This window comes from Condylura cristata, unplaced genomic scaffold, assembly GCF_000260355.1.
Source record: "Condylura cristata isolate star-nosed mole 26May11 unplaced genomic scaffold, ConCri1.0 scaffold00001, whole genome shotgun sequence".
NCBI lineage: Eukaryota > Metazoa > Chordata > Mammalia > Eulipotyphla > Talpidae > Condylura > Condylura cristata.
In genome coordinates this window covers 54627528-54699616 of record NW_004567102.1, presented here as the reverse complement: position 1 = coordinate 54699616, position 72089 = coordinate 54627528, and positions in this window count along the sequence as shown.

Below are 72089 nucleotides of genomic sequence, written 5' to 3'. Positions count from 1 at the left end.
GCTTTTTGTGGATTAAAGACTTAGATTTTAAGCACTGACTCCCTCAGTCCCCACTACGAAATCCAACAGTCTTATAAATACAGCAAAAGTTCTCATGCACTATAATTATTGTGGTCAATTATGCTAAACCAAGCACATAGTTTTTCCTCAAACATTTTCATAAGTAAGGAAAAAGTTGCCTTAATGACTGTTAAAGATGGACTAACAAGTTTGGGTCATGTGAAAACTGATTCACTTTTGTTCTTTTTTCTTTTTTTTTTTTTTGCTTCTACTTAAGATACGTTCATGTTTTGGGAAACCTAACTAATTAACTTCCTATTACCTTGATTGGGACCAGATGAAAAGGGCCTGAAAAATGGTCAACATTTTTAATATCCTGAGGACAATTTATAGTAAGTAGGCCTCAGCTTAGCAACTAGTTTATGACCAGATACTTTCTCATATAATAAAATTATTTTAAAAAACAGCTTAATGGTAGAATCTAGATAGCAAAATTTCTCCCACTGCATGTTCGCAATTAAACCATTTTTGTGAATTTATATAGCTGTGCAACGGGCACCATATTTGTTTTAGGACATTTCCATTAACTGGAAGAGTTCCCTTGCAACCATTTTTACTTCCCATTCTAGCAACCGCTGAACTGTCACTTTGCTCCATCACTCTGCCTTTCCTGGACATTCTATGTAAGTGAATGAGGCATCGTTATCCCTTTTTGGTGACTTCTTCATTTTGGATTCCTAAATGTTGCAGCATATATAATTTGTGCTAGTTTTTTATTGATGAATGATCTTTGATTTTATGAATATACTACATTTAAAAGTCCATTTACCCACTGATGGACATAGAGTTTCATCAGGTAAAGTGCTTCTAGTTTTTGGCCATTATGAGGACTGCTGCTAGGAGCACTTACCTCCATATGTTTGTGTGATCATGTGTTTTCATTTCTCTTGCATAGACTCATGTTTATAATTTTATGTGTTAATGATTAAAAATAAATGTTTTTCAAAGTAACTATGCCATTTTACATCCCTACCAATAATATATGATATTTCCGATTTCTTCATATCTTTGCTGACACATGGTATCGTCTGTTCTGATTATAGAGAATCTAGTAGCTGCAGAGTGACATGTTGTGGCTTAATTTGTATTTTCCTAACGACAAATGATGTTTAGTAAATTTTTATGTGCTGTAGCAGCCATTTGTATATATCTTCATTAATGACATGACTTAGACCTTTGGCTCATTTTAAACTGGAGTGTTTATCCTTAGATGATTGAGTTGTGAGTGTTCTGTATACATCCTGGGTACTAGTCCTTCACCAAATATAAGATCTGCAAATAATTTCTTTCAATCTGTGGCTTGCCCTTTCACTTTTATATATCATACAATGTATCTCATATATGTTTATATATAAACAAAATCCTACAGAAGGAAAAGAAAAAAATAAACACAACTGACAATCATAAAGAAAAACTTAAAAAATATATTTATTTACGCACATAAGAACTTGGGTACAGGCCAGGGGGTGAGAGGATTCACCATAGAGTCAGAAGCAGAACAGGCAGATCTACTGGATACGTGGCTGATGGAAACATCAGGCAGGGCAGGAGAGGTCTGCTGCACCATGTGGGTCAGATCCCTGGCCGTGGATCAAACTTGTGCTGCAGTGACTGTAGATAGCTTCAGAGTGCTGTGTTTTAACCCCTTGTGCCACCAGGGAGGGCTATGAAAGACTTCTTCAACATAACTTTCTCAGTCACAAATTAAAAGATAAAAAATGATAAGTACATTTAAAAAAAATTGAAGTTTATTGAGCTGACGACTACTGAAGTAAAATGTGAACCAGGTAATAAAACACTTAGTAATATCTCATCTCATAACCTAGTCACTTCTTCACTGGGAGATAAATTCTAATATAGTACTAAAAAACCTGTAAAAGGTAGTGTTTCCCATGTTTTGGATAACTGTTCTGTGGTGAGCAGAATAATAAGAGGGGCCTGCCCTCTTCACCTCTGTCCCCAATATGTTCACATCAAAATTCCTGGAACATGAAAGCATGTTAGGTTACATGTCAGGAGGAATTAAATTCACTTATCAGTGGACCTTAAAATATAGAGTTATCCTGGGTTAGTTGGTTGTATACTAGCTGTGTGTATCTAGTGGAATCACAAAGGTACCTAAAAGTGAAAGAGGGAAGCAGAAGAGGCGGTTAGAGTGATGCAATGTAGTAAAAACTCAGCTGGATGTTACTGGCTTGCAATGGAAGAAGAGGATCAATAGGCAAGGGCTGTGGGTGACTCCTAGAACACTAGAAGAGACAAAAAATAGGATTCTCCTCTGAAGTCTCTAGAAAGGAACATTGCCATGCTGGCACCCTGGTTTTGGTCCAGTGAGACCATGTTGGACAATTGACCTTCAGAGGGTAAGGTAATACATTGGCATCAGTTAAACTACTAAGTTTGTCATGGTAATAATAAGACACTAATACATCCTTATAACTTGTTGCTTCCTATTCTGCACTCTCTTTACCAAGCCTGCCATCTTGCACAGCTCCCAGGAGTGCTATGTACCAGAGAATGCCTTCTCACACTATCCACACAGGTCTCCACAGATGCGTACTGGATGTTAGTAGAAAAAAACTTTCCCTGCTTCTGGTGTCTCTTCATAGTTGAAGGATCTCCCTCTAGAACATCACCCTAGACGTTTCTTGTTCCCTATATATACTACTTTCCCTGGGTGGAGAGTTGACCTATCGGGTGAAATTGGGGACAGGAAATGGACTCTTCCAGGGCATTGTCTTCTCTATGGATCCATCTGCCTACAGGAAACACATGTTCTGCTCTGCCATGTGTAACTTGGCTTCCTCTGGCTAAGTTCTCTCTCTGTCTAACTGCTTTGTAATTAACAGATTCTGGAAAACCTCCTCTTGGCTCCACCCCTCTCAGGCTGTATTGTTAAATACCTGCTTTGCCTTTCTCAGTCTTAGTACATTGCTCTTCAACTGTCCATTATACTCTCTGTTTTCCTCAACCAAATGTAAATCTCTTTAGATAAGTGATTGGATTTTAGTTTTCTTTGTGTTTTCTAATACCTAACATGATAACTGCTCATGATAAATATTTCATATAGTCAATATCCTGTATTTCAAAATGTTATCAAGAGCTTGATTTTAAAGAAATTCAGTCAAATTGTTTATGATGGTCAATCAGGTATTTTTCAAATATACACATTGAGAGAAAAAAAATGGAGCAGATGGAATTTGAACTCATTACGAAACCATTTATTCACTTTGTGTTCTGGAAAGACACTGGACTATATGGATTTTTCTCTAGTAACTGTATAGGAGAGGTAAATATTCAAGTCCCTACTTTAGAGGAAATAAAATATAGATTAAATGGCTTAACTGAGGCCAGGTAACCATTTATTATACAATAGGAAAGATAATACATCATTTTTATACTAGCATGAAAAAACTAATAGTTTTGAAGATTTCATTAAAAGTGTTTAATGAATATATGCTATTTACCAGATAATATTCTAGAAGATATGGACATACAAGGAAAAGAAGAGACAAAATATCCTGCCATCATCATCTCCATCTCCACTATCTTCCTAAAAATATTTTAGTAGAAAAACATTAAATTCAGTTCAACAGTAAAGCAGAAAAAAATGAGCAATAAAGACATGGAATATTTATTTGATCACTCAATTTCTTCCAAAGTAGTAGCTGAGAAACAGGAGTAGACATTCCTATCCTATCCTATCCTATTGTATAAAACATATATGTTTATAGGCATTATAGGGATCACTATGCAAACAAGGAACTGAACAAAAAATTGTTTGTCCATGACATTTGTCAGAACATCTAAGCAATACTATTCATGCAATGGCTTAGAAGAATCTGGGGTGGGGAATTGGAAAGAGACAAGAAGGAAGGACAACAGACAGTGCAGTGGGTAAAAGAACGAATAGTCATTGCAAGAATGCCATTGGAGGATCCTCTCCCTGCATCTAAGGACAGACACCTGCCTATGCTCTTTCTCTATTCATGAGATTTATGACCAACCTACAGGAATGCCTATCAACAAAGGCGGTAGTAAGAGTTCACCAAGAGCATCAGAAAAAATGACTTATTGTAGGAAATTTATTCTTTAATAAAAAAAATGACTTCTATGGATTATTCTGCTATTTTAGCCACAGTATGAGGCTGATCCTCACCCTCAAGGAGTTCACAAAATGTTTGTGTAGAGAAAAGTAATCAAATATTGAAAGGAAAGATTGATAAATACTGTAGTGGAGAGATTAATAAATGCTATGGAACTGCTTGCAAATAGCAGGAGCTTCTTGTCTCAGAACTTGGGGAAGTTCATAGAGACTGTGGAATTTGAGCTGGGAAGGCACAGTGTGCCTGAAAATAATGAGAATGTCACAGCATAGATACATGTGTACAGAAGGGGCTAGGAACATTTGTGAGGCTTGTGGCCCTACTAGCTGTTTGTTTTACAGCCTGAGGCACCTGGCAGGCAATAGGGGCCTACTGAAGTTCACCCCTTACTCTATCATTAGAACTATTTCCATAAAAAAATGATTTGAAATGTTAATTCCCTTCTTTAAGGCCACAAAGTTATTCAACCATCACACAGTATTACGAAATATGAGTTTTTGCATACTGATGAAATATCTAGCTAGTCACAAAGTGAAAGTCCTTTTGCTGAGACACTTGTCCACAAGGGCCATTGACTTCTAAGGGGGATTTCAGATTCAACTCTCAGTGTCCTTGTCTTGGTTAGCCCATAGCCACATGCATTGGGGCAGTCTGTATCACCAATGGAATACAGAAGTAGGTTAAGTTATATGACTTCCAAGCAGAGGTCCTAAAATACAGCTGTCTTGTTCTCTCTTGAGTCATTTGCTCTGGGGAGATCCAGTCACCATGTTGTAAGGTACTCAAGTAGCCTATGGATTGTCTCATTGACCTCCAGCCAATAGCTAGTAAGTAAACCACCTTGGCGGCAGATTTGATCTCAACAAGTCTTTAGGTGAGCAGCACCAGCTGACATCTTGACTGTCACCTAGTGAGGTCTGTATCAGAACCACTAGCAAAGTGTTTTCCAATTCAGAACCACAGAAAATTTGGAGTAATTTTTATATCTTAGGACTACTTTTTAGGGTAAGTTGTTATGCAGCAAGTGGTAATTAATACTGTCACTGATTATATATAAAGCCAGGGTGTTAAGTAGGGATGTATTGATAATTGGAGTCAACATTGTCTTTGCAGCTCAAAGATATTTGAAGTCCTTTTCCATTTCATTGATCTAAGGGGGCAACAGGTAGAGACTTCTTTACTACCCCAATTCCAAGATATTCAGGAACGGATGCAATCTTATATAATTTATAATATGAACACCATTTCCTGACTGGAAATACAGGTTTTTATCATTGTTCTGTGTTACTTTTCATGTAAAATGATTAAGTTTAACCTCTAAGTTTATGAGTTGCACCCAGTTACTGAAGATCAGTCATTCAGCTTGCTAAGAATTACTCATCTCGAAAGAAGATACGATAATGTTTAGGAAACTGGCAGACAATTTGAATACTAATTGTATTAGGCTAAATAATGGTCCCCAAAGATACCAGGTTCTAATCCCTTGAATCTGTGAATGCTACCATATATGGCAAAAACTATTTTGTGGATGCAATTAAGGTAAGGATGTTGAGATGGGAGATTATTCTGGATCATCTAGGTAGAACTTAAATATAATCCAACTGTCCTCATAAAGAGGACATAGAGAGATTTGATAAAGATGAGGAGGTGACGTGATGTTAAGTAGTGAGAAGAAGATGATGTGATACAGTTGTGAGCCAAGGCATGAGGAAAGCTCCAGCTTGGGAAAGATAAGGAAACAGATTCTCCCCAAGAGACTCCAGAGGAACTAGCCCTACCAGTCCCTTCACTTGAGCCCACCAAGACTGCTGTCAGATTTTTGATCTCCAGAACCATTAAAGAAAGAGGTTGTATTGAATTAAGTCACTTAATTTGTTGTAATTTGTGTGACTGTCATAGGAAATTAATACATTAATCTCAATTCCAATATGTTCCAGTTCTGTGAGTAGAAGATAGTCATTCTAAGACTTTCTCATCTGTAAAATAGGTATAACAAACATGCATCTTTCATAGGGTTATGAAATTGATTAAGATCACTAATATGAAATACTAAGTGTAGAATTTGACACATGGAAAATTCCTTATAAGTGTGGCTGCTAATTTAGTCTAAACAGGATGATTGCCACATTTTTGCCTCCATTTGAAATTTCTAGTGGAGTACTAAGTAGATCTTAGAATTTAGAAAGGGATGGAAAAACTACTAGAAAACCTGGTCTATTTGCTTTATCTTCTTTGAGTGTCCTTCCTTAAGGTGTTGACTGAAAGATGAGGAAAAAAACTAGATAGAATTACTGGAAAATAATCCCCAAATGAGAGCACTAAAAGGAGTTTGAAAAGATTTCTTTGCTCAATATCTGTTTTCAAAGAAAGTCACACACTACAGGTAAAAAGTTATCTTTTTTATAAAGATCTCCAGGGAAGGAATGCTCTCAAATTTTCCTTGTAATTTCTCTTAGTATATATGAAGACTGCCTAGACTCTCCCACACAAATACCAACCAAGCCCAATCCTACTTAGTTTACAATATCAGATGAGATTGAACATATTCAGGGTGATATCGTTCTGAATTCTTAGAGAAGGCTACACTACTTTTACCATTCTTCTTTACAAAAAACAGAATGACTTTGGATTTGAAAGGTGATTTCTATACAATGTTGCCTAAAATAGCAAATTGCTTTAAAGAGTCTACAAAAGGAGCGTTGCATGGGTTAGCTGGATGTTTCCAGTGCAACTTTAAGACCAATGAAGGTATTAAACAATATTGTTATATAATTTTTTTTAAATTCTGGACTAAATTTCAAAGTTTTTTCTAACCAAAAAGAACTATTATAATCATATTTACCAGTGATATTCATCCTTACGACTCTGTTGTATATATATGCTTGCATATATATAAGCATATTTTCTACTTTTATGGGTTTATCATTTAGATTCTGTTTTTTTTTTATATCTCTGACCACATTTACATAGACTATGTGCTCTGTGGCTTCCATCACAAATCTTGAGGGCAGGAATAACATCTATATCATATCTTTTATAGAGTCAGGTGGAGCTTCTTATGACTTGTAACTGTTTTAGGATGATAGAGATGACACTATAAAATTAAGTCAAAAGACATTTTAAAAATAGGGTATGATGCTGCTGGGTCTTAATAGGATGTCTCTCCATTTACAAAGTAAAGAACTGAGAAATAATTGTATCATCGTGACAAACAACTGACAAAGTCAAGATGAGTGATCTTTTTTCAAAGCCCAGCAAAATCCTGGTCCTGTTTGTCAGACACACTATAGAAATGAATGAATCAATCTTGCCTTTGTATTGGTTTCTAATGCCAGAATAAGGTTTACCAGAAGAACTACAGATAGAGTTCTCTTCTGAACTTGCATAAACCCTTAATATTGGCCCTCAGTTACTGAACCCCATGTCTGCCCCCCACTGTGGTGAGCTGTATATTAGAGAGGGAGTTGCATTTTTCCAACGATGCCAAGATTGACTGATACTTATTGAGCTAGAAAGGTATGGTAACTAGAGGAACAAAGTCAGCTGAGCAAGATGTCATTCTTTCTAATGCAGAGATTCAATTACCAAAATTGGAACTGGAAACAGACATTTCCAGAATAACATTACCTAGCTTGACCAGCAGAGATGGACCTCTGACGAAGAGATTATCTGTCCTACTAAGGAGCCTACTGCCTCTCACCGGCACCACCTGATATTAGCAGTTTACTCATATTCTCAGTAGGTATTTCATCACAGCTTTAGAACCTATATAACTAAAAATCATGCAAGAATTGTTTCCCTCTTTTGGTCTAAAATAGATGAGGAATTAACAAAGGCATATCTAGAAGGTGATGTTCAGTCTTTCTCTCCAGATAAGTCCATGTCAGTCCTTTGTTTCTGTGGAGAGTCAGTACATAACAAATCCTCCCAGTTTGTTGAGTTCAGAGTAGGTTCATACAGAACAGAAGACAATTTCATTTATCCCCATTCTGCACATGGATAAATACTGCGTGTAAGTTCTATAGCCAAAGCTTGTGGGTTTTGATGCACTGTATCTGTTTACACAAGATCAATAATGCTTCCCTCCTCCCACGGTGAACATTGAATCCTGTTTATAACATAGGGCAGTCCTGGGGTAGCACAGGCAATGCTCCGGGCTCCTTATTTCTTTTTCTCAGAGACTCCAGAGGATAGTGCTTTTGCACTTCTTTACCAGTACCCCTAAATCACAATTAATTTAAAACCCTTTCTTTCCTTGGTTAGACTTGACACAGCAACTGCTTTTCTGTCACATTGATTTTTCTGTCCTTGTGGATTCAAAGCCAGGGTTGAGTCCTTCTAACAGGGTGAGTGCTCTGACAAGGGAGTTTTGCAACCTAATTTACAGCTCAAGTTGAGCTTGTCAGTGAATGCCAGAGGGGAACTGTTGCAATCCACTGGTTAAGTATGCATTTAATAGTGTTTATCCAAGCAAGTTTGTGATTTCTTCACTCTTTCCAACAAATATGTTATTTGTAATACCTATCTTCACTAATCTAGGTGTTTGAAAAAATGTCTCTAACGTGTGTGGGCTAGAATACATTTTGTTTTTCTTTGAGTATATTCATTTAACAAGGGCAGTCTCTGAGGTACTATCAAAAACTGCTTGCCATCTTTCCAAATCATCTCTCTGCAGTGACCATGACTTAATCCTGAAGGAAAACAAGGTAATCTTTTCAAATAAACAATCTCTAAGATGTTTAAAGGGAACCCAGTTGCTAGCATTCAGGACCATCTCTGTGATTGAAATAGTTACATCAAGGGAGTCCAATTACAGTAAGTTGAAGTGTTTGTATTTGGTATCTCCAGATGATTAACAATAGTAAGCTACAATGAAAACAAAGATGTGTGTGTATTCAGAGAGTCACTCAGAATTTTGTTTCTCTATACTACTGGTGACAAATGAGGTACAAAGGAGTTAAAAACATGGTAGGTGAGAGAGTTGAAAAGAGACATTGGCAATATTTGACACTAAGTCCATTAGGTTTCACTGAGCTGACCTGCTTCCTGTGAGAGTAAATAAAAGATGAGGAAACATTTGACCATTAAGTAAAAAGGGAGCCTTTGAACAAAATACGAGGAAACCCTTATTATTAGTGTAATAACACCACTCTGCGGGGATATGTCATGAAATGGAAAAAATAAATGTTGAGTGTGGATTGAATAAGCAAAAGATTACTTGAATGCTATAATCAAACCAATACAGATCACGTATGCTAGAGTCAATTATGACTCCTGATATTTGATTGTTTATTTCAAAAATATTTTAACATGTCTTCCCTTCTCTTTGAAGGATGGACTTCTTTTCTTATTTGGGTCTGACACCTGGGCATTTCACATTGAATCTGGCACAAGTAAGGGCAGGAAAGATTAAGTGAGTGGATTTGGTCTTGAGTTTGACATTTTTATCTGCCATTGTTTGTAAGTCTCAAGGACTCTAATTTATCTACAATTTGCTATAAAGATACATACATTCACGACATCTTTTTGATATGCCTTTCTCTACCTATGGCATAAATACATCTTTACATTGTTACCAAATCTAATAGCAGTGCTGACCAATGCAATGAGGACCTTCCCTGGCGGCCAACAGGTTAGGATGCAGCACTGCAAGCTGGCCACAGCTGTTTCGGTGCGATTTTGATCCTCGGCCCCTGAGATGACCCTCATGGTGTGGCAGACCTCTCTTGTCTCACCCAGTGCTCCCTCAGCGTGTACTTCATCATTCTGCTCCCCAATTTGTCTCTGGTGAATCCTCTGAACCTCTGGCCTGCACCCCAGTTCTGTTTGCATAAATAAATAAATCTTTAAAAAAATACAATGAGATGTGTACAATTTAAATTTTCTAATAGTCATATAAGCAAAAACCAACATATATATATTTTTAATGCAGCCTATTTAAAGTATTACCATCTCAACATGTAAATACAAAATTGTTAATAGGATATCTTACTTTTTTTATGATTTATTTTTATTTATTTATGCATATAAAAACTGGGCTGCAGGTCAGAGATGGGGGAGATGTGTTATGAAAGGACTCACCAGAGACAGAGTGGGGAACAGAACAGGCAGATCTACTGAAAGGGAGCAGGTGAGATAGGAGAGGTCTGCTGCACCATGGGGGTTAGGTCTCTGGCCTAGAATCAGACTTAGGCTGCAGTGGCTGGCAATAGCTTGAGTGCACTGAGATTTAACCCTTGCACCACCAGGGAGGCCCGCATTCTTCATTCTTTTTTTTTTTTATACTAAGTTTTGAAATTGATGTGTACACTTAATGAGCATCTTAATTCTAACTGCAGGACAGTTCAGAATTCTGAATTCTGAAGCAAGATTTGGATTATTAACTGCATTTGCTACTGATGAGGTCCTTGAGCAAAGTGACTTTTAACTTCTGGGGATAGAGTTTTCCCACCTGTAAAATAAAGCAAATGAACCAATTCATCCCTGATTAGTATCCTTTCCAAACTTGTTTCTACAAAGGCTTCAAATAATCCTTTCCATTTCTACCTTGGCTATCCTTTATTAAGAGTTCTTACATTACAACTAGGTGCAAAGGAAACTCAGCTTACAAGGAAAGTGTTTTATCTCATTTTTTTTTTTTAAAGATCACCCAGTATAGTTGTAGGGGTCTTCACTTTTTATGACCTTGAACAGGCTAGAGAAAATTTGGCAAATCAAGACAAGTTTCACCAAATGCTTCAATCTGGCATTATCAATTCACAATGAAGATTAATGAATTTCACCTAATATTAAATTAATATCCTGAAAATTTCCTGTTCAGAAACAAAAGAAAACAATAATTTAAAAAAGCTCACATTTTCCTGTGTTTATACTTTGGAAACAGATAAATTTCTTATTCTTAAAATCTGGATTTTCCAAAGAAACTAGCTTCCCTGTAATTTTTAATACCTTAACTTTTTTAAAAAAAGTGAATTATGCATACAGAATTGGGGTACAGACAAGAGTTGCAGGGGCAGTGAGAGGATTCACCAGAGGCAGAGCAGGGAGCAGAACAGTCAGATTGACAAATACACTGCTGAGGGGAGCAGCTGGCGGGTCAGCAGAGGTGTGCCGCACCCTGTGGGTCACCTCCAGGGTGGGGATCGAACTAATACTGAAGTGGCTTTGGCTTCTTAGCGCTGTGCTTTAACCTGCTGCGCCACCAGGGAGGGCTCACCTTCACTTATACTGTATGATTATTATTGGAGGGTAAAAATCAAGCACTAACAATTATCCCAACAACTCCTGTTACTACTTATGAACACTACCATTGATTAAGAGCCCAAAGCTTTCACCATCCAGAGGAAGGTATATATATATATTTTTTTTTTAAAGATTTATTTATTTATTTGTGCATACAGAGGTGGGGTACAGGCCAGAGGCTCAGGGGCGGTGAGAGGCTTCACCAGAGACAGAGTGGGGAGCAGAACAGGCAGATCTACGAAGTACACTGCTGAGGGAGCAGCGGGTGGGTCAGGAGAGGTCTGGCTCGCCATGTGGTCTCCTCCGGGGCAGGCGGCAGGCGGGAATCGAACTCATGCGGAAGTGGCTTCAGATTCTCAGTACTGTGCTTTAACCCGCTGCGCCACCAGGGAGGGCCGGAAGGTATATTTTTAAGGCTTGATTTTCTTTGCACATTTTCCTTCTGAACCCACTAACCTTGCTTTACCCTCACAGTTTTTGGCTTCACTTTCTTCAGGAGAACTCTTGTCAGGGGGCTCATTTTTATCAGCTGTAAAACTGAATAAATTAATTTTTCAAAATTATTCTATTTTTTATTTACTCTCTTTGTTGGGAATTAATCCATACATTAACAACCTACAACGGTTTAAGGCTCAAATTTTGCACAATGCTGTACTCAGGCTATGGTTCTGGTCACCACACAAATGTCACCAAACCAACAAGGCAATGAATAATCTACAGTTAAAAACTAAGGCTTTTTTCCCCCACTATCCAGACTGGTGTGCAAAACATGTGGCTTGGAGATATGAGCCATGGGATTATTGACTGGATATTCCATTGCAAATCCTTTCAATCATTTGTCTTTTATACCTTTGTGAATTCTTTCCTGAATCCTTTCTACCCTAAACATATCCTCTGGAAGCAATGATATTTGGTCATCTGAAAGGTCATGCTGGTTCCTTCACTCATCTGGATGGAGACTGTAACACTGGGAAAGTTGGTCAGTTTGCATTGAATACTGCTTGATCAGCCCCATCCCCTCCACCTGCTGTTCAACAATTTACTCCGAATTATTCCTTAAGGAACTTAGCAAGAGAGAGAGAGCCCCTATTTCTTTCATTTATTCATTGAAGAGAATCTGCTGACCTACAGCCTACAGAGCACTGAGTGTTACAGTGAAGGTCAAACAGCATTATAACATCTGATCCCTGTTCTCTGAGGGTCACTCCATTCATACATTTCCTGCCCTCCAGACTCACCATAGGAATGCTGCAGAAGGAACTTCCTCCTTCTGAAAATTTCCACTAAATTATAAAAGCTGGTGAAAGTGGAATTCCACAGCCATTCCAGATTTGATTCCCTTTACTCTGCTAAGCCTAGAGCAAGTGGTAACCAAACTGTACCTCCTAGCACCCCTAACACTCCACCCTGCTCCCACAACCCATGGAAGGGCCACCCTCTACAACCCAGCTCTGTACTTGTCTTTGGGAAATACATTTCTTGGAATTCAAAGGTCTATTTTAATATATTTTCTTTTCATCTAGAAAAATTTCTCTTTTTCCCGGGGACTCAGAGACAGTGACAGGAAAACAAACCAACAAAAACAAAACAAAACAAAGCAAAACAAAAACCTCTATTTTAGAATCTGAAGGATCATTTTCTGCACTTGAACTCTACTACTTTCTCATTGTGTAGAAAGACTACTGGGTCTCTCTAAGCCTCCGTTTTCCTGCCTGCAGAGTGGAGATGATAATACTGCCAAAGTGTCACGTTATTTTCATGAGATGGTTTTCATAATTAACCTAATGCTGGGATTGGCACTCAGGGAGTTACTCTCTAAATGCCAGAGAAAACTCTACTATTAAATTCTGTCTCACAAAGATGTCTGCAGGCTGGTGTTCTGTGTCAGCTTATTCACTTGGGCTTCCCTGCAGCTTTGCACATGTTTGTACCAAGCAGTTGCTCGAGATACACCAGTGAGTTACAGGAAAAAGGCAAGTGACGATAGGTCTGGGGGGAGCCAGAAGTGGACTCGGCTATACAGCCCAGGTCTTTAAAGCCTTTGCTGAGGTTCTTGAGGATAAGATAGTGGCAGGGAGAAAGTGGCAGCTCCGTGAGCAGAGAGGCCACAGGGTGACCTCTCTGTGGGGTCACACGCAAGATGAATCAGGAAAAGAAAGAACAGAGACGGGACCAGCTGCTCTCAGATCCTTAGACATTCCAAACAAGGGAGAGACTCAGTCATTACTGATTAATCTTTGGTGATTTATTTTTGGACATCATTTAAAAGGAGCATTTTAAAGTAAATTAATTGAACTCCCATGATCTTTTGCCCTACTTACATCATCAAAAGAAACTAGATCTTGAATTTTAAAAAATACTTAATTTATTTTCTGTGACTTACAAACTACCAAGGAATCTGTTTTTATTTTAATTGTAAACAAAAGCTCTAGTCTTTTCAGTAGTAAGTCGAAACATCCTATGTTTAAAACAGCTCAGTTTCAGTAAATGAGTGCCATAGGCACAGATAAGTGATAATTGACAAATGGAGGACACACAGAAATGGGAAGGTAGTGGTTGTCTTCAAGGTAATCATTCCCCCCTACCATCCTGTCATGGTAATTTTTCTGAATTTATACCTTTCCAAAGTGACTTGGGTAAATTCTTGTTAGTGTAAGTTAGTATCTTTCAAATTGCAGGTAGTGGTCTACTAGTGAGTTGGAAATGCAATTTACTGGTTGGATTATATATATATATATGTATATATACACATATATATGTGTATATATATATATATATATATATACATATATATATATATATTGCCAATGGAATGGAGTAGTATAGAAAAAATTAGAAGAAAACATGTGAATGCCTTGCATAATAAAGACGGAATTTATTTTGTGAAACTTCCATTTATGTTTTACAGACACATTATAAAATGATTTGTATGTGTACTAAATTGGGTGTATAAAAATCTATCACAATGGTTATAAACCAAAAACTTTAGAAATTGCTAAGTCTGTTTGGTTTCCTGATACTTTGTTTATAAGTTATCCAGCAATGACAATATTACTTTGGCCGATGAGCTGTCACATCTGGTGGGACAGGTCAGATGCAGGTGAAGATATGGGAAGATTCTTCACTCAAAAGCTACTGCCATTTCTTTCACTGGTTGTTGCCATATCTGTGTATATATTTCCTGGAACTGTGGCACCATCTGACAACAAAAGGAGCTCATGTGAGAGCATGTTGGGCAAAGCAGAGTGGGAAGATAAAAGGATCTGGATGCTAGGTTTGGTATTAAGCTGTGGCATTAGATATCTCTGAAACTATCTTACCTCTGGGCTTACTATATGAGATAATAAATCCACTTACTATTTAAGATGTTTGAGTTTCTATTACTCACAGCTGAAAGAAGTGTAGAGGATAAAAGAAAGCTTACTTTAGCAAGTACAAGTAAATCAACCGCCGGTGTGTAGGCCACAGCGTGGAAGGGGACTCTGGGTCAGATCACAGAGAGTACTGCATTCAGGCCTGAGCAGACTGAGGCTCTGCAGGCTCACGAGCATGACCACGGACGAGGAGACAGCGTGGGCTCAACTCTGTTTTCTATTTGAGTGCTGGCCTACCTTGAGAAAGCATTTTAAGTAGTATGTTGGAATATTAATTTGGTTTCACTGTTCAGGGTACACTGAAGTTGGGAGAGATTGTAGATAGAAAGATGACGAAAAAGAGTGTTGTGCCAAACCAGGCAACAGTAATAAGAATCAATTCCCTGCAGATGCAAAGTAAAAGCAGAGGAGCTACTGATGGTGGATTGATGATAGACTGACTATGGGAGATGGGGTGAGGAAGGACTCAAATCTAGCTGATTTCAGTGCTAGCGGACTAGTGATGAATGTGGTACAGGCAATAGAAATGAGGGGCAGGCGAGGGAAAGAACTTCTCTCACCCCTCTAGGAGATGACACTGTATTTGTTTATAATTTCCTTAACCAAAAGCCCCCTTTATAACTGAGAGTTAAAGATCAGAGATGTTAAGGAAACTCTCCTGAGTGAGACAGTAAATGGCAAAGTCAAAATTTAACTCCAGGCTATTTTTACATTATTGCTCATGGTATGTTGGAGAGCTACCATAATAGGGACAAGAAATAAACTAGGTCAACGGTAAAGGACAGGCAGTGTATAGGGCTTAAGGATGGGTCTTCATGATAAAGAAAAATTGGCATGAGATTACAATGAAAAGCATTATTGTGAAGGATGTAAGAAGACTGGCTGAGAGGAAATTAAGCTGATCTAGATATAGTGAGTTCCAAAGGGACAATGTGCAGCAAGAGTTGGAGGGTCCATAGAGCTACTACTTGAGAGATGAAGGTAGTTATGGGCTCAGAAAAGGGCACAAATACAATTGACATTCAAGCTAGAAATCCCAATAAGCTTGACAAACAGAAGTGCTAGATTATAGGATAGAAGAGTGAATGGGGGAGAACTGTGGAGCATAAATGAAAAGTCACAATAGACAGTCAGGATTTGACAAGAAAGGAAAGATCTCCTCTTGTTCAAAGGATGAATAAAGGAAAATGATTTGACGCTGCTTTAGAGCAAAAGAATAATTGGGGGAACAAGAAACTAGAGATGTTAGAGATGAAGGTTGGAAGAGAGAGAGATATGAGAGTGCCCAGAGATAGGGAGAGATTTCCTTGGCAAAAGGACAGTCGTGTCATCTAGCTGGAGTCAGAGAGGCATATGGAGGGAATCTGTGTGTAAACTGTTTTATAATACAAATGAGGAGTAAATAGTGAGTAGCTTCTGGGAAGGGGCCTGGGAAAATTATAGGCTGTTATTTCCTGCAATATTTAACATTCAGGAGAAGGTGAGAAGAAGATTCTTGAGGATGATAGGGAGTTTGCAACCAGTAATTCAGGAAAAATATATACCAGGGTATTAGTGAGAGCAGCACTAAGTGTTCCTGGGGTCCATTCTCCAAACATACTGAAAGGTAGCAGAGGGAGCTCAGAATTCTAGCCATGGGGTTCTGTTCTAGTTAGTTGGAAAGGAAAGCTTTTTTTTTTTTTTTTTAACTATCAGACATTCTACCATAAGGCCTTAGTTTCTTTTATCTAATATTGATTAGGGCCCATTTACCATGATTTCTTACAATTTTGCTATGGAAATTCAATAAGTTATCCAGATAGTGATGAGTGATGATAATGAAGATGCCATTGCTGCTGAAAATGATAAATAACAGCAACAGTATTAGTAACCGTATCAAAAAATTATTTGGCTCTTTCTAAGGTGGGCCAGGTCCTGTTTCTATGGGTATTCACTCATTTCAGCTTCTCATTAGTGCCATGAGGTTCTTAGAGTGTCCAGTTTCCAAAGGAAACTAAGTTATAGTAAATTTAATTGCTTAAGCTTAGCAGCTAATAAGCCACAGAGCCAAGACTCAACCCAAGTAGCCTGGAGCTTAAGAAATATAAAGCCTTCTATTTTGCAAAGTGTTGAAAGAGAAATAAAGTATTATATTCTCAAGACATAATTGAAACAATTTTCAACAGAGGATGTTTTCTGAATTTGTTTGTTTTGATGATTTAAGGTATGTTTTTCTAATCCCACTACTTCTTGTCAACATTGTTTCCAATGTTTCCAGAGATTTTAATTTTCCACATTAAGGAGACCCACCTCAGATGTTGTCTGAGGGCATGGGGTTCTGTGAGCCGCAGCTCTGTTCCCATAAGGACCGCTCCTAAGAAAATGGGATAACAGTTTCTGCCTCCAGCTTCCTGCCTGACCCTGAGCCAGTTGTTATTATTGAATCAGGCAAAGATGATTGACTGGAGAAGAATACAGCTATTTAAAAGCTAGAGAAAATTCTTCACCATATCACGAAAACATGGCATCAAATTTTGAATGTGTTTCTTCAGAATGTCATTTTAGAGGCTGCTGCCTCAGGTAGTTGGTGAGTGAAGTTCCGAGCAAATTGCGTTGGGTAGGTGCTATTTCACACCAAGAGTCATACAACACCAACATGGGATTCCACACTGTTAATCAAAGGCTTATAAGGTTGTTCCAAACAGCCTGCCGTGCCTGATAGGAAATCATTGCTTTCAATACAGCAACAGCTGTAGAAGCTTATTTGTAATATCTTCAAACTCAATTGGCTGCAGTTTAGTGTTGCTCTCGTAGAGCTCCCTGGGAATTCGATCAAAGGAGAGGTGAAAGGAATTAAGTCAGGGTGATATCCTCATTTAGCATTGTGAAGAAAGCAGCCCAACATGGCTTCCTCAGTGCCTTGTATCTGCCTCTATAGGGACAGTGTCTTGTATCTGCTACAGGGATGTAAGGCAGATTTGAACTGGCCATAATAGTCAACAAATGATAAGCCTGTGCTCTAGACGGGTGGACTTGATAATTCTTGTAAGGTACTAGGAAGTTTCCACATGTCCTGTCGTACACGGACACCTCACCAGATAGCGTACTTTCTCCTTTTCACCTTGCACATATGTTTTTAAGAGAAACTTCAGTACAAAAAGCAGTTATTGATTCAGAATCACAGAAGCAAGAGGGTCAACAGTAAAAGTCATGGAATCCAGGCAGCAGAGGCCAGCAGTGTCAACACTTGCCCACGCGGCAGTGTCGGAGGTGGGGATGGGCTTCGTGCTGTGTCCGCTGTGATGTGACATAAACAAATCAGCTGCAAGGTAGTCAATGGTGGCCTCAAAAGGCATTATGGACTAAACAGTCTGACTCTCCACGTGGCAATACTGCTTACTGCTTAGGCTTTACTTTGCTTCTAAATTATGTTTAAGATCTATTTCCACCAAAACAAACAAACAAACAAAAACACACACACAGTATTTATCAGACTTGAAATCAAAGATGCCACTAATATCAGACAAGGTTAAGCACACAGAGGACTTGACTCATAGCTGATCTTACTCAAAGTTGGTAGGGGTAAAATGGAATCATTCTTTTTAATATTTGGGGAGTTCTGCTGACTTTTCTTGATGTGAATTCACTTTAAGTTAGAATTTATATAGAAATACCATGTGTGCTCATGTTCAAAAATGCGGGTCAAGCTTGCTTTGAAATGTATTCTAAGCTCTCTATTCTATTTCTGCTTCTCCCCCCAAACTCTATAATAGACTTGGGGTCAAAGTGTTGAAGTTGTGACTGAAAACTCTGTCCCTTACCCTGTCTCAGTTTACTATATACCAGACCATAGGCGCAGGCTAGATAGATTTGAGATATTCCAATCCTAAAATGGACCTCCAGAATTTTCCAGACATTTTTAGGAAATGTCTGGAAATAAACACATATTTATCTGAAATAAACACATATTATATATTATTTTCAATATTGTTTAATACTAGTGTAGTTGAAGTTCCCTATGAAGGCAGAGTTTTATTTTAGTTATCAATGCCTCTAATTTTTCAAAATACATTAATGAGATTGTAGCATCTTCCTACTAAAGAATCAGTTCCTGCTAATTATTTACTGGCTTCTTGTTACGTGGGGTAACACAATTCTCTCCATGCCTGTAAGGATCTGAATAGTGTGGATTTGGCCTCTTTTGAGGACACTGTCCTGTCCATTAATCTATATTCAAACAGGCCTCTTTCCATTTCTGCAAGTGCTTTCCCTCCTCTGCCATTGACTCATGCTGGTGCCTCAATCTAGAGTGTTTTTTTTTTTTCTTCATGTAAGTGTTTCTCAGCTTCATCTTCCCCAACCATCCTTTTAACAAGACCTCTTTTTTTCTCCCCACACGTACCATGCTTATTTTCTATATCTCAGCAACCACTTTGTTTCCATAGGGATACTTCCCATGGCTTATTTATCTTCTTGTTTGTTATCTGTTGTCTCCTCTGTGCACCAAAAGACCAAGTGCCACTTGCCTGTGGTCCATATTCCTAGAGCTTAGCAGGGTTCATGGCACGTGATGGGCATCAATGGCTATTTGTTGAATAAATACATGAGTTTGGGAGGGGCAGGTAGATAAATGTGACACAAAGCTTTCATCCTCAACATGAAGGATTTAGAAAGACATGAAATTGAAGGGGTACAAGAATCCAAATTACTGAAGGCCTCAAGGATACCCTATAGTAGATCAAGACCAATAAAGTGTTTTTTGAGTCAGGCACTTTGTCGTCTGGTTTATATTTTAGAAAGATTGACCTGGCAAAAATAGAACATGCTGGATTGTGGTGGAAACCTAGCCTTAGGGAGACTAGTCACTGTAGTAGATGGAATAGAATAAGCTAAAGGAAATGTTTTAGATAAGGAGCAGTGTTGATTAGAAAGTTTGAGAAGGGAGTATGGTGATGGTTCACGGATAATATGGTGGTGGGAGAACTATGGGGACTACATCTGAGGGGGAAAAATAATGATTGTAGAAAGTGAACACGATGTAAGAAGATAAAAAAAATTAAAATAAAAAAAGGGAAGTAGGTAGACAAAAGAAAACTTCTTTGGGTTATTTTGGGAAGGTTGTTAGAAAAATCCATAAGAAATTATACCCATCCCAAAGATAAAACTTCACTACAACATGACTTCAGTAATTTTATTCTAGAGAGGGCCTTAGGACACGTGTGGGGTAAGATATTTTCGCAGTGGTTTTGTTGTCTTGTTTTCAGATCTTCTACTATCTCCCAGTACTCACATTAATAGAGACATATTTGGTTTCAGTGCTTTTCATCATAGACTACTGCAGAAGAGGATGGCCAGGTAGTAATTTTTAGCATAGTCAAATTCAGTTTGGAAAAAACATAAGACTTGCTGTATTTTTTTTTAGAGCATTCAGAAACATTGTCATGACAAGTGTTCTGAAACATTTTTATGTACGTTGCAGAATGGACACCCATTCCATTCACTGATGGAACATAGAATTTAGTCAGATCTCCTAGACTTTAGTCCTGACTCTGCCCAGTAATTACTCTCCTACTCAGAATCCTGTATTCTGGGCCACAACATGAAACTAAATCACACCCTTGTGATTTATTTAAATCAACAAGCTGTTCTATCATCCTAGTGACCAGGGTAAACAGATGGTTTGCATCTCCATCTAGCCTAACATAACTAGCTACATACCAACATTTAAAATTCTACTTCTCTAGAAATTAATGGAAAAGAATTAACAGATATTAAAGAGGGAGGAGGAAAGAATGGAGAAGTAGCACACATCAACCAGCTAGTGTGTCTAAGGGATGGGGTGTTAGTAGCATAGAGCTTGTGGGCAGTGAACTTTCCTTTATGTCTTAAAAATTCAGGGAAAGATCAACACCAGAACTTTACTAACTCTTGTAATTATTTTTTGACAAGTTTTGAAAGAATTTTCCTGTCATGTCATCATTGATATTGAAACACTTTTATCACTCTAAATTTACTTGGTTACTGAGTTTCTAAGGAGAAAGTTGTACTCTAGAAATCCTAGACTTCTATGTATACCTTTTGCTCAATTTTGTTTACAATTCACTTAAAATCTGCCTGGAGGAGCAATCCATGGACACCAGCTTGAAAGAACTTGTCTTCAGTTAGCAATTGAATGTACTCTGTTCATAATTCTGTTTGTTTTCTTTTATTTTTTAAAAGAAAAATGGGATTATTTCTAAAGATTACTTCTTTAGATTATTTCTTTTAGTTTTCATTGGAATTATTCTTATCATCATAAACAGTCATGAAAGGTCCAGCATTGTGCTAGAAATTTCTCAACTCTTAATCCTTCTAGTCTTTTCAGTAATACTGCTGAGTATAAGGTTTTTCCCCATAAGTAGTGACTAAATTAAATTCTGTATTAGTCTGATTATCAGCTTCTGTCAGAAGACAGCTGCTTTATACTGTTTCTCACAGAACATGGTGCATCCTTCGCAACACTGCTCTTCTTTACCAGAAGCACCCCTCAATACTACCCTTGAAGGACAGGGGAGCAAAATCACATCTAAAGTGTGTTTGTGTTTGGACCATCTTACAATTGTTAGACTGTTGTATAGAAATTTTGTTGTCATTTTGCTGTGGGAATGCAATTATGACATAACAGTCATGGGGCAGCTTTGCAAGGCAAGATTTCACTACTTGAGCAGAAGTTCTTGTGCCATTAACTGAAAGCATACAGGCTAGTAAAAGCTGGTCATGCAGCAGTGGTATGAGGAGTAAGGTTCAAAGGGCAAGGAGAACAAAGTTTTATGAGGAACAGAGAAGGAGACATTGTGACCATACATCAAGAGACATTTGTGTCAGTAAAAATATATGTGTTGATGTTATCTCAGGACGAATTATCCCGAGATCACCATGGAGATAGTCACGTACTCAGGTCAATGGCAGCATAGGTGTTCCCAGACCTGCTTTGTGATAGAGGTTATTCTCTGTAGGCCATCAAGCAATGCTCTGATGTAACTTGCAGATAGCAAATAAGTCACAGTTGCCCATGAATGTTCAACTCATAGGAGCCCAATTAGACCACTATTAAACCTGTGGAGTGTGTTTGCAGACATTCTAGAAAATCCAAAGTTTTTCTAGCCCAGTATTGAAATTCAATGAACAAAAAATAATGTCAGAGAAATTTTCCTGTGTAGGTCATTAGAACTTCCATTCTTGATTCAGAAAGGTTTGCATCTAACTATATCCTGATAACTCTTAGCAATAATTGATTTCAATATTGACAATAATTATAATCAATTTTCTAGGAATTATTATCCAGGAAGCAAGCTGTTTCTACAACATCAATAAGTCTATAGATAGTCTTTAAATCAGCTAAGTGAACAAATGACTGAAATGCTAAAAATTGAGAAATTCTGTGTGTATCATTAATGCTGACATTTGAAGCAACTTTGCAAAACTTTACAAAATGTGTACAATTGAAAAGCAGAATTATTTGGGTCAAAATCAAAGTACTTTCAGCAAAATCCTTTGATATCTACCTTTAATAGCTATTCTAGTATTCTAATGATTCTCTTAAAGTTGCTTTACTGCTATTATTGGTATTACTGGCACTAATTCATTGGTTTTGATTACACTTAGAGCTGTCTTGTTTTAACTCTGGGAGTAGAAAGAAAACAAACCAAAGAAGCATTACCAAACCAAATTACTATTGAAGAGGAGCAAATTTTCCATGACTCAAGGATGGTTTCATATTTATTTCTAAATGTAACATTTCATACAAATTAAAATCCCAGAAATGGAAGTTGGTCATATCAGAGAATAACAGAAATTATGTTAGCTCTCATAATGCAAGATAGCTCTAGGAATTAATGGGTAATGACAATATTTCAGGTTGCATTAAATTTGAATTCAGCCAATTGTGTCAAAAAAAAATATGACATTATCTTGTCCTAAGTCAGGAAACCCACTAACTCTGAAATTGGTTCTTGGGAACAGGTTTACATAGTTAGTTAATGTGATTTGATGCTATCTGGGTGGTGTTAGGGAAGGCAAACATTTTGCTTTTTCTGCAGAGAAAAACCAGCTTCCAAATACCTGCATAGTTCTGTCATTGCACATGGGGATTTTGCTCCCCTTTCAATCATTTATGGGAATAGGCATTTTGAATGATGACATATTCAGATAAAATGACAGCATCCCTGGGAGAATGATTGTCCCTCCAAGTGAAAAATCCAACTTGGATAGGAACAAAATGAAGTGAAGAAAATAAAAACACTTTTATTTTAGAAGAAGATAAAGAAATTCTATGTTACAAACTGAAGAAAAAAAAACTGTTGTAAGTAAAAAGTAATTATAAAAAATTATCTAATCTGTCTTTCATGAGCTTTTTTATTATCAAGCCTTAGATGAATGATTTTACCTCAGAAACTGAATTACAGGTTTTGGCAACTAAAACCTAATGGAATAAAAGATCAATTCTTGGTGAGCAGAATGAATTGACAAACTAACATTTCTAATTAAACAGTGTTTTAAGAAAAAAATGATGCTCTTGATTAAATATTGGCTTTATAAAAAATTTCAAAAATGAATCAAATATTTTCCTACCTTAGAAAACAGTCTAGTCAAGAGTTTCTCTGACAGTTGAAATGCTCAAAAGTACCTAAGTACCATTATTTAAAAAATAAACTTCATGTTCAAAGTTATAGCTCTATATTGTAGATGTTTCAAATTTGTACTTTTTCCTGATGTATTCCTCAATGTGTGAAAGTATTTTCTTATTCTGTGCTTTCTTTCACTGACTAATAAAATGTGTATATATTGCATAGCCGAAGATGATTAGAGAGACAAAGTTTCTCTATTAGTCTTATAGTCATAGAAATGCTGAGGCGTCACCTAAAGAAGTAATGTCCTTAGACCAGTCTAACTCCAGAATAGGTAGTCCCCACCCAAGGCAGTCATTGTGGTCAATAACTTTTGTCAGGTGTAACAACAGAACATTTCTTTTGCAATGGCTTATGTGATTTATAATCAACTTTTATTGATTGACGTTAATTTTGTAACTTATTTAACAAATTGAGATTTTGATTTGACACCTGAAAATTAAATTGGTATTATGGTTATAAGGTAATGAAAATAAGTGGGCTTTCTACATAAACAATATTTTTGTTCTGTGGAGGCCAAATAATAGCATGGACTTATTTAAAAGACACTCACCATATTGGTTAGAGGGAAATGGTGGGCGTCTTATTTAAAAGACACTCACCATATTGGTTAGAGGGAAATGGTGGGCGTCTTGAGTCTCCCTGTAGCTTGTAGAAGAGCAGGCAACTCCAACAGAAAGAGCTTGAGCGGAGCACTCAGCACCACTCTCAAGATATTCAAATTGTGAGTCTGTGTCAGGGGTGGCTTTTACTTGCTTTTGTATGACAAGGGTAATACCTTGTAATAATTCAATAGTAACGTGCACAAGAAAATGTAAGAAAAAAAATTTATAAAATTCAGTGATGTTCATTTTTTACATTATTATCTTTTGGGCTTAACCTTTAAATTTGGTTAAAAATGGTTTGCTGATCAAGTCATTATTAAAATTTCCCCTTTTCTTCAAAATTTTCCCTTTTGAAGGTAAATGTGCAACACTTAAGTTTGAGAAAAACTAAAACAGAGGAATTCAACTAAATTTAGATTCATTCATGGAAAACCGTCAGATATTTGACATCAGTAAGCAAGGGTACCTTGTTGACAATATTTTCTTCCCTCCTCTCCTTCTCTGCATCCCTTCCCTTTTTCCCTCTCCTTCCTTATTTCTCTACATTCTACCTTTCCCCTCTCTCCTCTTTTTCTCTCTCCTAAGCCTTCATGGGGAAATTTGAATACTACCAGGTAACAACACCCAGTTGCGACTTCTGGATAATAAAGATATTATTTATCAAATCAAGAGGATTTCTACACAAATATAAAACACATTTTATTTTTCCTTGGCTGTTTAAGTATTAAGAATGGTTTGCGTTGACATCGGCACCACATGTTTTTCTACTGTTTTACTCAGATCCTGTTCATGTGAAGACTCAGCCAGCTGATATGCAATTAAAGCTTATTAGTCCTAAAAGATCCAGGTGTTCTTGGAAACAACTCTTGCTGGAAAATTTAACGTTTTTAAAAGATGAATTCGGTTCAGTTTAATAAATAATATCTGAAAGTGCAGTCTGTACAAGACACTATAAGATCAGGGTAAAAAACAGAAATGTATGTTCCTTCACTTACTAAGAAATTTAGAATTTCATGATACTTATTAAAGTATAAAAAAATTACTAAAGTTTTTCAGCATGTATATTCTATATTATGTTACTAGTATTTTAAAAATAATTTTTTAAGAGAAGTTTTCTGGCACTTGTTAGTAGAGTTCTGATCTTATGAAAAAAAAAAAAAAAGTCCTAGTTTCCAAAATAGTTTGCAAATTTGAAAGGAGAGTCATCACTATTATATACAATATCTTTTGCAAGATGAAAATATCCTCAGGCTGGGACTAATGGATAATAGTGAAATTAGAATAAGTGAAAAGTGAAACTGTGATGAAAGAGGGGTAAATCCCACATAGACACATTAGCCAGTGTTGATTGACAAATGATAACAATGTTGGGTTGTTTTCATGCCAGTTAGCAGGGGGTAGGAATAAGGAGCTCAGATAGATATGGGTCGTGTAAGTTATTAGAGAGATTTTCCTGAAACTTTTTTAAAATCTCTGCATTAAAAATAAATTAAGTAGTACAGATCTTTAGAATGATAAAACTATAAAATAAACTTTAAATAACATGGCCCTTAATTTGTCTTGATTTTTAAACATTCTCAATATTAATGGAAAGAGGAGTATTTAATTCACAATTATGAGACTAAGGTGTATGACTTAGTAACAACTATTCAGTCAGAAAAAGAAAAAAACAAAATAAAAAAAAAAGAAAGTGCCTTTTTGCTATCTCTGTTTACTTTAAATGAAAATAGGATCAAGAATATCTGTAGGATGGGTGTAGAATGAAAATGATGAGCCAGAAGGTTCTTCTTAGATTTTAGTTCATGAAGTTATGTCTCGGTGGATGCTAGAATCATGGGGGCTAAGCTTGAAGGTAAAGTAGTCTGAATTACACAGGGGTAAATAAAACTCAGACATTTTTACATTAGGACTCTTTTGAGCCTGGGATATGCTGACGTGCCCTGTATGTTACAGGAGTTGGGTGGAACGGCGTGGTATACAGCTTTATACCCATTTGGAAGAGCTCACAGGGGATACAGATTCTGTTACTACCCTTTTAGAAACTTCTGTGTTAATATGAAGCATATAAAAAATAATTATTGTTTTTTATTTATTTATTTTCTAAAAGATTTATTTATTTATGCTTACAGAACTGGGCCAGAGGTGTGGTGGGTGAGAAAATTCACCAGAGACAGAGTGGGGAGCCAAACAGGCAGATCTACTGAAATTCACTGCTGAGGGGAGTAGCTGGCTGGTCAGGAGAGGTCTGCCACACCATGTGGGTCACATCCCTGGCAGGGGATTGAACTCGTGCTGCAGCGGCTTTGGAGAGCTTCATCATGTGGAGCTTTAACCCCTATTGTTTTTTTTTTATTTTAAGAAAAAAGAAATAAGCCAATTTAATTATCCCCTAAGGATCGTCTCTGGTGTTAGGCGCTAGAAAGAGGTTGTCTTGTTTTATCTGATCGCTGTGATGAGTAGTAGTCTTCCCCTGCCCTGCCTTCCTCTAGTCCCTTCCCATGTCCGAATTTATAGAGAAGAAAACTAGGCTATGAAAGACAAATATATTGTCCTGGTAAATTGTTAAGATTTAGGCTGGGAATAAATGTGTGTATAACTTAGATTTTAGAAAAATTGAATTGTGACTACCATAAGTTAAATAAGGGATATCATCAATGCTGAAGTCAAGAGATACCTACTTACGAAGTTCTGGTAGTTTAGCTGTGAAGATATGGCCCTATCTTAAGCTCCTAAGTGCCTAATAAAAGCACTTTCAAGAAGGGCAGTAATTTCCATGCAATATGATGTGATTAAAAGAGATACATAGTTTTCGGCCCTCCCTGGTGGCGCAGCGGGTTAAAGCACTGCACTGAGAAGCTAAAGCCACTTCCGCATGAGTTCGATTCCCGCCTGCCGCGGAGGTGATGACCACATGGTGTGGCAGACCTCTCCTGACCCACCCGCTGCTCCCCTCAGCAGTGTGCTTCCTCGATCTGCCTGTTCTGCTCCCCACTCTGTCTCTGGTGAAGCCTCTCACCGCCCCTGAGCCTCTAGCCTGCACCCCGGTTCTGTATGTACAAATAAATAAATCTTTAAAAAAAAAAGAGATACATAGTTTTCTTTGTCATATTTTCTCTTCTTCAAATACAGTATATCAGAGCCTTCATTACCCAAATTTTTATATAATGAATTTTAAGACTGTTTGTGAAATATTTTCCAGGCATCCTGCCTCCTTTCCTGATTTGGAATTAACTGTGCTCATACTATGCTTCTGTAGCAATTCACTTTCCTAATATCAGAACCATTATTTGCAAAGTGTGATTTGCATTTTGCAGATTGGGAGTTTTTTGAAGTAAGATGTTGTTTTAGACAAAACAGGGTTTTGTTTGAATATAGCAGACCCTCCACAATGTTTTTGTTTGGTTGCTTGGTTGTTTCTGAAATAACATAAATCATTTTTTTAAGTAAATTTTTATGAAATGTTATCTTTGTTAAAAAATCATGAATAATCTGCATGGGGGCATCAAGAGATTGTTACAGGCAAAAATGTTCTTTGCATTTTATTACATATCATTCCTCTGTTTTGTCATTATCACAGAATATGAGGAAAAATCAGAGGAAATAGGCCATGGTCTAGTTAGCTCATTAGGAAATCCACAGAAGTCTTTTTGTGAACTAACAATCTAGTTCCATTACCAGGCAATTTTAGCAATTACAGAGAGAAAAATGAAGATTAGCAGTGCAGTGACTCCATCACCCGGCCTTTTTAAAATCTTGAATTATAAACAAAGCCCAGGAGTCTCTACATCAAGCCTGGAGAAAACAATGATTATTTTAATTGATGAAAACTAGATCATCAAGAGCATAGGTATTTACTTTTTCAAATGTTGTCCAGACACTGTAGACTTTTACATTGTAGACTTTGTAAGAGACAAAAATGTATGAAATGGAAATGATGCAGTTGAGTCTTTGTAAGTTGAGTTGAGTCTTTATAAGTTGAATCTTTATAAAAAATAGTTGAATAGAAACTCATTATCAAAAAGCATGGGTGATTCTTGAACATTTACAATCAGGGAAATGTAAATTACCAAATTTACATAATGCAAGATGAGTTAAACATGTAAATATATTGTCTTAAATGTTTTAGCTCTTAATGAGGGAGTGATAAAACAACTAAATTTCTTAGAGTAAGTACAGGAATAAATACACAATCAATGTGGGTTTTTTTTTTTTTTAACAAGAATATTTGGGGAATGAAAAGATTTGTCAACCTATAACCATTCTGGATTTACTTAAGCCAAATTTTAGATCCATATATTCCCTGAGAAAATTACCTAAGTCTGGGATCAGCTCATCATTTTTCTGTAAAGAACCAGAGAGTATATCCAAATTTTGAAGTCTCCACACCTATGTAGCAACTATTTAACTCTGCCATTGCAAGAGAAGAGCCATTAAAGATTATCTGACTGACTCCAATAAAACTTTATTTATGAAAGTCAGCAGTGATTTAAACCATTGATATTACTATACATCAGGGTTATCTGTGGAAAGGGACTGAATATAAGGCCAGGCAAATCTAGTCTTTCATCTGTAGCCTTTTCATGGGCATCTCCTGCTGAGAAATGCTCACCCTAGCTTCACTCTGTGATGTAGGTGTTTAAACTTACACCTTGCCTTTGATTGAGGGTCTTCTTTTCCAGAGTTAATTCTTCCTTTCATTCGGACAATAAATTTGTTTTGCCTGAGCTGGTTGATTTATATTTCTTGTTCTTGCTTCTGGAAGGGTCTTGCCAGTAGAAAGCAATAAAACCAATGATTGGAGATAAGACTAGAAGAGAGTGGGCATTGCACTCCTAGGCTGAGCTGGTTAGGCCACGCCGAAGACCCTGGACTTGTTGCTCAGGTGAGGGCTCTGAGGTAGCACAGCTGCTGGAGGCAGAGATTCTCCCAAGTGGAAGTAATTGGAGAAGCACAATCGCCTTTCCCTTTTGGTATTCTCCTGTTTCTCTATTATGCAACTCTTGGGGCACTGCTAAGCATGCTTTCCCTACGTACATACAAGCCATAGGTTGTAAACTTAATCACTTCTCGGTGCTGTGCTGGAATTCACTCCAGTTGGTCATTTTCCAAGTGTTGTAAACATCTGAATCCCTCTGGGAAGCTTTTTAAAGAAGAAAATTTTGTTTCCCAAGGACAGCATTGGCCTGGTTTTACTATTCTAAGCCCCAACAACTTTGGGGAATTTTCAGCAGAAAAGAGCAGATGGCCTGTTTCTTCTTATCACTTGAATCTGCCTTACCTGCTGTGAGAGTCCTTCCCAACCTCTCTCTGACAGGTATATGTCTGTCTAAAACAAACCTGACAACCTAAATTCCTCAATGATTTCAGGGGAGCACTTTGGTGTGTGGGTGGGATGAGATTCCCAGTAGGATATTCTTGGTCAGCATTCACCAGTTCCTAACTGCACACAGCTCAGCATGTTGTGTGTTTATTGAAGCAACTCTGTGGTTTGTCAAGTTGAAGTTAAGTTGATGTTGACTATTTCACTAGACACTCCCACTAAAAACAAAGTCTGCGGGCTGAAGGCACAGGAAAAAGCGACTAATGGGCATCCAACATGAGGGTCACCAAAGGCAAGTAAAATAAAAGCTGGAAAGGGCTGTAATTATTGGTAGGTCCTACTGTATGATTGTTTATCTTGTTCTAGTTAATGAGCTCTGTTAGTCTTGATTAGGCTAGTAGTTAAAAATAAGGAATGATATACCTGCTTCATGGAACCTGAACATGAATTATACCTTATAATAACAAAGGATGGTTTATTAAGGGATGTCCACGCATCATTATTAAGACATGCTAATCTATTGATCCTTGCAACAATCCTCCTAGGTAGGTCTTGATCCCATTTTGAAAACAGATTTAGAGAGATCAGATAACAAAACCTGTGTCACACCAGTAGCAAGTGGTAGAGCCAGAATTAAAATATGCGACAGTGACAGAAACAGTGCTTCTTACCTGAGCAAACTAGAGGGTTATCAACTTAATGGCCTTTTTTTTTTAAAGATTTATTTATTTATGCATACAGAACTGAGGGGTACAGGCCAGAGGTGTAGGGGCGGCGAGAGGCTTCACCAGAGACAGAGTGGGGAGCAGAACAGACAGATCGACGAAGTACACTGCTGAGGGGAGCAGCGGGCGGGTCAGGAGAGGTCTGCCTCACCAAGGGGTCTCCTCTGGGGCAGGCGGGAATCGAACTCATGTGGAAGTGGCTTTAGCTTCTCAGTGCTGTGCTTTTTAGCTTCTCAGTGCTGTGCTTTAACCCGCTGCGCCACCAGGGAGGGCCCTTAATGGCCTTTTTAAGGGGAGCTTCATTTACGACCAGGGTTACTTTGTTCTGGCCCTATGAAGTCTATGCCTCTGCTGAACACATTTGCAAATATGCAACACATAGTTTGACTGAGAGTCCAAAGATCAAGGTTGTAGCTTTAGAGCAGTGGATTTCAGTCAAGGACATGTCTGGGGACATTTTGGGTCCTCATAACCAGGGGGAGCTACTACCACATTTTGTAGAGGCCAAGGTGTTACTGAACATACATCCTACGATATACAGCTTAGCCTTCTCAAAATGAGATAGACTTTCGAAACATTCATTGTATAAACTTTGAGCAATTCAATTCTTGCTCTGTAAATGAATGACAAAACCTTGAAAAAATTGAGAATCTGGACCAGCAGAGTTATATACCTCGCAGCTCGTGTCCACTGAGTTTTGTCCTGTCACTAGTAACACTCACACATCAGTCCCGTTAGCAGGTTTTCCAGTAGAACTGGTCTGATATCAGCAAATGTTATAAAAAAGCTAAGCTGCTACAAAAGTCGAGCTCTAACTTTGCAGAGCAGACAGCTTTGGCACTCATGTTCCTTGTTTCTTGATTCATGTTCCTTGGAAGCCATGTTCTTTTTTTCACTCTTACACCGAACGTTTTTTTTTCCCTAAAAAAATGGCAACTTCTTTTGAAACACAGCATATGCTTGTTTAAATGCTCCATGTGGCCAGAGTTCCAAGCTGGGCTCTTCACATTTGTTTCTCATCATTTTTGACAATTAGCCTCCCTTATTTCAGTAAACATCTCACTCTTAAAGAGTAGTCCTTAAGAACCATTGATCTTTTCCTGGGTGGAGTAAAGGTTTCCCACGAACAAGCATTTCATATTTTTCTTTGCAAAATGTTTTTCCAAGTGTTTAATTCTGTGGGATGGACATTAAAAAAAAATGTATGTTTTGAGAAATGAATGTCTTCTCTAAGCTCCTGATGCTAATTCTTTAATTTCCACATACGGAAAGTCCCCGGCCTTTGAAAACAGCCACGAGTTAACACTAAGGTTATGGTTTCACTTCACAGCAGGCAAATAACATTCTGGTTGGATAATTATTGAGGGGATAGGTGATATTTCAACCTGATATAGTTCTATGAATTCTGAATTCAATAATCTTTCTTGATATCAACAGTTTCAGACATCAATGGTTAAAATAAGAGAAAGCTAAAATGATCTCTAAAATGTATTATAAACAGTGAGTGGTATACTGTTTCTTTTCGTGACCAATCAATTTAAACATAAACATCATTTTTAAGTCCTGAAAACAAAAGGAAATGAGTTATCATTTCAGTTGAGTTTTAAGTTATATTTAGGATCATCCTACCTAAAATTACTATTTTAGGGCCATTCCTATCTTGGTATTTGGAGACTGCTTATACAGCACCACCAGGAAATTGGTTTACTGAGAAACATTTAAAATAGTTGAGACCACATATAAAAGATGAAGCCATAGTCTCCTCACTTCATCTTAACTTCATCAAAACCAGACAAAACCATGAAATTGAGTTTCTATGTTACCCACTTCCTCACTGTCCCTCTGTTAGAAGAGTCCTTTGTGATTATATTCCTTTTCAAGGAATTCCAAAGAGAAAGGAATTCCAAAGTTCAAAAAAATTATATTAACTTGACCTCCTTATGAATGGGCACACAGAAAAATAGTTGCCTAAGGCCTTGCCCCCAGAGTTGGCCCCAACATTATGAGATGAAGGAAATGCACTTAAGCTTAAGAATTTAGGAGTTGGTTTAAACTGAGCAATAATCTTTTTGAGCCCATTATCCTGAGAGCTGAGAAATAAGATTGTTAATTAATACTATCTTCCTCACTAAATCAAAGTTGTGTGTATCTATAAAATATATAATCAGTTATGTGGCATATAGGTAAACACAAATAAGAGGTAATTTGCTCCAGGGAAGGACATAGCATTTGTTTATTCCCCAAGGAACTTCTCAGTAGAAAACTAATGATTAACTTTGACAGTTTACTGTGTAATGCTTCTGTTCTTCCTCTTCCCCATAACCCGTTCTTCCTTCTTATCTCTCTCCCCTCTTGCCTTGTTCTACTTTCTCCTTCCCACTGCCTCCTGCTGTTCCTCCCCTTCCTTTCCTTCTCTCCTTTCTCTCCTCCTTATTTACTCTATCCTTCATCTTCTTCTGTTCATCTACAGTCAAAAGGAGATTTAGGAATAGCTCTAGTCCCTTATTCCTTTACTTTCACCACCATGCACATTTTACAAAGAGGTATTTTATGGTCTGGATTTCTTGGCTTGTGATTTTTTTGGTTTGCATAGTAACTTGCTCCTCTCTAGAGAAATTAAGTCTTCAGACTTCTAGTTGGCCAAGTCTTTGAGTCCCTCTGCTGTGTTCCCCCTGGGGGGATGGAAGTGTCCCAGGTTGGTCTACAGTGACTTCACTCATGACTGTTTCCAGGGGAAACTGCCAATTGGCAGTCAGACATGAGTGATCTGGACAATTAGCAGGCTCCTGTGTAGTCTTTGGTTTTATTAACTACTGGAACTGCAGAGCAAGCATGTCACTGGGATGAGGTGGAGATTCTGCATGTGAAAAACTGAATAAGATCCAGTGGCAAAGCCAAAGGTAGTTGGGTCCAATGCTTAGCTTCCTACCCCAGTTTTTATAGGCCCTACAAATTTATCAAAACATAAAATCTAGGTCACAACAAACAGTGGACTTGCTATGGATGTAAATTCAAGACAAATACAATGTCTTCTCTTCTAAATTTGAGTTTTGCCTGAAAGGCCTTTTCATGTAGGAATGTTAAAACTATCCATACCAATAGTTTAAGAGAGAATATATTCCAGTTTAAAACAAATGAGTTATGGCTGGTATTAAATTTGTCATCAGTATCTCCATAGCTACATTGAGTCTCTTTAGTTACATAGGTCCTGAGTAAAAGTTTACAAAGGTGGAAAAGCTTCAGAGGTCTTACTATCTTTGGGATCATAAAAAGCTGAGCAAGCACTCTGACTAGAGTCATTTTAGATAACCAGATGAGACATTTGGGGCTAATCTAGATTATTAACAGATGGCCAGGAAGCAAGTAGAGAAAGAGGCTGTGATTGCCTAGAAATTCCATGGATTCATTGAAAACAAATCATATGAAAGAAACATTCCTATTTAAATGAGCTATGTTGAGTGGCAGATAAGAAAACGGCTAACAGTCTACTATTTCAATTTTAGTAGAACACTTGATAGCATCTATGATGAAATAATCAGTAGACTTTAGAAAACCCACTCTTACCAGTGCCATTGCTTTTATCAGTCATGTGGCTTTACTCAATCTAATTTTTGTCATCTTTAAGATTTTTAGATGTATCTTCAATGTCATCTCAAAACTACTGAATTCCTGAAAACAAGGTTAAGAATTGAGGCTTGATGAAACTCCAGTTAGATGAACTCACTGTGAGATAAAGAAATAGGCTAAAAGGCTATTTGGCTAATGGGTCAAGGTCACCTCAATATCAGGATCTTAATGGGTCTCCCACACAACTCTAAATTTTATCCTGTTCAACAGATGAAATACATTTTGTAGAGATATAGGAGAGATAATTAAAACTACACAAAAATGTGGAGGATAAATTCCAATTATAAAATCAAGTTATTGAAATATCTTGATTGTGGCAAAGCTAGGCTAAAACATGACTCCAGATTTGTTACATAGAGACAGAAATTTCTACCTTTCTTTTTTTAAATTTTAAAATCTCAGTAACATTGTTACAGGAGGGGAGCTGGCGTTAATAACAGTTCAGGAGAAAGAGGAGTGAAGAATTTAAATGATCATTACTCAAATGGGAGAAAAATTCAGATGAATCTTAGAAATTTCTATATTCATCCAGTTGTGTAAATATCTCACATATTCCAAGTAAAACAAACATTCATTGAATTCTCTCAATTTCTGCTTTTTTCAGTCTCTTAGCTTAAAGTAATTATACTGCTATGTGATACTGTGATAAATGTATGTAAAAGAGACTATTGGGACTGGAAAAAAGCAAATGAATGGGACTTTTGCCATATGTAAAGGTATAAATGTATTTCTACATGTCAGTGGATGCTATAGAGACAGAAGGTGCTGAGTTGTGTCCTGAGTAACTGTTTGGAATATCTAATTGGACCAATGATGAAAGATTTTGTAGATAAAGGAAATAATGGCATGGAAGTGAGTGACATGTTTTAAGAATATGAAAAGTTTTCTATAACTAAAAATGTATGTGTGGTATCTGTGTGAAACTACGCATATTTGTTAATATACAGAACTGGGGTGCCAGAGATGCAGAGACTGTGAAAGGATTCATCAGAGACAGAGTGAGGAGCAGAACAGGCAGACTGCTGAGGGGAGAAGCAGGCGGGTCAGGAGAGGTCTGCTGCGCCATGGAGTTCATCTCCCTGGTGGGGGATCGAACTCATGCTAAAATGGCTGTGGCCAGCTTCATATTGCTGCCTTTAACCCATTGTACCAGTAGGGAGGGCCCCAGAAATTGTTTTAGCTGCATCTTGCAGGCGATGAGGAAATACAGATTTTAAATTGGTGGCATCGATGTTGGGGACCGAGGCCGGCATCTGGCGTCTGTCAGCAGTCATAAAAAGGTGAAATGGAGTCCGGATAGAGAAAAACATCCGGGTTGTAAAAGGCATGTGGGAAGAACTCCCTGCCCCCACCTTTTCCTTCTGTTTCTTTTCTCACCCACCTATTATCAAAACACTGCTCCATTATCAAAACACTGCTCCATTCTCGCCCATTTTTGGCCTTCGCGAGAACCATTTTATCAAGCACTGCTACATGTCTAGTGTCCATTGGCTTTCTCCCTTCCTGACTTCTGCATCCCCCACCTCTTGTATTTTATATAAACTAGATAAAAACAAAATAAGCTCTCTCTCTCTCTCGCTCTCTCTCTTTGTTCTGATACACGCGTGTGACTGTTTCCTTTTGTTCGCCGGACCTGGGGCCCTGACTCCCCGGCCTTGCAGGTTCAAGGCCCCTGCAGTGGACAGACGCCAGATGCCGGCCTCGGTCCCCAACATCTCCCCCGTTTCTGTTTTGTTACAAGAAACAACGAGTATGATGTGGGATTTTGTGTCAGGGGGCTGTGCCTGTCTTAGGTTGTGGACTTACTCTTGGTGCCTTACCTGTCATCAGCTAGGAGACATAGCAAAAGTTGATTACTGCACGCGTGCTTTTTTTGTCTACCTGCCTGTCTTAGGTTGGTCACGAGAGATGTCCATCTTACCCGTCTCTGGCTACCAGCCCAGCTCTGAAAACAAGGCACTATGGGCAATCTTGGTCACCGAGCCTGTCAGGCATTTCCAGTTGGTGATAATGGACTTGGATAGGTCGTGCCATGACCTTATGGACCTGTTGTTTTACAAAATCAACAATCCGGTTGAAAATGCATGGGCCAATAGTTAGTAAAAGAAGGAGTAGCAATAGGGGGCCTGTTATGGCCGAAAGCAGAGTAGTAAGCCAGGGAGATCCTTTAAGCCACCCATCAAACCAATTTTGTTGATTTTCAAATTCTCGTCTTCTTTGGGCAAGTCTCTCCCTTAATTTTTCCATGGATTCCCTAACTACACCTGTTTGATCTGCATAAAAACAACATTCTTCCTTCAGAGCTGCACACATCACTACATTTGTGTTTATGCAAAGCAACTCAAAGGACCTGTAACAGGGTGGTCCCTAGGAAAAGGGGAAGTTCCAGGTTCCCTGCCCCACCCAGAAGGAGGGTGGAGCTGAGCAGAGAAAAAGGAGAGAAGAAAAGAATGAAGCAGGACGGAGAGCCAGATGGAGACCTGAGGAAGCCACATGGAGCAGCAAGCATGTGAGGAAGAAGCCGTGCTTGTTTCCTGACCCTGGACTAGTTAAGGCAGATGTGGGTGAGAGACCTGTAGGGAGGTGACTATGGCAGTGTTTATATTGATTTTGATTTTGCTCTTTTGCTCTCAGATTTGTCTGGCCATTTCTGACTCTTTTCTATGGTTCCCGGCCAGAAGGTACTTTAGTCTAGTGGCAGGCTTTCAGGCCTTGCTTTGGGCCAATCCCTTTTGGGTTGACTTTTACCTACAAGGGGATGGGTAACTTCAGGTGTTTGATTTAGAAGTTATATTCTTTGTGTTCCGTATTGTATATTTACTGTATTAAAGTCCATTTTCATTGAAGTTTTATGTTTTGTCTTGTTGCGGCAGATGGCAGAACCCACTTAGAGCTTAGGTTTTCGTGCTTAGGGGTGCCCCTCTCCCCTTGTCCTATAACAGATTTTGTCCTCTTAACAGATTTGGGGTGCCCTATAACAGACCCACAATTGCGTTGACTGAAGAAGGGAAGAAGGGAAACATATTAAGAAATAGTCAGGAATCTTTATTGGTTTTTATTACAAGGCATAGAAATCTTCATTGATCTAGTTTAAGTATAATAAAAATTGATTGGATTCTATAACTAAGGTAAAACTGACCTTGATAATGATTCTGTTAAGAACCGGTGACCTGAGTTCCATTTCTTACTCTATTTTCTTGTCTTTAATTCTGCCTTTGTCAGCTTCCTTCTTCTATACAAGTTCATTTATTAAGCTCAATCAGTGATTACAGGTTGTCACATCTCCAGAGAGTTGCAAAAGTCTTGTGTAAAATCTATGGACCATGCTTGGGCCATGCTCATCCCCAAAAATCACTGACGTCATAGCTTGTGATGTTTTTGCATGTTTGGCACTCGCCTGCATATGTGATGTTGCATTGACAATACCGCACTGACAAACAGGAGTCTGGGAGCAAAGCTGTAAGATGCAGGTGACCCACAATGTGATACCTATTTCCAGGTTCTTAATCAAAAACAGAACCCTGAGTTCATTAGTATGTAACACAATTGATTATTAGTTTAAGCTAAGCATTACAAAGTCAATCTCTATTTTTTAAAGCTTTTTCATTTTTCAACTAGAGGTATTCTTAAATCTTTTTTCATGCTGATCAAGACTCTAAGGAAAGTATGCTGTTGTAGTGTTTAAAAGCAGTTTGTTCTTTTGGGTAAAGCATTTGAACTCAATTGGGGCATCTTTCTTCCTCCCACTTTTTTTTTTTTCTATGTGCACTCAGGACAGATACAGTGCTTTGATCTGTAGTTGCCAACATGTGACCTGGAAGTGGTAGGTACCCGGGAAACACCAAGGTCATTACAAAGACATAGGGCCTAATTTTTTGAGCCACCATAACTAATTTGAGAAACTACCTACCTACAGCATTCTTTTTATATGAGAAAACCCCTTATTTGCCTAAGCTACTGTCACACAATTTTGGTATTTGCCACCAAAAACCTGTTAACAGTACTTCTAATCAAATATGTGGTCATGGAGGGAAGGTCAAGCAAGAAATTGACAGCTACTATTGGGAACACATGTCCAATAGGATCAGGGAGAAGGGAATAGTTTTATCTAAAGGGGGAAGAGTAGACATAGTCATTGTGGGAATTACTTATATGGGGCAAAACCCCAGTTTGAATTTGCTACCAGGATATTTGGAAGAATGAATGTTCTTAGCCCAGTCATGGGATCTGGACAAGGACAGTGGAAATGGGACTTGGGAAAAGAACTAATGAGAAGAATACAGGAAGGAAAAATCAAAATGATTTCATTCTTTTTACCACTATGGTAGCTTTTTCACAAGGAAAGATAGTAATGAATAAAACTATAAAGGTGACATTTTAATCAGTAGTAATAGAAGCAAAGTATCAAAATCAAGGAATTTTAAAGAACTAAATATTTGCCTGTGATCTGTCTTTCCCACACCTATATCTATGTATCTTCTATTATCTTCCATCTATGAATTTGTCATCTAATCACCTAATTATCAGCTATCATTTGCTTTTAGATATTGAGTTATCTCAACTCAAATCTTGCTTTTAACAAGATAATTCATGAAGAGATGTAAATACATAGAAATACACATATACACATGTTGTTATAAGATAAAAGAAGTGAAAAATAAATAAAAAGGGAAGGAAAAAGAAGACAACACAGAGCAATAACAGGATCTGTGTACAACAAATACTTGACAGAATAAGGTGAAAACATAAGCTGACTCTAAAGTTTTCAGGAAGGATATTAGCACTGAACAATGAGTGGGAGAGATGTTTTAGGGCATTTGTGCTTATTTTTGTGGAGTAAAGAACTGTGTTCTTTCAGGTTCAGTAAAGAGAATTCAGCAGTCTATATTCTTTTATTATCTTTAATACTATCATTAGGGCAATTGAAGTTTCTCTCTATATCTGTTTTGCTTGTGTACTAGAGTAGAGGATACTTGTTCTGTGTCCTGGTTAGAGAGAAATAAATTTAATCAACTTCTTTGCCACTTTTGATCCAGCAACTGGAAAATTTTATAAGACAAAGGAAAGAGATCCCTAGAAGTCTGCATTTTCTGAATCTTTCCACCTTTCCTTCATCTTTGCAGACACCATGTATTTGTAGTATAGAGTTTGAAGCTAGATGACCTGAGTTCAAATTTGGACTTCACTGGCCGTGGGCCAGTCACTTAACTTCTTGTGCCTCTGGCTTTTCATCAGTAAAGGGGAAATAATAATTCCTATGTCAGAGAGTTGTGCTGATCAAATATATTAATTCATAGAACTTTTCAAAGTGACTGGCACATAGGTAATATTATTGCTCATGGATGCTTTCTTTTGGAGTGTGTGTGAGCAAAATGGGTTTTTAAAATAAATGTTTACTAAATCAACAGGTGAAAAAGTTGAAAAAATCATGAGTGCTGATTTTGATATTTTATTATTATATACACTGGGAATAGGGCTGGCTTAAAAGAAAAGGCAAATGTGAAAAGCAGAAGAGGCAGAGATTAAGCTAGACCTAAAGGCTCCAAAGGTATGAAAAATTACAGATTACGTGGGTCATTAATAAATGAGTAAAACATAAAGCAGACTTCCAGCATTTGTGAAGAATTACTCTTGGAAACAGATAGTATGAAAATGTGGTATGAGTTTATGAGGAGTTTATGTATGTATCTGATCCTAGGCCAGGAACAGATTCCAAGCATATCCACAGAGCTGGTCGCACATGTGAATGGGCTGGAAAATCCAGCCATAATTCTATTTTTCCAAGTTGCTCAGCCCCTGACTGAAATGTTCTTGGAAACATAAATATGCAGAACACTGTGGAAATCATAACGATTTAAGTGATTGTTTTTCTACAAAGAAATATTTTTATCTTAGTAGCAAATAGGGTTAAGATTTCCAAAGATGTGTTCACCATATTTTGATTAAAATTCAGTTTAAAATTTTAATGTCGTTCAAGATCATTTCCTTTCCCTCAAAAAATGTTTTAATATCAACCTTTTTCATAATTATAGCCTATTTTACTTTCAAAGTATACAAAGAAAATAGGAAGAGCCGGGCATGAAGAATTAAGCTGGACCAACCAATCACAGAATTTTAATGGACTTGATTTTCCCTCAATTTTAAGAAAACAATTGCAAGCTGAAGTCACATGAGTTTGTAAAGGTTGTTTTATTTAGCTTCACAGGTTCCACGAAGACTTTAAGTGAAAGAAAGCTTTAAAAGCCCGGAGTCCTTTTAGTAAATAATTACTGTTCAAGAAAGTCCATTTCATTGTTTATACCAGTAACAAATTTTTCCTTATGTAATTCAAATCTCATTTGCTTCTCAGTCTTTGAATATTAATAAGATTGTATCTTTTTAGAAATCAAATTATTATGCTTTTGAGTCTCTATGGACCCTTCTAAGAATTGCATCTTTCCAAAACAACTTTCAAGCATTTTTCATACTCTTCTGCTAAGCTGTTGTTTTATATATGTTTTCATACATGTCTAGCCCAATCCCTTCCTCCCTCCTCCCCTTCTTTTATTCACGTCTTGTTTTCTCTCTTTCAGTAATATTGGCTTAGATCACAATATATGTTTTAGGAGTACAGGTTGATGCTTCCTCAAATACCTATTATCATACCACTAAAGTACAATAACCCCCATATACATTCTGCTGGGCCCTTCCACCCTTTGTTTTCATCCTCCCCCCTCCCAGCCCCCAGGGGGTAATCAGTTCTGCAGTCAGATTTCAAGAGTTTTGTTTGGCTTTGTGGATTCCTTTACTTAGTTTCTTTATGTGCCACACATGAGTGACATGATCTGGTTTTTGTCTTTTTCCTCCCGATTTATTTTGCTCAGTGTAATCATGTCCATCCATGTTGTCACAAATTGCAAAATGTCATGTTTTTAAATGTCTGTACAGTACTTCTTTATATGTATGTGTGTGTACCCCCTCTGTTTTTAATTCTGTCAGTCATTAATGGGCACTAAGGTTGTTATCTGTCGTAAATAGCACCCCAATGAACATAGGAATGCATCTAGCTTTTTAAATTAGTATTTTTATATTATTCAGAGAGATACCTAGAAGTGGAATTTTGCGATCATATGGTAGAGCTATTTTTAGTTTATTGAAGACCCTTAATACTATTTTCGGTATTTCGGTATTGAAGACCCTTAATACTATTTCTCAGTTCTTCACTGTGGTCCTTTGGTCAACCTACCATGATATTGACTTGAACCCAGGTAGTCCTTACAAGGCAGCCAGCCTGCAGGCACAATTCACTTATGGATTGTCCCTACTTTGGAGCAATCTTCTCCTTTAGGCTATTCCTTCTCAACATAGAACAAAATGCTTGTGTGACTCTATAGCATAGGCTTTAATTTTCATTAAGGTTTGCTAAAGATTGTGGATTATTTGTATTAGGTATGGTTGCTGTTGAAACTTGTAGGCTATGGGGAATTCATAAACACACCCTGAGGGTTTATGACCTTCTCCTTCATGACAGAGTCAATTCACTTTCACCGGACTGAGTGTTCATGGGCCCCCAAACTAGTAGGACAATCAATAGGGGTTATAAAATATTTACTTTTTACTTCAATCTCAGCTCTGCTGAAATTCTACAGCTCTGTCTCCAAACCTATTCTTTTCCAGGTAATTATCCCATGAGATTCAAGAACAAACATATTATGTTATGTATTAACATAATACATATGTTAATATGTAAAACTCAAAGATCAGTGATTTCCTAAACTATGGGTTTTGCGGTTTTAGGAAAATCTGACTAAAGGATCACAAAAGATCCTTGTTGGAGCTAGAAAATAACTGGTGAATTTAGAAAAGAAATTTCTTAGAAATTTATTAGAAAGAAATTAGATGACTCTCTGAATACAGCTTAGAACAGAGTATATGGGAGATTAAGCTGAAGGAGGTCTAGGACTAGGAAATGTCCCTTGATGAAGCTCCCTTCTGACATTGTCACCCATCACTGTCACCACCAGACTCTATGTTCCTTTTTCCCTTAGACTCTAAGTTAATGTTAATTTAAATCTAAGTTAATATAAATTTCCAAGATGATGAAAGTGCCCCTTTGTGATTCCATATATGGAACCACATATGGTTACTAAACATTTCTAATGTGACTAGGTGTCTGATGAATTTCCAATTTTATTTAAAATGAATTTAAGTAACCACATGTACACTACTTACTTTATCCAACAGCAAAACTCTAATTTATCAACAGATCTTATCTTGGGATTGTCAATCAAAATTTTTACAAGAACCACTTTTTTCAGGTCTGAAAATTTCCACTTATATTTGTATGTCTCGACATCCAGATCTGTCTTTTTTTTTTTGTGTGTGAGAAACAGCACCATCAAGGTCACTGGGTTAGTGGAGAGAGCACCCTTATAATAAGTATTGTCCATCAGCCATGGGACTAGGGTGATTTCAATAGGTCCTGTCAGCATTTGACAAGGCCAAGAGCTCCTGAGTGATGAGATAATGAAAAGATCAGTGAGTCCATCCATTCCATAGGTTCTTAGTGCTATCCTTCTAAAGTCCTATTTTCTAGCTTAAAATGATGATTCTATCATTCTGCCTGACCTTAAGTTGCTTAGCTAAGTCATTTGTGCCTCAGGTTCCTGATGGGTCCAATGGAATCGAGCATCGCTAACTCAAGCGGTAGATAAATTCATTTAAAGCTCAGTAGGCATCTGATACCTTGTAAACGCTGAGTAAATGTTGGCTTTTATTATTGTTGATGCTACAAACACTTAAATAATTTGTAATAAAAGATACAGGAGACTATAATAAGTTTTCTGATGAAAACATAGATAATTTACCAAAATACAACAGTTGTCATGTAAACTAAAGGAGTTAGAGACTCTGAGACACTGTGGTCTTTCATGGTCTGACTTGGGAACCTCACCTTCTAGGAGGGCTGAGTATCTCTCCTGTGGTGTGAAATAGTGCTTTCTAGAAACAAGTAGTAGATTGTTTGCTTATGAAACTTCTCTATTTGTCAAAAGATTATAAAACCAACTCAAAGGCTGCAGATTCAAGGTGTAGCACGTGGAAGCACACAATTAAGAAAACAATGCTGAGGAAACTGATCTGTGCTGATGCCAAAAACACATTAGTGGCATCAGAAATGAGTCCTGTCATATTGAGGGTTTTTATTTTTATACAACAGAAACCAAGTTGCAAAAAAGAGCTTCATCACTCTTGTTAATACATGGGACACAGTAGTGGAAGAAACCATGCTTGTCCCACATCAAGACATCAATTTCAGCCTTGAACTTAGCTTAGACCTCACCTTGGGTCTGCAGCAGTGGGCAACCAGCACCGAGCAGTCCTATTTTAGGGAAGCTTTTTCATTTCCCTTTGCAAAAAGGAAGAAAGAGAAAAAATATACAATCCCAATTCCTCAAAAAGAATTTCCTTTCTTTTCTAAAAAGATTTCTAAAAAAATAGGAGGATCTTGCTATACCTTTTTGTGTGTCCCAGAAGATATCATATTATCTAGCCAGGACAATTTTTCATATGGTTTGCAAAGCAAAGTAACATTTTAGTTCTCTATTATGTATTGGGCAGCAAATAAAAATATATAATAAAACTTACTTCATGGGGGTGAGGGAGAGCAGCCTGAAGATGCTACTTTTTTTCACTTGAAATCAATAAATGTGCCCACACATGTATCTATATTTAAATTTTCAAGCTTTTACACATGTTTCTCAAATGCCACTAGCTTGTAGAAAATAACAAATCCTTTTTGTTTTCTAGGAACCAAATCAATAAGACATGAAATCTTCATCAATCACAAGCCAAGTACTTTGAAGTATTCATACATACCAGCTGGAAGAAACATACCACAGCTATACTTAAATCTAAACGCATGCCCTGTAAGTTATTACTACTAAATTGTATATATTAAGGTTCATAATTTCCTGGACAAAACTATGCATATTTATGTAATTTCCATGCTGAAAGTTGGAGAAAGGAAGTTATATCTAAACTGATGCTTTAATTCTTTAAAATTTATTTCCTAGGAGAATATGACTTCTTATGTACATTTTAAAAATAGCATTAGATTTTGTGTTGATTTTCTGAGATTAGAGAGTGGACAGGACTTTTCCACAGATGCATTCCTGATGGTTCCATGAACAGTAGCACTCCTTTGGGAGACAACTGGACAAGCTGCGGGGGATTTCTGTTTGTTCGAAAGTGATAGGTACATATGACAATGAACCTACAAAATGTTCACACTGGTGTCATGCTTTTCCTGGTCATATAAATAAATCTGAGTATGAGATATTTATATTTATTCAAAGTTTTACAGTCCTTTTTCTAAGTGAATAATCTACCTTTTCTTAAAAAAGTCTTTTTTAAAGATTTATTTAGTTATGCATACAGAACTGGGGTACAGGCCAGAGGTGCAGGGGCTGTGAGAGGATTCCCCAGAGACAGAGTGGGGAGCAGAACAGGCAGATCCAGTGAAGTACACTGCTGAGGGGAGCAGTGGGTGCATCAGGAGAGGTGTGCTGTGCCATGTGTGTCACCTTCATGGCCAGGGAGTGAATTTGTGTTGAAGTGGCTGCTTCTAGCTTCCTAGTGCTGTGCTGTTCTTTAACTCTTTGCATCACCAAGGAGAGCCCTGAATATTCTACATGGACACACAGATTTTCTGCTTTGAAGTAGTAACTGCTAAACTACTAGTGTCAACAAAGAGTGCTCTAATCAGGAATCAATTTGTCCTTGTCCAAGAGAACAAAGAATCAGGGGAGTCTTAGAGAAGAAGCTAAGGAGACTTCATTTCTCTATTTTCTTCCACTGAGTAGCAATGAAGTCAATTCCTTTTATACTTCATTGATAGAGACAAGCCTGTTGCTCTCATTAGGATGACTTTAAGACAAAATGGGAAGTGCAGTGGGAACATAACTCCTACATTTCTCTAGACATAAACCCCAAATACGAAGCTCCCAAAGAAAAACAATACTCAGTGAAACTGCCTCTTCAATTTACTTACAAATTTCTCCTTCTCTCTCCTGCCCCATTTTTCATAAGCACAGCATTCTAGAAAAGTCTCTTGTTACTGAAAAAAAGTGGATTATACTGACACTCATATAAGTTGATAAGTGAAAAAGAAAATCTAAACAATAAATAAAATCTCAGAGCTATTTCCTTTGTTGTGAAAATAAATTAATAAGAACACATTACCAAGGAGAATTATAGAAGCTTGTAGACTATTCGACCACCTGAGATCTGTTGAAAATCCAAACAACAGCCAAACTTCTGAATGACTCGCAAGCTTGGGGACGCGGAGGGCCAGGTCCTGGAAGACATATGATTGTGCTCTTTTCTGCAGTTCTGTTTATGCAGCACTTTTTACTAATTAGTTTGAGAATAAAAGTCTTCACTGGTCCAGTGACTAATTCTCCTTTCATACCTTATGTTTTTTTTTACATCTATAAGCAAACATAAATAGAGGTACATACAGTCTGGTGTGATGCAGATATAACACTGGAATGTGACGAGCTGATTTTCACCATTTTTTCTTTCATTTTTTTAAGATTGATCATTTTAAAAAACCTGATACAAAATGACATCAATATATATATTTTTAAAACATGACCATTTAATCTCTGGCTTAACCATGACTTACTCTTTGGGTAGGAATAAAGCACAGTGTAGCTCTATGACCTGCCCCAGATATATCCTCCTACTCCAAAGAAAACACTGATCAACATATTAAATTCATTCTTTAGAATGTCACTTGAGGCTTTCTCACTCTCTATCTTTTCCTCTGTTGAAAATGTCTGGAGCTTGCTGCCCCATGCTGAGGGCCAGTAGACAAAAGCATGGTGGTGAATCAAAGTCGCAGTTCAAGCCCTGGAAGAGAATTTCTATTAAAATGGACAACAGATGTGAACAAAGAAAAGAAATAGATCAAAGATGTGAACTCCATTTGTGAAATTATTTGCACACACAAAGCATTTATATTTTTGTTATTTTTAACTTTCATCAATCCAACCTTCTGGGTGGAGGAGGAAATAACACCAAAAAGAAAGAAGGGGGTAGTAGTGATGGAATAAAAAGAATTCTATTCTATTTTATCTATGGAATAGAATGGGATTTAAAAGAAAACAATTTCGTGAGCATTCTGAGCACTGGCAGGAATGCTGAAGGGATGCGTAGTACAGCATGCCATATTCTTCACCTTGAACTGTCTAGCGCCCAGTGGGAAAAAATCCAAATTACAACATAAGGGCAACAGAGGAGAAATGTGAGAATTTCAGAGGCTATAAAGTCAAACTACACACACACACACACACACAAAAAAAATATTTATAAGAACCACGGATACCCTTCTCAAGAAATTTGAATAGCTTTCATAATAAAATGATGTAAGCAATGGTTACCTGTTACCTAAGAGCTAAAGCACTTTGGAAACAACAAAAGTAATTATTACACTTATGATTTATTTTGCCCTGTGCCGGCTGGTAAGGTCTGAGAAGTTCTGCTGAAGCAGCAGCAGAGGCCCCAGATAGTGAACTTGGAAGCTGTGATTTTCAGCACTTTGATGGCTTGAGATTTACAGATAATTTTTTTCTCCAACTTTGAATTTCATCACCTCACGCAGTCCTTACTGACCAATTAGCATTCATACCATAAGTTATAATAACTTTATCTTCTATTTGGCACTTCCAACCCTAAGTAAAAGTAAATACTCACTGATTATTCAAGACTTCACACTTATTTGGTTGCTATTTGGAAATTTCTTTTGAAAAAAAAAAGAGTTATTAGATATTAGATACTTGCTATTTTTTTTTAAATATTTATTTATTTGTGCATACAGAACTGGGGTACAGGCCAGAGGCTCAGGGGGCGGCGAGAGGCTTCACCAAAGACAGAGTAGGGAGCAGAACAGGCAGATCGACTAAGTACACTGCTGAGGGGAGCAGCGGGCGGGTCAGGAGAGGTCTGGACGCCATGTGGTCACCTCCGGGGCAGGAGGGATTCGAACTCATGAGGAAGTGGCTTTAGCTTCTCAGTGCTGCGCTTTAACCCGCTGCGCTACCGGGGAGGGCCGAGACTTGCTAATTTAACTTTCAGTTTTTCTAATGAATTTAAAAGTAGTGACAACTACCAGTTAAATCTCAAAATAAACATATAGAAATGAAGGATTAAAAGGAGAACAGTACTTACTATTTTCTGATAGCCGATGAGTAGAAATTTCAGGCGAGAATCTTTACCTGGGGGTGTAAGAGAAAATGGGAAATGGTATTACCTTTGTTCTTCACAACCTTCATTTTCATTTTAAGAAACCTCAACTAGGTAACAATATAGGTACTAGCTACTTATGTTATGATTTTGAAATTCTATGGCATAATCTTGAAAGTCTCTTTGATGAGGACTTTGTGAAGAAAAGGGAAGACATGCTTGCACCACAGGGGAACTTACCTGGAAAAACGTTCTTGGACAAGGATCTCAAATAGGCTAAAACACCCAAAGCAAGTCCAAGTGCTGTTCCAAATTCTAAATTACATAACAAATGAACTGTTATTAAAAGTCTAGAAAACACATACATTAGTTAGCTTACCATATGAGTGAATTAAGTTGCAATCATATGCACCAGTAACTTTTTACTATTTATTTATTTACCATTGAACATTCACACTAATTTTATTTAGTGAAGAACATTTTCTTGGTAGGCTAAATGGTTGTGAAGTTTATCCCTGAAATTACATTTGCTCCAAGTTAGTCCATAAAATAAAAGATAAATTCAGTTTTGCGCTCTCCTCCTAGTAGGTAGAGCCAGTAAAAAAGCTAAGTAGCAAGTTACCTAAATAAGCTGAAGGAAACAACAACAAAAAATACTTCCTGATTTTAATTTAACCTGAAAAAGCAGGTTCATTTTGAAATGATCTGTTTTGTGAGTTTCCTGAGTAAATTGTAGTAAATGATTTGCCTGTGCCTTTAAGCAATCTAACTTCATGGATAAACACGCTAATTAATTGGAAAGCATAACTTCTCATTTCCTACCCTGATGAAATTTAAAAGGACATGAAGTAAGAACAAATCAATAGCACTTCAGAGTGATCAAATTATTTTCACAGTTAGTGGATTCATGGACAAAGTGAATTTTAAAAGGAAAGTCAGCCAGGTACTTCAGGTATGTAGATTTATGAAAGGAAATAAACAGCCAGCTACTTCAGGTATGTAGATTTATGAAAGGAAATTAGAATTGGAATTTATCAATAGTGATTCTTATTGTTTATGATAATGATGAGGGATGAATTGAAGAAAAGCATACATATATAAATAAGAGTATGTCAAAAAGCCATCTTTATTCCTACTAACTTTGAATTTAATTTTCACATCACAATAAATTAATTTATACTGGCCTACAGGTAAGACAGTTGTGTGACATCAATATAATTTGTTCTTTTTATCATCTTGGTCTGATGAATGTAGCAATATATCAGAGAGAAGGACCTCTCTGATAAGAGGGAGAAATCACATTCTGAAATAGCACCTAACTGCATGATCAGTTCTTGAAAAACTAAGGACTAATTATACTATACATAGTTATAAAGAGGAATGCAGAGTGGCAGGACTAATAAAATACTAAAAACCCACAGAAAATGTTGATTTCCAGCAGCTGAGTGTCCATAGTAGATTGAAGATGAATGAAATGAAATGGTCTTGTGCCTGACTGCCAAATGTTCCTAAATGAAGCAAAGCACACAAAAGGAAGCAATTGTTCTCCCTGTATCTGATATCATGTTTCCAATTCCTGGGTCACATACAGTAGATTTTCTTTCTCTCCAGTCCCATTTCTGTCAAGTTCAGCCTTGCAATGTATCCTTCAGAAGTACCAGAGTGGGCTTCCTTGGTAGCCTAGGGGTTAAGTCTCAGTGGTATCATCACTACCATCTACCACTGCAGCCTGAGTTCTATCCTGGCCACAGATGGCATAGCAGACATCTCCTGTCTTGCCTGCTGCTCCCCTCAACAGTGCATTTCAGTAAAACTGCCTGTTCTGCTCCCCACTCTGTCTCTGGTGAATCCTCTCACTACCCCTGCACCCTTGGTCTGCACTCCAGTCTTCTACATGAAAATAAATGAAATCTTAAAAAGGAGAAAAGAAGTACTAGAGAGTTTATTGTGTCCTCACACCCTCATCTCCTTCAAGACACACATGAAATGTTTGTCCTTAAAAAATACTATCTGTGCAAAAAGTTCCCATATTACACTGCAACTGACTCATCTTTTAATGTATGAATCTGCATTACTCTCTTTGTGCGCATTTCCCTGATCCTTTATTTGAACTTGTTTGCATCTCTGAGAACTCTTGCTAACAATTCTGGGCGTGTATATATGTGCATAAAGACATTGATTCCTTAGTTGTCTCCATAAGTAGAGTTCTAGTACGTGCAGACGTGGGCTTTAATCACGACTCCCTGATACATGGCACATTGCTCTATGAATACCTTAGTGAAATAAATAAAGCAAAATCGAAAGTCAGACTCAATCAGTGCTAGACAGAGTGTGGCCCACCAACTGTACCGGCCTGAAAATCATGGGTGTGAAGCTCTGCAATGATCTATGTACCAAAATTGAGACTAGGTACTAGAAACATTTATTGCATGCTAATATTGTTTTGGTATTCCAGCTCATGACTTGTCTCAGCGAGCAGGGTATGGAATATTTGACTGCTGTCAAACATGATGGTGATGTGGAGAAATAATGTATATATATTTTTACCTTCATTGCTAATAATGAATGCTAGCTCTGTACTATAGAAAAGCAAGAAAACTGTGAAGGATTATATTATCAACAAATTAGATTTGAGGCTTAAGTTTTGTGCAGGAGCATGTTCTGATGGCATGCCAGATATGCCAGGAAAATGGAGCAGTTCATTTAGATTGAGAAACTTGGGCTTGAATGCAGGCGATGCACTGCTTCCTTTATCAGGGAAATCTTGCTATGAAAGTTGAAAGACAGAGTCACCAAGCAGTACCCTTTACAGTGTAGTAAAAATTGTGAATTATGCAAAGGCTAATACATTAAATTCAAGGTTATTCTCTTTACTATGAGATAACATGGAAAGTGACTACACATTATTGCTATTGCTTGCTGAATTAGGAGTTGAAGGGGGAGGGCAATCTCTGTCAAGAAGGTTTAAAACTATGAAATACATTCTCTATGCATCCGCAAGAACGTTTGGCCCAGCTTAAAGATGAGAACTGGTCCACTAACTCTCTTGTCTTTATACTTGTTTTTGTTGTTCACTTGAACTTAACACTCACATGCACACAAGGAAGGCAGGTAGTCTCTTCTTTCAAAGACAGATGAAATTGAAGAGAAATTAAAATGAGAACCTTGAAAGCAGAGCTCCTGTAGATTATGATGGATTTCCTAATGACATAATGAGCATCAACAAAGTAATGACAGTCTTGATAATACATTTGTGAAAAAATATTAACAAACATTTTGTAAATTTGTTAGAATATTATTTTGCCTGTGATTCTAGTAATAGAATAACCAAAGGTAGAATCTGGTTCAGTTTCTTTCTTTCACTTCATTATTCCAATACTTTATTTTGATTGCACAAGTATAGATAAGAAACAGCTCATTCACCATTATAATTTCAGAAAAATAGTTCTACAGCTCTGTTTCTTGAACATTAATGTGCATGTGAATTGCCTGCAGAGATTGTCAAAACCTAGAATCTTATTCATCTTATCTAGAGCTGGGTCACAGATTAGGTTTCTAACAGCCCCCGAGTGATGCTGATGTTGCTGGTCTGGGAATTATACTCTGAATAGCAAAATTTATGTAGCAACTGATGTTCTATAGATAACAATTTCAGCTACTAAAGTCACCACATACTCCTGTTTAGTGAAATTATCTCTGATTTTTGATATAGCATTTAAAGAGGGCAGAGAGTAGGAACCACATAAGAAGGTAAATTCTTTGTGTAGACCCCTGAGTTTTGAATACAGAACTAGGGTACAGGACAGAGGAACAGGGGGGTGAGAGGATTCATCAGAGACAGAGTGGGGAGGAGAACAGGTGGACTTACTGAAATACACTGCTGAGGGGAGCAGTTGGTGAGACAGAAGCCTGATGTTCCATGTGGGTCACCTCCCTGGCCAGGAATTGAACTGGTGCTGCAGTGGCTGTGGAAAGCTTCATAGTGCTATGCTTTAACCTGTTGTCCCACAAGGGAGGGGCCCTCCCTGATTTTTTTGAATGTGACTTGAGTTAATTGTATGGGAGTCCTGCCACACTGCATTTCTACCACAAGCTGACCCGGATCAGGGTTTTCATATGGTATCATCAGAATAAAAACTGTAAGTATAGTTTTGTAAGGATAGGATATGCCTTAGTCTATAAACTAAAAGACCCTGTTTTCTGTTGTTACTACTGTTACTGATTGATGTTAATATGTGATAATTGCCAGAAACATAGTAATTTTTACATGAGCAATAATATCTTCTACTACTTGTGGGTGAGGTTATATGTGCTGTTGAACTGACAAATATATTCCATTCATTCTAGTTTCACACTAGGATGTGCAGTGTCTATATTAGATATGTTTGGTTAAAAATAGAAATATAACCACAAACTTTTTTTTTTTAAAGATTTATTTATTTGTGCATACAGAACTGGGGTACAGGCCAGAGGCTCAGGAGCGGTGAGAGGCTTCACCAGAGACAGAGCGGGGAACAGAACAGGCAGATCGACGAAGTACACTGCTGAGGGGAGCAGCGGGCGGGTCAGGAGAGGTCTGCCACACCATGTGGTCACCTCCGGGGCAGGCGGGGATCGAACTCATGCGGAAGAGGCTTTAGATTCTCAGTGCTGTGCTTTAGCCCGCTGCGCCACCAGGGAGGGCCCAACCACAAACTTTTGAAATGAAAAAAGTGAAATTGAAAATCTACAAGTTCTGCAAATTGGTAGATTAAAGGATACTGTTCAATAATTGTAAATAAGCAGAAAGTTAGATGAAAAGCTCATAGCTTTGATTATGAAGAAATAAATATAAGCAAATATGAGTTTCCTAACATAACAGTATTCTTATTCTTCCAAATAGTTATAATTTCTCAGTGTCCTATAAATTTCTGGATATTATCTCATTCATTGACTATATTACTATCAAATATTACATAAAGAGAAAAAATCATTAAATTTTAAAAATCTCATTTAGAATATTAAATAAAAATGTTTTTTACTTATATTTCCAAAGACCTTTTTGTTCACTTTTGTATATATCATAAAGCTAAATTTAAATTGTCATATGAATAAATTTTGGTATGTTCAATACTTGCTATACAAGTATTGAAAAACTTATGTGACATAGATATTACATGCTATCATGGGAAGAGTGCTTTTAGAATGATGATCATGCTGATGAGCTTTCATTAACTTTACTTGTTCACTATATAGTATATTAAAAATCCATATTCAACAATGTAACACCTGTTAAAATGGACACATGGTATTATTTTTCTAGTTCTCAAAAATGTCATTTGGAGTTTTTTTGTTTGTTTGTTTGTTTTGACATGTATGAGATGAAGTCCTTTTTAAGTCCACATTATTTTCTATTCTTTTCATGAAGTAAAATCTCATTATTACCACAATGATAAAGAGCTCTCTAAGCACCTATCAGGAGTTATGTTGGAAATTAGAGAAAAGAACAAGTTAGCAAATAAAGAAAATAAAAAAAACAATTCTGACCTAGTTCTAGATCTAAATTTTGGATCAGGAGTGATAAAGTCACTCATGTCTAATGCATTTTATTTTCTTTTTGGTGGTTGGCAATGCTCCAGGCAAGGCCCTTCCTGCCTAGATTTCAGGGAGAAGATTTGTAAAAAAAAAAAAAAAACAAAAAACTTTTTTAAACATATGATAGAGAGGGCTTAAGAAACAAGGTAGGGATTTAACACACAACCAAATTCCATCCAAAATAAGGCATTTTCATGGTAGAAAAGATCAAACTAACTTAAACTTTAAAGTAAGAAAAGAAATAAATACCTTACATAACTTGCATTTATATAAGAATGATGTGTTTTAAAGATAAATGGGCCATATATAAAGAATATGGATATCTACAATAATATTTGTATATCACTATCAATCCACTCCCTATTGGAGATTAACAATGTAATCTTTGAGAAAATTGTCCTGACAGGATTCCATGGATTTAGCAAAATATTTTGTAAGGTGATACTTTAATTTAATGGTTGGTAATGAATATGTTAATTATATGGAAGAACTAAAATCTGCTTAAAAACTTTAACGGACAAAAAAATAAAGGAAAGGAAAAAAGAAACATGCTAATAATCCAAATGGCAAAATCTGGCAACTTATAAATCTGCCAAATACACCCCACTGCTTTACAGTATGGCCATCTGCCAAATAGCTCTGCATTGCATCCTCAATAGGTCTGACCAGAGGAAGCGGACAGGGATTCCACTGTAACGCTATGGCTCAATTAATAAACACTCACTCAGAAAACCTGTAGTTGTTTAAACTGAATATCCTGTCTGAATGTGCAGGCTTGTAGCTTAACCAGAACAAGTTAATCCTAGTTTGGCATTTAAAAAAACTGCTTTACAAATGTCTCATTTATTTATTACATACTTAAAATCCATATTTTAGATAGAAGACAATTAAACTGCAATCCTATAGGCTTGAGTTAATAATAAATAGAGCATCTGTATAAACTCTCCCTCTGTTCCACATTTAAAAATCTATGATTCAGGGTTTAAATCAAATGAATTTCTCAGACTAAGGCTTCTATCAAAGTCTAGAGCTCCCAGTATTTCTCAAATTAGTTACATGTACAGTTACACGTATAACTGTATAAATATCCAAAGTTAAGTATAATATTCTGGTTTTTTCCATATCATAAGCTAAGAGAAATCCCAAGTGAAGGGGAATGAAAGTTTGACAAAATTAGGCACTGGAGAAAGAACAATACTAGAAATATAGTACAAAGTATTCAAAAGGATGTACATAGGACAATAGATATTCTGTATAGAATTATGGAATATTTGTGAGAATGATACAATCCAACCCTTAATTGTAGGTATGAGGTCAATGAGAATTTAATGATTCTAATCTAGTGCTCTTTTCACTGTAGTCTGTAAACTCTGCTGTTCATTAGAAATATCGAAAGAATATGCTGACTCTGGGCTAAGGTTCCAGTGACTCATGTGTTTGGAATGTGGTAGCAGAAATCATATTTTCAACAGATGTCCCAGGTGATTTTCAGGCTCGTGGTCCTGAACTCACTCTTAGAAACCCTCCAGGACCTGATGTAACTCCTTTGGGTAGAAGAGAGGACCAAAAATGTTGAAGGTTAGGAGGAAGATGATTAGTAAAATCATAGGAATGCAAGAAAATAAGCATCTTAAAATTTCTTAGCTGTGACTACTCTGGGAAACTAGAGTAAAAAATAGTGACTCCAAATATGACACAGTGTCTGTATATTGATTTCTGAGTGGGACACTCCTGCTCCCAATTTGCCGCAAGGATTTTCTTCCTCTGCTTCTTTACTTACCATTTGTACATATATTTGGAAGTGTGCATTCATTAATGTCTCTTTCTCTCAATGCCATAAATTCCCTTGAAGGAAGGAACCGTCTTCCTCACCCACTCTCCACATCTCTTCTTTCACTTCCAGAACTGTCAACACACATGTATTGCATAAATGAAGTATCATGGAGAAACAAGGATCCTAGAATTCATCTCTGAGAATGTTTTGTTATCAACAAATCTTAACATATTTGAGAATCAGGAAACTTAAATGGTGGGATTCAGCCAAGTAAATATTCACTCATTCTGGTGATCTGGAAAAATAGTCCTAAAGCAAGAGAAACAGCAGTGAGTGCCATGGTGGACAATCAAAGCTGGAATTACAGTTGGCCTTTGAATAACATGGGAGCATCAAAGAGTTAGGGGTACTGACCCTCACTGACAGTGCAGTTAGAAACTTCTGACTCTGCCCAACTTTACGACTACTAGACTTCTGTTATCTGGAACCTTTGACGATGACATAAATTTTGCTAGCACTCAAGTAACTGCCAACTAATATTTCCATGTTAGTTTTTTATAATAATTATTTTATTATAATTATTTTTATAATAATGCAAGAAAAAAGAAAATGTTATTAAGAACATTTTAAGGAAGAGAAAATTAATTTACTCTTTTGTATTGCATTGATACTGCAAATATACATCATTTGTTTAGAAGAAAACCCATGTACAAGAGAATTTACACAGTTCAAGCCCAGATTGTTCAAGGGCGAGATACTGGTAGATGAAATGAATGCTTCTAGCTAGTACTTAAAGGTAGCTAGTGAAAGTTTATATTCCAAAGTGTACCCTCTAGCTTATTTGTTAATGTGTTATTTATTAATTTGAATGAAGGCAGTTCCTTTATGAAAAGCCAAGTCATTATTAGTATCAACAGTGAGAATAAGATGCTTGTTACTTAATCAGTTAAGTAACAATAAAGTAAGATTAATAAATATACGTCAAATAAATAAATGAACAAGTGCTTGTTTGCTGAAAGCAACTGAAATTAACCAGTTGATAGATGACTAAGGATTAATTCCAAGAAGCTGGTAAATCTTCTGATGTCATGCTGTAGATGTTGTAGACATTCCCAAATGGGGGTGGAGTGGAGGAAGTCTCAGTCAGGTGGCATAGATGTGGGACATGCTCATCACTTTTTCTGCTGGCATAGAATTACGGCATTTACTCAGTTAAGGGCATAGATAAATGAATGAAGTCACTTAAGTGTGATCTTATGTATATTATCTCCAATATAGTATCCTCCACCTATCAGGCATCTGTATGCTGCTTATATGCTGTGAAGTAGGAGGCCTTAATGAGTATAATTAATGATAGGTGAGTATTGAAAACAGATTTGCAGTCATTTGAATATCTGTTGTTATGATGTAGGTATTACTTTTATACCCCTATGTCAGTAGGTAGAAAGAACTAATTTTATGTAATTTTTAGGGCAGCAGAGAGGGATAAAAAAAAAAAAGCTATTATTTTACATTTTCATTTTTTTTCCAGTATACATTTAAAAATGTTTCATAGACAGATTTTGCTCTAGCCATTAATTTTAATAATTTGACTTCAATTCAAAATCCCCATTTGTATGTACCTCAAAATAATATACATTTCTCTTCTGTTAAATTATTCCAATGATTGAATTAGTAAATGGTATTTCTATACATGTTGCCATCAGAAATCAACACTTTGTTCAAAATGTGGGTAGTGGTACTCCCTTTCAGGTTTCTTGAGAGAAATAAATGAAGTAGTATCTGTAATACTAGCACAGATTTTAGTTCAAGGTTAAGGTTTACCATATTCTCTAGTTGTAAGGTAATATCTTCATGTTAGGAACAAGCAACAGCAAAAACAACTGTGGTTGCCTATACACCATGATGCTTTTTTAATTCTTTAGACAACCGTAGGGAAAAAGATTAGAATTTTTTATGCGAACAAGAGTCTCAGGATTTTCAAATGTTGGGTACTTAAAATGTTTGCATTTTAATCAATGAATAGGACAAACAGGTACTTGTTATTTCAAGGAAGTTTTATTTAATTATATCCATACTGGGAAAGTTAAAGGCTAGGTAAGGAATTCAAAGACCTTTGGGTGGAATTGTATCTTAATTGTCAAACCTGAACTTAAAATCTGCTTTTGTAGGCAATGAAAACAATTGTTGTTCCTCTTTAGGACTTGTAATATATGAATAGGCATAGATAAGCTAGATGTTTGAAATTAAGATTAATTTTAAAAGTTCTTAAACATATATATAGTTAAAATAATTACTATACAAGCCAAGGGAGTTATTTAAGACTTATTTAAGCTGATTGGTCATTAGAAATTTTACACCTAGATTTCACAAATACACATAGTGGGACATTTTTTATTGAATTTTCTGTAGTGACAAGTTGTCTAAATTTAGGATGACAAGGTCTGTGTTCTCATTATCATTCTATATCTAATACCACAAGTTACTGAGTAAGTTGCTTACATCAAGACTCAACTTATCTTTAAAATGAAATATTTGGTCTTTATCTACTTTGTAGATTCAAATAAGTCATAAATGTGTACATTTGAAAAATCTTGTCAAGTAGGGAACTAAAGGAAAGTTGACATGAGTGTTGTTATGCTCTTGCTCAATTCCTGCTGTTCCAATTATTGTTCCCACAAACCCTAAGTAGACAGAACTGATTTCTCCAAGCCCAACAAATGTAATTCAAAGCACAAAGCATATCATGACTATCTTGCCTCTGCATTCCTCTAAACAGGACATTATTTGATCCATGAACTAATTACCATCTTCCTCTTTCAATATCCAAATCTGACCTAGCCCATGAAGTCTCCCCTGTGTGTTCCAGTCTCCATGATCTCACTTTTTCTTTGAATTCTCTTCACATTAGTTAGTGCAACTTGAGAACTAACTTGTTTTTTCATTGCCTGTGTCCAAGCCGACTTGGGATCCTGAGGGCAAAACCGCTATCTGATATATGATCTATCTATACCCATCAGGAGCTAACAGAGTGCTTGGCACAGGGCAGAGTCTACAGTGCTGAGCAGGCACTTCTGACTGATGAGGCTGTGTTACTAGTTGAAATCTTACAACTTCTGGCAGCAGCCAGAGAACTGAGGGAAGGATGGGGCAATTAGGAAGACAGGAGATGAGCAAGAGGCAAATTGAGACAACTAGATGGAGACATGATGAATGAAAGAGAACTGAAATAAGGAATTATCATAAATCAAAAGGCCAAATTGGAGGGAATGTAATCAACAGATTTTTCACAAGAAATAAGGTATAATTTGTTAAATTACAATTTTAATTACTTTTTACTTCTTTTTAATTTTTTTTTTTTACTGAGGTAACAGTAGTTTAAGATACTATTATTCAGAGGTACAAGATCAAAACCATACCCCCTAACAAGGCAGCCATGCTCCTACACCATAATCCATTCAACCCTCTCCCTCATTACTTTTTCTCTTTCCTCCCCATCTGTTTGCATCAGTTATCCAGTCAGATTTCTAGGTTTTCTTCCTGGTTTCATTTTGTCTCACCCTTTGTTTGGTTTCTCCATATTCCACATAGAAATGAAACCAGCCTTGATTTGTCTTTTGCCTGTTTTATTTCGCTTGATATTATTCTCTCCTGTCCGTGCTGCTGCAAATGGCAAGCATTTATCTTCATATTTTATAACCATGTAATAATCCATTGTGTATATACACACCTTCCTAATCCTCTCATCTGTGCTTGGGCACTTAGGTTGTTTCCATAACTTGACTATCATAAATAGTGCTACAAAGGACACAGGCATGCAGATAGCCCCTCAAATTAGTGTTTCACATTCTCTGGGTATTTCCCAAGGAGTGGAATAACTGGGTCATAGTAGATACAGTTTAAATAAGTTGTCTAACAATAATACATCAAAGGTGTAGCAAGATACATGTAAAGAATGAAGGGAACTTTAATTTCACATTCCTACAATGTGTCAGGGCCTGAAAAATATCTATATTCTCAATTGAAAGAAACTGGGTTTCTATTAAGCTATAGATGGTACAAGGTTGGAAACTTTATAATGCTGATACTCAAATTCAGAAAGATGCAGCAATTCTGAGATTTAAATTTGTCTTAATGCCTCCAAAATTAGGAGCTGTAATGGAGGATACATATATTTGCTAACACTTAGGGGGGAAAAAAAGCCTTAGAATGCTGAAGCTGAAATAACTAGGTAATGACAGAAACCAGTAAATAGTTTCCATGATAATATTGTAAAATTTGCAAGGCATGTTCATGATCTCTGCAATTCATAAGTAAACAGGGAAATCAAGCTGGATTCTTTTATTTTCTAACAAGCTCATAAAAAAAAAAAAAGAGGAGAGTGAAATGAATTGCAAAGGCATATTTTTGAGGAGATTTGTCAACAATTTAGTGCAGGAATAGGCCAAACATGAAGTTAATAGCCAATATATGTGTGCAGGGGGTAAAGGGCAGTCAATAGTCTTTTGTTTTTCTTCTAAAAAAAAAAAAAAAACACTTGAATTCCAGTGGATCCCTGAGTACATATCACCTTTGGGGCTGTTATTTTTTTGTGTGTGGAGTGGCTGGTAGAATGACATTTTCTTATTGAATCTAGATAAGAATAAACCAAAAGCTAATCAGTTTTAGAAATTTGAAATCACTGAGAATATATTTCAGTAGAGAATGTAACAGAAAAAAAAAGTCTAACCAAGGGAAAAATGATACAGAAATGACATTTTCAAAGAGAATAGGATGCCATTAAACGGTTTTCTATTGGCCCTCCCTGGTGGCACTGCGGGTTAAAGCACAGCACTGACAAGCTAAAGCCACTTCCACATGAGTTCGATTCCCGCCTGCCCCAGAGGTGACCACATGGCGTGGCAGACCTCTCCTGATCCGCCCTCTGCTCCCCTCAGCATGGAGCTGGACAAGATCATGCTTAGTGAAATAAGCCAGAAAGAAAAGGGAAACTACCGAATGATTTCTCTCATAGCAGGAATATAACGAAACAGGCGAGAAAATAATGATAATGATGAATAGCTATATACCAGAGACATTTTGTGGGGGTGGAGTGGCAAATGGGATCAAAAACAGTGGGGGGAAAGAAATGCACTGGACTATGGTGATGGCACATGGGTGATTGGTGATGGGAAACCCAACTGAGATGGAAAATGCACAAAAATATGTAAAAATAAGCTATTAAATATATAAAAAAGGTTTTCTATGATAAAGGAAAATTCCTTTGGCTTTGATTCTTATAGCAGTTCTCTTTCTTACCAAGGTCAGTGTTATATCCATAGGTTAAATAATATGCAGGAAAAAATTCTTTTTCATTTCATACTTCAGTTCCAACCAATATCAGGATTTGTTTTTACATGCACTATAAATCAGTAGAGTAAAAGACACACATTAATAAATAACTTGAACTTTCTTCTACTCTTGGAGATTTGAGATTTGAGCCAGCTTTAAAAAATGCATAAGCCAGTCCAAACTTGGTGGATATCTCTTTTATTTCCTTAAGTAAATTTCTGTCAACTGCCAAATAGAAAAGTCCAATTTATTAATGCTTGAATGAATAATTCACTCTCCAACACAGAATGATCTAAAATAAATAAGCCAGTTTGTATATTAGTTACATGAACTTTTGAATATACTGCCTCATAAATATAATACTTTGTTAAAAGAAAAAAAAAGTGTTGACCTGTATGGCCCCCATCATTAATTATCTCTCACTGCAGACATCAAGTGTTTGCTTTATTCTTTAGAATTTGCTTCCTCCATAGGCACTGGAAATACCTCATGTCTGTTTTCCTTGTGATGCCTGTGTTGGTGGTCTCAGCAATGTTCCTGGGATATGTGCTGTCATTGTGAAAATGTTAGCTTTTACTTATTTTCTAAAATAAATCCCCGATAGGTAATACTATATTATTATTGTCCACTGCTGGAGTAGTTCATTCACTCCTGTTAGTAAATGAGAAGATTGAGCTTCAGGCAGATGAATTCAAGGACAACATCATGTTAATCCTTTGTCAAGCGGGGGCAGTCAGGCTTGTCCCTTGTCCCAACCACTGCTTTGTTCCATGATGACCCAGCAGGCCTGCTGACATTTCAATAGCTGTGCCTTACAGAGGACTTGCCTGATCTCCAATCTAACCTGGCTCCTCCTTGTACTCTCGTCGTCACCTTATACTTTCCCATCAGTGTTTATGACAGCTTGAAATTTTACATTTGTGTGGTTCCTTACATTCGTGGAATAGATTTTATTTTTAAAGCTCCAAGAGAAAAGGGTGGTTTGGCTCACTCTAACAGCTGTATCGGCAGTACCTACCAAACAAACTGCCGTAGAGTGGGTCCCAGGTCAACAAGACCAAGGTCAGACACAAAACCCGGTCAGTGAAACTCTAGAGACTTGGGTTCCTCCATTGCCGAAGTAGTTCATTATCCCAGGACTAAATCCTGCACATGAATTTTCATGACTTCGTATCTCCATATGCACTATCCTATATCCTATTCTGTCCTATCGAAATCGGATTGGAAGCCCATTGAGAGCAGTCCCATTGTTTTCACTTATATGAAGTGAAGCCTTTCATTGCCTGTCAATGAGGAACTCCTTCTTCCAACTTCAACCTGGCAGAGCAGTCTCTCTCCCTAACACCAAATTCCCATCACTTTGCCTTGTCATTGTGCTTCTGTTAGTGACTGACAGTCGTAATATGATTGTGTCACTAGTTGTGCTTGGTGTTGATGCTTTATTTTTTCTCTTTTATTCCTAGATAACTGGAGTGATTAAGCTTTCAAATCCCTGAAAAGCTGAACTACACCATGTCTGTGGCAGGGTCCATGTTTTTATTATGTATAGCACAACTCAAAAAACAATGCAGAAATTCAGATCACTCAGATTGAAAAATGAACACTTTCCACACTCAAAAGAGAGTTACATACTTTTGGAATTACACAATTCTTCTTCCCATTTATAAGATCCAGAACCCATGGCTGGGCACAGAACAAGAGATTTCAGACTTTGCTGCTTGTGAGTCTTTGTTGCTTTTTCCTCCTGTCCCCATCCCTCCTCTCTGCTCCTTTTGTTCTTCACAGTTTTGTGTTAACTTCAGAGCAGCAGGCATATCATAGATCAGAGATTTATATATATGACCTAAGAGCAGGAATGCTAAAATAATTTCTTTTTCAGTCCTTAAAGATAGATGGTAGGTCAAGACACTTGAGTTCATAGCCAAACATACTAAAGCACAGAGCAACATGGCAGTAATTTGAGTTGTGTGTGCCAAAAGTGCTTGTTCAGCGTTAACAAGAAATAGGAGAACAGGATCAGTATAATCTCATATTCTTATTAAATTAAAAAAAAAAAAAGGAGTAATGCCAAGGTTATGACATGAGCTGACAAGACCAAACATACACACATACACACACACACTCATACTCAGTCTTTTTCTGATGCTTCATCCTCTGTGTGCAGGCATATGAAAGAATAAAAATAAGCCCCATGGCATGAGTTATAGATGAAGTATCTGCCTTTAGTTTGGAATTTCCTGGCATTTTTCAGCTTGTGACAGACTTGATGTGATTAAACAAAGGCTTTTCTCCAAATTTAAAGTTCTTTTTTTCAAAGTTGAATCTAATACGATCTAACTTTTTTTTTTTTTAAATGGGAGCAGATGCCTCTGTTCTGTGAGCTGGTTACCAGACCCTGAGAAATAAATGTAGAGGAGGCCTGGTTTAAACTAAGAAAACAGTTGCTCATATTTGCACTTCAGAATGCACATATCTCCCAGCTCCCCAGAGGCAGAGCTTCTACAAGCTGGGAATGGGGCAAGGAATGGCTCCTTGAGGTTAGATTTTCCCTGGACTGACTTGGAAGCGCCCCCTGAGGAAGTACAGCTGTGGAGCCAGTCCCCCCTGGTAAGCCACAGTGGCTCCCTCCAAGGGCAGAACAAAAGAGGTTTGGGGAAACCTTTAGTAAGGTTTGTCCTAGTTTGTCAATAGTTACTACTGTTATTTTCTTTTTCCTAAAGGGAGACATTAATAGGGAGATGGGGGGGGGGAGGGAAAGTACTGCAGTAAACTGTACTGAGCCTCTTCAGTATACCTGGACCTGACTCCTAGGGTTGAGCAGCCAACACTCTCTGCATCCATAGTACTTTTTGGTGGGATTGGTCAGGCAGGTACAGGAGGGAGGGTTAATCCATTGTAAACAGACTCCCATGCTAAGGTAGTGATGGTCACCATGATAGAGGGGCTCAGACAGAGGACCATGGCCCAAGCAACCAGTGATGAACAGTGGATGAGGAGACTATGATCTGAGAAAAAGCTAAGCAACCCCGTTCTGCTGACTTCTGCACAGAGATAAGGAATTTTCCTTGATTTCTATCCTACTGGAGTGGTCTTGAACATAGGTCATGAAAGTAAGTCAGGTGGTCTAAATGTCTCTAGGGAAAAAAACCTTACTCCTAAACGGGAGAGAAAATTCTCCCATTGCTGAAATATACCCTTTAGAGATATATTTTATATGGTAAATTATTCTTACTGATGAGCTTTGGAGAAAGGGGATTCATATGTCAGTGTACAATAAAATTACAATAAAATTATTTGTACAATAAAATTATTTTTCCTACCTGTAGATCAGCTTTTCAAAGGAAAGTAATTATTAACTGATGGAAAGATTAAAGATTTGTTAAAATTGCCTGTGGCTTGAAACTACAAGATTTTTTGTTCTGGTGATTTGACCAGTTGTTCATCACCAATTTTCTAGGCTTCAGGTCTTCATCTGTGCAAAAGTGTGTGTATGTGTAGGCAGATGTATTGCTAAATGGAATGATTGCTAAAATTCCTTCTAGGCCAGACACAGTATGATGGTGAGGTGTACCTAGAGGAAGAGGGAAAGCCCAAGACATTGGGCTCAGCAGGAAACTTGGAAGTAGCACTAAGTATTTAAAATAATATCTATTGATAAATACCATGCTTGCCTGAGATGTTGTTCTGATTGGACTTTTTCAGACATGTTCTTTTAGATTTATTATTTATAAGAAAACACCATGTGACATGTATATAAATTGTGTGTGTGTATTTTAGTCATTTACTTGCTTTTTCCTTTTTAAAGTCTATCCTGTTCTTAATGCAAATTTTCCCATTTTAGTTAATTCACAGGTTCTTGGTTCCATAGGTTATAATGACTACAGTTTAATACATATTAAGGCACATTACAATCTTATGCAGGAAAATCACAAGGAATTGAAAATTACTTTGCACTAACAACTTATACTTTTTCCTTGTTTTGGTTTCACCATCCACTCGGTTATCTGAATACTTAAAAGCTGTCCATTCAATAGAGAAATTATTCAGAAAAATATTTCAAGAAGAACTGAAGGATGTTTTGATGATTTAAGTCACAAAGGTCATATGGCCTTTGAATATGACCCTATGACCACAGGGATTATCATATGAAATATTATAAATGTTGTGCTTAAAAGTGTTAAAATTGATTTAAGTCCATGTTCTAGTATTTGACCTGTAAGAACATTTGAACCCTAACATATGAAACCTGAAAATCCACAGAAGCAGCCTAATCTAACAATGGCCGATTGTCACTGACAATATTTAACTCCATAAAATGTTAATACCATTAAGGATTAGCCATGGAAAAAAAATTGCAAATTCTCCTGGTAGCTTCATAAAATGATAGGCTTGGAAGAGAGAGGTATAGACCCAAAGGAACTGAAGTGGGAAGATGGACAAGTTTTACAGAAGAGCAGAACAATAAAACAGTGGTATTCAAAGGCAGCATAAGTCAGAATTAGTCAGTGCCTTTTAATGTCCTTAAAGTGTTTTTCATGGTGGCCTGTAATCGTCAAAGATCCTAACTACCATACATTAAGCTATAGACATGACTTTCTCTACAATGCTTTCTTGGCTCATCAAAAGAAGGGATCATTGTTATTTATTTCTAACTACTACTGTTCCAAAGATGAAAATGCTGGTCATTGAGACCACGTTTGTCTGTTTGGTATTGAACTATCTTGATTGACTACTTGAAATTTTTACTAAAAAGTATAAAACTCATCACCAACATGACATACATAGCAAGACAGAAGTCCTATTTTCTATCTCTAGCTCTCCCAATCTGTCTCTTCCCCATTTCAGTAGCTGGCAGAGCATTCTACAAAATTTCTCAGTTCCAGTTCTACAAGTTATCCTTGAATCATTTTGTCATTTACTTCCCAGCACCACCTGGGTACTTGGTCAGTACCACCTGTAAAACGTATCACAAAATCACCCACTCCTGGTCATCTCCAGTTGTCACTTTAATTCAAGCCAGCTTGACTACTGAGATAGCATATGCTAGTCCCTGTTCCAGCCCAAACAATTCCCCATGTAGCAGTCATAAGTCATCTTTTGAAAAGTTAGATCTGAGCAGGTCACATCTGTGATTTTTCCTCCACTGGATTTCCATGACACTTGGAATAAAATCCCAGGTTATGCTTAAGGTACAAATCCCTACATATGCTTTGTCTTTGACCTCCTCTTGTATCTTCTGCCCATCATTTACCATGCTTCAGTTGCACAGGCCTCCCTGTTTTTGATCAACACAGGCTTGCTCATATACTTGTTCTTTAGTAGTAAATGCTCAACTCTTTGAACCTCAGAGCTCTGGTTCCCTCATGTCAGTTTCATGTGGGGTCCATCCAAATAATTATATCTCATTGAGTTCTTACCTGGTTACTCTGCGTAAATTAGTACCCAATACAGCTATCTTTTTCTCCCTAAGATATCACTCTCTTTTATTTCACTTGGACATTTATCACTAGCTGACACTACTATTTGTTCATTTTTCATATACTAGTCTATTGTTTGCCTCCTGGTGGAATGGGAAGTCCACGTCACTAGGACTCCTGTTTTTGTTTTGTTTTGTTTTGTTTTGTTTTTATTAAAAAGTTTATTTTTACATCATTTTGCACATTTTTTTTTTCATCTCAATTGTAATCCCCACGGGTTTCCCATCACCAAATCACCCCTGTGCCACCACCATAGTCCCGTGCATTTCCCTCCCTTCCCCCCTCCCGTTTTTGGTTCCATTCCCCACTCCACCCCCACAGAATGTCTCTGGTCCATGGTTGTTCATTATTTTTGTTATTTTCTCGCCTGGTCCATTATACTCCTGCTATGAGTGAAACCATCCGGTATTTTTCTTTCTCTTTCTGGCTTATCTCACTAAGCATGATCTTTTCCAGCTCCATCCAAGTTGCTGCAAAAGACATGTGTTTGTCTTTTTTGGTTGCTGAGTAATATTCCATTGTATATATGTACCACATCTTTCTAATCCAGTCATCTACTTTTGGGCATCTGGGCTGCTTCCATGTTTTTCCAATTGTAAATAAAGCAGCAATAAACATGGGGGTACAAGTATCTTTTTCAATCAGTGTTTTTGTGTCTTTTGGGTAGATACCTAGGAGTGGGATTGCTGGGTCATAGGGAAGCTCCATGTTTAGCAGTTTGAGGAACCTCCAAACAGTTTTCCATAGTGGTTGTACTAGTTTGCATTCCCACCAGCAATGCAGGAGAGTTCCTTTTTCTCCACATCCTCGCCAACATTTGTTGTTGCTAGTTGTTTGAAGATGTGCCATTCTCACTGGGGTGAGGTGGTATCTCATTGTGGTTTTAATTTGCATCTCCCTTATTACGAGTGATGTTGAACATTTTTTCATATGCCTGTTGGCCATCTGCATTTCCTCTTTGGAGAAGTGTCTTTTTGGCTCTACTGCCCATTTTTTGATGGGGTTGTTTACTTCATTTTTGTTGAGTTTCATCAGTTCTCCGTATATTTTTGTGATCAGTCCTTTATCGCTACTTTTGTGTGAGAAAATGTTTTCCCAATTAGTGATCTTTCTGTTTGTTTTTAGTAATGTCTCTTTTGCTGTACAGAAGCTCTTTAACTTGATATAGTCCCATCTATTTATCTTTGCCTTCACTATTGTGGCATTGGGTGCTCTGTCTTTAAAGATGTCGCTAAAGTGTATGTCGTGAATTGTTTGACCCATCTTTGCTTCTAGGTATTTTATGGTTTCCGTTCTTATGTCTAGGTCTTTAATCCACTTCGAGTTGATTTTTGTGACTGGAGTGAGGCAGTGATCTAGTTTCATTTTTTTGCATGTAGCTACCCAGTTTTCCCAGCACCACTTGCTGAACAAATTTTCTTTGTTCCATTGTATCTTCTTTGCTCCTTTGTCAAAAATTAGGTGTCCATAAACTCGTGGATTTATATGTGGGTTTTCTATTCGAATCCACTGGTCTGTATGTCTATTCTTATTCCAGTAGGACTCCTGTTTTGTTCTTTATTGCGGTCTTAGTCTTAGAAGAGTACCTGGGGTATAGTAGGATGCCATGAATGATAAATGACTAAATAAATGATTTCACTTCCACATTTCTACTTCTATTCCTGAACTGTGCCTTCAGTGAGAAGGATATAAGAATTCTTATGGAAATTGATGAGGATGGTCAAGGAAAATAAGAAGGTACAAAATGTGATCTCAGTTCTACCACACCAGCAGGCACCAGAATGTGGAGCTGGGAGGTCAGAGTACCCCTTCCTCACTCCACTTCACTTAGTATCATGGACTTAAAAATGATAGCAGAATTGGTAGGATAGAAAATGAAATGGCAACTTTAAGATCTATGCCCAGAGTTTGTCAGGAGTTGCCAAATTAAGGTTCACTATTCTCATTGATCCATAACAAATGGAGTTTTTTGGGTAGTTTTACCTTTTTCCAGGGGCTCTGAATTATGAGAAATGGCCTTGATATGCTCAAATGAATATCTCTGACACACACACACACACACACACACAGAAATTTGACCTTCAAAGGCTACTTAGAATAACAAATGTGCTTTGGGACACACCAAGACTCTCTCTGACCTCAAGGGGTTTGAAATATATTTGGGAAGGGATGACATGTACACAAGAAAAATTAGATAATATGAAAAAGGAAAAGGTTAAATATATTACAAAGTAACAATGTACACATATGTCAATAAGGCATAAAGCCACTAATGACTGCAACAAAAAGAGAGGACTGAGTAAAATTGATTAGAGAGATCTTCATTCACATTTTATCAGACTATGGAAAGCCAGAGAGTTGTGGTGAGACTGGGAGAAAACTTTTCTCAATTACTGAGAACTAAAGTTGACTAACATTCAATCAGCAATTAGCACATGCGTGTGTGTGTCTGTGTGCGTGTGTGCGTGTGTCTAGGACAGAAACTCACCTGAGCATATCAAGGTCATTTCCCATTATTCAGAGATCCTGGAATAGGAGAAACAGTAACATATCATTCAAATTTCAAAATAATAGACCAAAGAATAACATGTGTATACACTGCTAATTAAGATATTTATGAGAAAAAAGACCTATTTGTCTGTTTGCTGATTTATATTCATGTCTTTACTCTTTAGAGCCAGTTTCCCCAGATACCTTTTATATGGTTTTTAAATTCTCTTCTGCTGTCATATTGCCTTCTTTTGACTACACAACTCAAAAGAACAAGTCCAATATAGTTACATTTATTTTCTTTTAAGCTCAGCAGCTCTAACAAAAATCTTGGAAAGAGAAATTTCAAACCATTTGTTTAAATGAAATGGTGGGACTGATTACCTGATGATTCTCATTGTTTATACTCTTGGTATCACCTGAGATCAGAGTGTGATAAAAGCATATAATTATGGGTGCATAATTGGGAATGAAATCTTGACTTGCCCCAGGCAGCAGGAAAATTTTGGGAATGTGCTGTGGGCTGTTCTCCACTGTTCTTCTAAGAGTTCCCTTTCAAAGCTGCATGAGCTCTTTTGAATCATTAGAGAAAATAGCTAGAGTGGTAAAGTGCCTTCAGCAGAACACTTCAGGATTCCACCGCTCAAAACTTACTTAATTTCCAAAAGGGAAATCATTGTGACCTTAAGCACAAAGTAAATGCAGGACAAAGTTACTTATCTAATATAAGCTCTGGGGGTGGGGGTAGGGTGGGGGGTGGGGGTGGGACAGCAGGGAGTAAACCAGCCCTTTGGTTATTTAGAAAAATTCGATGTTTCTGTTTCCACTCATTTGCAGTTCTTCTGTAGAGAAATTTTTATCAAAGATTAGCAGGATGAGAATTCCTAGGGTTGTTCATGAATAAGACATTTGCTGGTTGAGTAGCTGTTATAGCTGAATTCTTTATCAGAAAAGCTTCACCAAGCAGCTGAATATTTTATTGCCTTTTCTCAGTTTAGTTAACAAGGGAGAATAATCCATTGAGAACAGCATAAATACATATTCAACTTATACTGTAGCCATTTAAAAAGTGTTTCTGGAAATGTTATATGAGCATTTTATGGATTGAGAATGCTTTCGATTTTCAAATTTTAAATTTATATCATAAAAGTTTTGAAGACCGTTAGAAATAAAACCCTCACTTCTACCTTAAAACTTAGGTCTGAAACTGATTAGTCTCATGAAAATACCCTGTATGTAGGGGAAAAATGTATAAAATCTACAGTTTACAGTTGACTCAAGACCACTTATAACTTAAGTCATATTTATTTATGTCTGGCAGCACATCCTGGCTGAGATAGCTCTTCTGTGGCCCCCAGCTTGCAGATGGTAAGTCTAAGTGAGTGCATGGACGTGTTCCTCTTGGCACATTGCTCCAGCTGATTCTCTCTGGGTGAGATGTACCCGAAGCCCCTCCTGAATATAATATCACTTGTTCTCAGAGCGGGCTGTCTCTGACTACTGTGGCCATGAACATACTGTTAACTATTACCACAGTTCAGGACAATTTTTCAGTTTCGATTTTATTCATTCTGTGTAATTGCTTTTATTTGTTTACACTAACCACGGTGATAATCCTTTTTATTACTACTTCCTGGTGATATATCAACAAAAACTTTATTCATATATAAGAACTTTTTTTTTTTTATTTTATGAGAATTTCTTTTCCTGGTGTGATTCTTTATATACAAAGTCTGTCTTGGAAGTAAAAACTATCCTTGGTACTACAAAGTCATTTACTTTCAACAAAAGCTTAAGAAAAATTTAATTTAAGACATCGAGACTAATAGTCTTGTTTGCTTTCTCTTCTGTATCTTATAATCCTGGAAGTTATTGTGTAGAAGAGTTATTTTCTAATCATCTGTGTTGGACCTTAAATATTTAAGAGTGTAGCTATAATAATTTCGTTAGAAATTTTGTTGAATGGGCCCTCCCTGGTGATGCAATGGGATAAATTGCAACACTATGAAGCTATCCACAGCCACTGAAGCATGAGCTGAATCCCCAGCCAGGGCCAGGAAGGTGACCCCCTGCATCTCTGCCCTGTACCCCAGTTCTGTATGCATAAATAGGTAAATAGGTCTTCTCTTGAGACAGAGTGGGGAGCAGAACAGGCAGATTGATGAAGTACACTCCTGAAGGGAGCAGAGGGCGGGTCAGGAGAGGTCTGCCAGGCCATATGGTTTACCTCTGGGGTAGGGATCGAACTCATGCTGAAGTGGCTTTAGCTTCTTAGTGCTATGCTAAAAAAAGGAATTTTATTGATTGCTTAAGAGGTTTATCCAGCCTATGTCCTATTGACCCACCATCAGCATACCTACTACATATACATGTGATTCAGTATAATTATATTCAAGAGGAAACCTAAACGAGAAAGAGAAAAAGTTGGAAAGGGACAGAGTATGTGTGTGGAACTCAAGTTGTGTGTCTCATTTTTCAGTTCCAGACTAGAACGTAATTGCCAGCAACATTTTTAATCACACATCTCTCCAAATTGGAGTAAAAGGAATGAAGTGTACTAGAATATTTAAGACCAGTTTTTAGAAGTATGGGTGAGAAACCATGGTCAAACAGTGAATAAAAATATTATATCTATTTCAGTTATGCTTCATGCTGAGAAAAAATTCAAGTCTTTCTCTTTTTTAAAAGGCATCATACTTAAACCAACATTTTCTCAAAGTGCATTCTGAGAAGTATCATTTCTGCCAGATGCTAACTAGAAACCAATTTTTCAGTTTTATGACCAAATAAGTTTGGGAATTACTATCACACAAGATCTATCACACTTCTGCACTGCTGGAATTCTTGAGGCTTTATTTAATAAACAAATTGATTCTCTGATGCCCTCAGTGGCTTAGATAACTCACACACCCTCTTCTTTTTTCTTCCAGGTCATTTTTAGGAGCAGTGAAACCACTCTGAGAAATGTGGGTTAGCTCACTGGAGATCCACTTAGTAAGAATAACACCAGCAGATTATAGGATCAAGACAACTAACAGAAGAGCCACATTTTCATACTCAGATCCTTGGTGCCTTAATCACTGATGAAATTCTTCATGAGGCCAAGTGAAGAAGTAATTTATATCTAAGTTAGTTTCTAGAAAGTTATATAGAACAACTCTGTCTTAAGTTTGAGATAATTGCTTTTTTGTTCATAACAACTTCCTAAGAATATAACATTTTTTCCAACTAAAACTTATACAAATGGCTTGAAAGACTTACTGTCTCCTCCGGACATTCAGGGAAATAAAGGATGTTTCCAGACAGTGATAGCAGAATAAGAGAAGACATGATATGATATTAAACACTATGATTTAGGAATTTTTAGGATTCAGTCCCTCTGCTTCCAAGGAACATTTTCAGATCTCGATTTTGGGGCTTATCCTTCCATGTAGAGCTATGGAATTTCAGAAATCCTCTTGTGTCTTATCTAGATGGACTTTGCCATAGGTATTATTTGCTAGGTTGAACTTAAGGCTCACCTGCTGAAGAAAGTGTCAGCATTGGCTAACATACCAAAGAAATTGGTGGTATACAAACACAGCTGGAAAAAAAAAACTAATTTAAAAAATACATCTCTTTGACTGAATTAAAAAGATTTGCTACATATACACAATGGAATATTACTGAGCATTCAAAAAAGATAATCACATGCCATTTGCAGCAACATGGATGGAGCTGGAAAGGATGCTTAGTGAAATAAGCTTAGTGAAATAAGCCAGAAAGAAAAGGGAAAATACCAGATGGTTTCACTTATAGCAGGAGTATAAAAGACCAGGGGAGAAAAAAATAATAATGATGAGCAACTATATACCAGAGGCATTTTGGGGGTGGAGTGGGAATGGGATCAAAAATGGATTATGGTGATGGCAGACCGGTGAATTAGTGATGGGAAGCCCGCAGGAATTACAACTGAGATGGAAAAAAGGCACACAATGATATAAAAATAAACTATTACATTATTAAAAAAAAAAAAACTGAGAAAGTGAAAAGTAAAAAAAAAAAGAAGAAAAAAATACATCTTTTATGAAATGTTAACTCCAAAATGATGATAATTTTAAAGCACTCAAGAAACAAGGGAAATGAGTGTTGAAAAAATTGTAAAAAGAGAATACCACAGGCATCTTCTCCCTGCTTTAATGATAAGACTTCGAGAAGCATCAGCTGCCAAGTGTGGTGAGAATGTGATAGTGCAAATAGGGAGTGTGAATGGAGGCCATGGCGCCCTCTTGCTGGACTTGCAGCATTTGGCTGCAGTGAAGGACAATGTTCCCCCATTAGTTTTAAAGGCCCAGTTACACCACCAGAAATTTACCGGAGGGAAAGCCAGGAAAATCGCCTACATCTTCAACCTCTCTAATTTCTCATTATAACTCTATTTTCCTCTCTGCCAGGCCATAAAATGTAATGTAAAAACAAGATGGATTTTAGCAAAGCACAATCCAGGTATATAACTAATACATACAAATAAGTCTT